Source organism: Chelonia mydas, chromosome 2 (genome assembly GCF_015237465.2).
Source record: "Chelonia mydas isolate rCheMyd1 chromosome 2, rCheMyd1.pri.v2, whole genome shotgun sequence".
Taxonomy (NCBI): Eukaryota; Metazoa; Chordata; order Testudines; family Cheloniidae; genus Chelonia; species Chelonia mydas.
The window spans coordinates 262,014,529-262,084,963 of record NC_057850.1 but is presented as its reverse complement, the minus strand read 5'-3'; the positions used below and the strand labels follow the sequence as shown (position 1 = coordinate 262,084,963).

At 53.8% G+C, this 70,435-nt stretch overlaps 1 protein-coding gene and 1 long non-coding RNA gene across 2 annotated transcripts; one reads left to right on the top strand and one right to left on the bottom strand.

The window, feature by feature from the left end:
* Window positions 1-37,001: 37,001 nt before the first annotated feature.
* LOC122464800 lies at window positions 37,002-62,470 on the bottom strand. The gene is made up of 3 exons (XR_006289189.1): window positions 62,434-62,470; window positions 60,619-60,622; window positions 37,002-37,280 (listed from the first exon to the last, which is right to left on the bottom strand). It is a non-coding gene; the product is annotated as an uncharacterized LOC122464800 (long non-coding RNA).
* On the top strand, window positions 50,448-65,225 carry GBX1 (gastrulation brain homeobox 1). The gene is made up of 3 exons (XM_037891517.2): window positions 50,448-50,632; window positions 50,714-51,318; window positions 64,080-65,225. Exons 2-3 carry the CDS (start codon window positions 50,859-50,861, stop codon window positions 64,598-64,600), a joined length of 981 nt encoding a protein of 326 aa, XP_037747445.1. The 5' UTR covers window positions 50,448-50,632; window positions 50,714-50,858; the 3' UTR covers window positions 64,601-65,225.
* The last annotated feature ends 5,210 nt before the right edge of the window (window positions 65,226-70,435 follow it).

The window sequence follows — 70,435 nt, the reverse complement described above, 5'->3', positions numbered from 1 at the left end:
TAGCAGGGGGGAGTGATATACCATGGGGACGGGGGGGTTCCTGGCGTAGCACGGAGGAGTGATATACCATGGGGACGGGGGGGTTCCTGGCGTAGCAGGGGGGAGTGATATACCGTGGGGACGAGGGGGTTCCTGGCGTAGCACGGAGGAGTGATATACCATGGGGACGGGGGGGTTCCTGGCGTAGCAGGGGGGAGTGATATACCATGGGGACGGGGGGGTTCCTGGCGTAGCAGGGGGGAGTGATATACCATGGGGACGAGGGGGTTCCTGGCGTAGCACGGAGGAGTAATATACCATGGGGACGGGGGGGTTCCTGGCGTAGCAGGGGGGAGTGATATACCATTGGGACTGGGGTGTTCCTGGCGTAGCACGGAGGAGTGATATCCCGTGGGGACGGGGGGGGTTCCTGGCATAGCAGGGAGGAGTGATATCCCGTGGGGACGGGGGGGTTCCTGGCATAGCAGGGCGGAGTGATATACCATGGGGACGGGGGGGTTCCTGGCGTAGCAGGGGGGAGTGATATACCATGGGGACGGGGGGGTTCCTGGCGTAGCAGGGGGGAGTGATATACCTTGGGGATGGGGGGGGTCCTGGCGTAGCGGGGGGAGCGATATACCATGGGGACGGGGGGTTCCTGGCATAGCAGGGGGGAGTGATATACCATGGGGACGGGGGCGTTCCTGGCATAGCAGGGGGGAGTGATATACCATGGGGACGGGGGGGTTCCTGGCGTAGCAGGGGGGAGCGATATACCATGGGGACGGGGGCGTTCCTGGCATAGCAGGGGGGAGCGATATAACATGGGGACGAGGGGGTTCCTGGCGTAGCAGGGGGGAGCGATATACCATGGGGACGGGGGCGTTCCTGGCGTAGCAGGGAGGAGTGATATACCGTGGGGACGGGGGCGTTCCTGGCGTAGGAGGGGGGAGTGATATACCATGGGGACGGGGGCGTTCCTGGCGTAGGAGGGGGGGAGTGATATACCGTGGGGACGGGGGCGTTCCTGGCGTAGCACGGAGGAGTGATATACCGTGGGGACGGGGGGCGGGGGGGGCTCCTGGCGTAGCACGGAGGAGTGATATACCATGGGGACGGGGGGGTTCCTGGCGTAGCAGGGGGGAGTGATATACCATGGGGACGGGGGGATTCCTGGCGTAGCAGGGCGGAGTGATATACCATGGGGACAGGGGCGTTCCTGGCGTAGCAGGGGGGAGTGATATACCATGGGGACAAGGGGGTTCCTGGCGTAGCAGGGGGGAGTGATATACCATGGGGACGGGGGCGTTCCTGGCGTAGGAGGGGGGAGTGATATACCATGGGGACGGGGGGGTTCCTGGCGTAGCAGGGGGGAGTGATATACCATGGGGACGGGGGGGTTCCTGGCGTAGGAGGGGGGAGTGATATACCATGGGGACAGGGGCGTTCCTGGCGTAGCAGGGGGGAGTGATATACCATGGGGACGGGGGGGTTCCTGGCGTAGCAGGGCGGAGTGATATACCATGGGGACAGGGGCGTTCCTGGCGTAGCAGGGGGGAGTGATATACCATGGGGACGGGGGGGTTCCTGGCGTAGCACGGAGGAGTGATATACCATGGGGACGGGGGCGTTCCTGGCGTAGCACGGAGGAGTGATATACCGTGGGGACGGGGGGGTTCCTGGCGTAGCAGGGGGGAGCGATATAACATGGGGACGAGGGGGTTCCTGGCGTAGCAGGGGGGAGTGATATACCATGGGGACGGGGGGGTTCCTGGCGTAGGAGGGGGGAGTGATATACCATGGGGACGGGGGGGTTCCTGGCGTAGCAGGGGGGAGTGATATACCGTGGGGACGAGGGGGTTCCTGGCGTAGCAGGGGGGAGTGATATACCATGGGGACGGGGGCGTTCCTGGCGTAGCAGGGGGAGTGATATACCATGGGGACGGGGGCGTTCCTGGCGTAGCAGGGCGGAGTGATATACCGCGGGGACGGGGGGGTTCCTGGCGTAGCAGGGGGGAGCGATATAACATGGGGACGAGGGGGTTCCTGGCGTAGCAGGGGGGAGTGATATACCATGGGGACGGGGGCGTTCCTGGCGTAGCACGGAGGAGTGATATACCATGGGGACGGGGGCGTTCCTGGCGTAGCAGGGGGGAGTGATATACCATGGGGACGGGGGGGTTCCTGGCGTAGCAGGGGGGAGTGATATACCATGGGGACGGGGGCGTTCCTGGCATAGCAGGGCGGAGTGATATACCATGGGGACGGGGGCGTTCCTGGCGTAGGAGGGGGGAGTGATATACCATGGGGACGGGGGCGTTCCTGGCGTAGGAGGGGGGAGTGATATACCATGGGGACGGGGGGGTTCCTGGCGTAGCAGGGGGGAGTGATATACCGTGGGGACGGGGGCGTTCCTGGCGTAGCAGGGGGGAGTGATATACCGTGGGGACGGGGGCGTTCCTGGCGTAGCACGGAGGAGTGATATACCATGGGGACGGGGGGGGGGCGTTCCTGGCGTAGCACGGAGGAGTGATATACCATGGGGACGGGGGCGTTCCTGGCGTAGGAGGGGGGAGTGATATACCATGGGGACGGGGGCGTTCCTGGCGTAGGAGGGGGGAGTGATATACCATGGGGACGGGGGCGTTCCTGGCGTAGGAGGGGGGAGTGATATACCATGGGGACGGGGGCGTTCCTGGCGTAGGAGGGGGGAGTGATATACCATGGGGACGGGGGGGGTTCCTGGCGTAGCAGGGGGGAGTGATATACCGTGGGGACGGGGGCGTTCCTGGCGTAGCAGGGGGGAGTGATATACCGTGGGGACGGGGGCGTTCCTGGCGTAGCACGGAGGAGTGATATACCGTGGGGACGGGGGGGTTCCTGGCGTAGCAGGGGGGAGTGATATACCATGGGGACAGGGGCGTTCCTGGCGTAGCAGGGGGGAGCGATATAACATGGGGACGGGGGGGTTCCTGGCGTAGCAGGGGGGAGTGATATACCATGGGGACGGGGGCGTTCCTGGCGTAGCAGGGGGGAGTGATATACCGTGGGGACGGGGGCGTTCCTGGCGTAGCAGGGGGGAGTGATATACCATGGGGACGGGGGGGTTCCTGGCGTAGCAGGGGGGAGTGATATACCGTGGGGACGGGGGCGTTCCTGGCGTAGCAGGGCGGAGTGATATACCATGGGGACGGGGGCGTTCCTGGCGTAGCAGGGGGGAGTGATATACCGTGGGGACGGGGGCGTTCCTGGCGTAGCAGGGGGGAGTGATAAACCGTGGGGACGGGGGTGTTCCTGGCGTAGCAGGGGGGAGTGATATACCATGGGGACGGGGGGGTTCCTGGCGTAGCACGGAGGAGTGATATACCGTGGGGACGGGGGGGTTCCTGGCGTAGCAGGGGGGAGTGATATACCATGGGGACGGGGGGGTTCCTGGCGTAGCAGGGCGGAGTGATATACCATGGGGACGGGGGGGTTCCTGGCGTAGCAGGGGGGAGTGATATACCATGGGGACGGGGGCGTTCCTGGCGTAGCAGGGGGGAGTGATATACCATGGGGACGGGGGCGTTCCTGGCGTAGCAGGGGGGAGTGATATACCATGGGGACGGGGGCGTTCCTGGCGTAGGAGGGGGGAGTGATATACCGTGGGGACGGGGGGGGGGGGGTTCCTGGCGTAGCAGGGGGGAGTGATATACCATGGGGACGGGGGCGTTCCTGGCGTAGCAGGGCGGAGTGATATACCATGGGGACGGGGGGGTTCCTGGCGTAGCAGGGCGGAGTGATATACCATGGGGACGGGGGCGTTCCTGGCGTAGGAGGGGGGAGTGATATACCATGGGGACGGGGGCGTTCCTGGCGTAGGAGGGGGGAGTGATATACCATGGGGACGGGGGGGTTCCTGGCGTAGCAGGGGGGAGTGATATACCGTGGGGACGGGGGCGTTCCTGGCGTAGCAGGGGGGAGTGATATACCGTGGGGACGGGGGCGTTCCTGGCGTAGCACGGAGGAGTGATATACCGTGGGGACGGGGGGGTTCCTGGCGTAGCAGGGGGGAGTGATATACCATGGGGACGGGGGCGTTCCTGGCGTAGCAGGGGGGAGTGATATACCGCGGGGAGGGGGGGGTTCCTGGCGTAGCACGGAGGAGTGATATACCATGGGGACGGGGGCGTTCCTGGCGTAGGAGGGGGGAGTGATATACCGCGGGGAGGGGGGCGTTCCTGGCGTAGCAGGGGGGAGCGATATACCATGGGGACGGGGGCGTTCCTGGCGTAGCAGGGAGGAGTGATATACCATGGGGACGGGGGCGTTCCTGGCGTAGGAGGGGGGAGTGATATACCATGGGGACGGGGGCGTTCCTGGCGTAGCACGGAGGAGTGATATACCATGGGGACGGGGGCGTTCCTGGCGTAGCAGGGGGGAGTGATATACCATGGGGACGGGGGCGTTCCTGGCGTAGCAGGGGGGAGCGATATACCGCGGGGAGGGGGGCGTTCCTGGCGTAGCAGGGGGGAGCGATATACCATGGGGACGGGGGCGTTCCTGGCGTAGCAGGGAGGAGTGATATACCATGGGGACGGGGGCGTTCCTGGCGTAGGAGGGGGGAGTGATATACCATGGGGACGGGGGCGTTCCTGGCGTAGCACGGAGGAGTGATATACCATGGGGACGGGGGCGTTCCTGGCGTAGCAGGGGGGAGTGATATACCATGGGGACGGGGGGGTTCCTGGCGTAGCACGGAGGAGTGATATACCATGGGGACGGGGGGGTTCCTGGCGTAGCACGGAGGAGTGATATACCATGGGGACGGGGGCGTTCCTGGCGTAGCACGGAGGAGTGATATACCATGGGGACGGGGGCGTTCCTGGCGTAGCACGGAGGAGTGATATACCATGGGGACGGGGGCGTTCCTGGCGTAGCACGGAGGAGTGATATACCATGGGGACGGGGGGTTCCTGGTGTACTGGGGTATGTATCTGGGTGGGGGTGGGAGGGTCCATCATACTGGGAAGTGTTGTGTTTTGATTTTTAAATGTTTTCCTGGGTCTGTTTTGCCCTTGTGCTTGGCTCCCTCTCTGCCCACCCTTGGGGTGCCTCTGGGCCTCCCCCCGGTCAGGTCACTCTGGTCTCAGCACCACCCCATTTGGGGATGTGAAGATGTCCCAGGCTAGGGGCGCTTCCCCCAGGCTGCCAGCAGAGGGTGCTGCAGGACACCGATGGAGGCTGCCGTCCCGGGTAACTGCACAGCCCGGCTGAGCTGGCAGCCCCGGGCTCAGGGCACTGGGCGCGTGCCATGCAGTGGCCCCCGGAGACCCCCGGGTCAGAAGCTGCGCAGATCCAGCAGCAGAGGCCTGCAGCACCACCATGCATGGAAATCACATACGTGTCTCCCCTCTTGTACAGACCAGCGGCCCAGAGAGCTCGTGGCACGGCTTGAGGGCCCCACCTAGCCAGCACCTGCCCAGAGGAATCCCTCTGCTTTCCTGGCCCAGATGTCAAAGGATCCAGTTCTAAAGCTGCCAAAACAGTGTCTGTCCCTGGTGCACCTGCCGGGCCGGAGCTGTCCATGGGGCCCTGCGGCAGGAGGCCACCTGCCTTGCTCCCTGCATGTAGTGTGGCAGAAGCTGGTTTAGGGCTCTGGCTGGGCTTTCCTGGGTTGGGGTTCACCTCCTCTGGCGCATTCCAGGGACACGGGTGCTGCGTCGCTGGAGGGTGCTGATGCCGGAGGTTTGGCCACCAGCAGCCTGGCTCACTGGTGTTTACTCCCAGAGCTCAGCAGACCAGGCAGGAGCAAGGCCCATTCTGTGCAGATGCCAGTGGGATGGGCCCTTTCGTTACACTGGTTTCCTTCACTTGTAAGTTGGCCTGTCCTAAAGCAGCCCCTTGCAGCCGGGGCAGTGGGTCTCTTTCCATGTCCTCTCTCAGGTCTGGGATTTCTTTGCTGAGTTTCTGCTGCTGGGAGGAGGTGGGGTGTGACAAGGTCAGCATAGGCACCGATTCCGTGGGTGCTCTGGGGCTAGAGCACCCATGGGGAAAAATTGGTGGGTGCTCTGCACCCACTGGCACCTCCCCACCCCGCCCCCCAGCTCACCTCTGCCTCCGTTGCGCTCAGGGGAGGAGAAGGGCCTCTGGGTCCTGCTTCTCCCCGCTCCCTCCCAGCGCTTGCGCCGCGAAACAGCTGTTTCACATGGCAAGCCCGGGGGGGGGAGGAGGGGGAATGCGGCGCGCTTGGGGGAGGAGGCGGGGTCAGGGCGGGGATTTGGGGAGGGATCCAATAGGGGCAGGGAGGGGCAGAGTTGGGGTGGGGCAGGGGCAGGGCCGGGGTGGTCAGTGGCTGGGTATCGGATCCTGGCCCCTCACTCCCCACCCCAGCACAGAGCAGGAGAGGAAGGCTGGCACTGCAGCTAAAGCACAGACCTGGTACCCAAGACATCTGTGCTGGGTTTCCAGCTCTGTGCTAGGCTCATGTGGGACCCTGGCCAAGTCACTTTGGGCCAGATTCTCAGAAAAGCTTGTCTCCAACTGAAGCACCAAGCCAAATGGCCGGGCTCTCACAAGTCAGTGGGGCGGGTGCTTACTGACCCTTGGGCAGAGCCCCAGAGGGGTGTGTTGCCGGCACCCAGTGCCAAGAGGCTGAACAACAGCTGGAGTTGGTTCGCTACCCGGTGTGCTACACCCAAGAATCACAACGGGGTGGAGAAGCAGAAAAGTTTATTTGAAGCTTCAAAAAGGTACAGGGAGATTTGAATCTCAAATCCTGTACCCAGAGCAGGAAGTTACACAGGCTTTTATACATCCTTTCTTCAGCATACTTATCCAATAGCAAGCTGCCCTAAGTATCCATATAACCAGCCAATCCAGCTCCCAGCTAGTTCCCTGGTTCTCTGTATCATTTGTTAAACTATACATAAAGCTGCTTTCTTCAGCATTGTTGTTCCATATCTGCCCTGTGTGGCCTTGCTTAGTTTCAGGCAGTCTGACTCCGCAACATAGTGTTGCAGATCCTCAGCATAACTGCTGCGAGTGCCTCCAGGCGGGGGGGACAAGGACACTTGGGCCTAGTGCGAGGGGGCTTCATCGACACTCGGGTCTTACATCCCCTCGAGTTACCGAGTGGCCATGCCCCAGTGTCCCCAACAACTCCCTCCTTGGAGAACACTCAACAACCTTGGCTCTGAGTTTTCTCACTTGGGCTACTTATTTCTTTACAATAGGACTTTGCATAAGCACTTTGTGATAGCCCTGAAGAGAATGACTTATTAACTTTTGCAAAAGGGCCCTGACACATGAGACTGCACAGCATAATACCAGTAATACAAGCAATACAGGAAAGAGAAGTTTCAATAACAGGCTAAATAAACCACCAAGCCAAGACGACAAACCCCAGCCTGAAAACAAGGTTTGCAACCAATCGCTCTCGGGGGCAGTATAGGCAACCTCTGCTCCGGCTCGGGCATGGGCCTCAGCCTGCACCACCTTGTCATAGATCTCATAACTGCTATCATTTACATATACACAACATCGGGGCCCGACGAGGGCACAAACCCCTCCTTAGGATGCCAAGAGATTAGTCCAAACCCAGCCTGTTTTGGAGGGAAAACGTCCTGAGCTGCTGTACCTCTTTATTTAATGTTTTTACTGCTGACCCTAAATCACTAACCGAGTCCTCTAACTCTAAGGCCACTTTCTCAAGTACCATCTGCAGCCTTACAGTATAGCGGCCTATCCATGCCATGGCTGGCCCGGAAACCAGTGGCGCTATTCCCAGTACAGAGCACTACAAGCTTCTCGGTTGTGAGGGGATTCTTCATATTGCCCTCCAAGGCCGTAGTCAGTCGCCGCAGGGTCTTTTCTTGTGACTCAACAGAGGTGTCTCGGGCATTTCTAATCTTTCCTTTGGGCAGTGTGGCAGTTATTGACAGATGAGGAACTTCATGAGCTATATAACAGCTACCTGTCCAGTTGGTTGGCAGCACCTTGTAAGCCTTTTGGTCACATACAAAATAGTGACCCTGTAGGGCCCAGTAAGGACTATTTCTTAAGGGGATTCCTGGGATATTTAAGGCTGCTTTGGCTGCTTTTCTGAACAGTTCATATGCCCCTTAGCGGGCATCCCATCCTCCTGATTGGGTACAAGTGGGGGCGTTTCTAATTGTGCAGTTCGAATTACACTCGCCATAGGGACCACCTCAAACCCACCATTGGCTTGCTACATTGGAGATATTAACTGGACGGCAAGTTATATTTCCAAACCTTTCTTTTGTGGTAAGATTATTTGTAAGAGTTTTCCTAAAAGGGGAGGAACCATTACACCCACACTGTTGGCCTCCCCTGTTGGTCTTTATCCAATACCCATCAGCCCACTGTGTATTAACACAGGAGCTCTTTCCCACAGGACGCCCGTAGTGATTAGATTGGTTTCGGGTAAAACATGACACTCCCTCAGTGAGTACTGCAACTGAATACTCCTGGTCCTGATGGGTGGCTTGCTGTAAAGAGGTCTTGTTCCAGAACGGCGAGTCTGTTCTTTCCTGCTCTTTGATGGCGGCTAATTGTGCTAGGGTCAGGGGCAGCATGTCAAGGGGCATTCCCGTTTTGGGGGACAGTGGAGTCGGAGCACATACCCAGCAATCAGTCTGGTTTGTTAAAGTAGCAACATGGTGCGCAAGCGAAACAAAGGAGTTATGCTCCCGATATGCACGGTTTGGAAATACCAATACAGAGAATAACAATGTTACCCAATTAATTATCACCAGAGTCTTCTTAACCTAGGGCCTCCAGTACCTGGGTGGGCCCATTTTAGCGTTAAGGTGCCCGCTATTTGTGTCTTTTAAACAGTAGCTTTAGCCCGAGATCGTCACTAGATGAGGAGTCAGCAGGTTGGACGGTCCACTGTTCTGCTGACGAGGGGGCGGGTACTGCCTTCAGACGAGAGTGATGGATCCAGTTCTTGTGTCCCTCGATCTTTGCCGCTGTATGGGAGACCAGCAGGACGGTATAGGGTCCTTTCCACTTTTCCTGGAGAGGCTCGTCTTTCCAGGTACGAACAAGCACAGAGTCACCGTAAGGAGTAGACAGGAGAGTCCAAGGGGAGAGGCTGGGAATCCTTGGTATACCTGTGAAGAGACAAGAGAACAGCAGACAGGGAACACATATACTGTGACAAAAAAACATTACTTAACTCCCATTCCCCTGACAGAACCGGGGTGCCGTTCATAGGCCATGCCCTTCCAAACATAATTTCAAAGGGACTGAGCCCTAACCTACCCTTTGGGAGAACGCGGATGCGGAGTAGGACGAGGGGCAAAGCATCAGGCCATCGCAGTGAGGCTTCTTGGCACACTTTTGAGAGATGCCGTTAAGGGTCTGATTGGTACGCTCCACTATCCCACTGGCTTGCGGTCTCCAGGGCGTATGGAGTTTCCAGGGGATCTGTAAGGCAAAGTGTGTCCCGTTGTCAGATTCCATCCACAGGGGGAGTCCAAAGCGAGGAATGATCTCCTTAACAAACTTGAGGGCCACTGTTCTGGCAGTGCAATTACAGCATGGGAAGGCTTCTGGCCATCCACTGAACCGATCCACTATGACAAGGAGATATTTGAACCCTTGGGTCTGGGGAAACTCAGTAAAGTCTATTTGCCACACTTGTCCGGGGCCCGGAGTGGGTTCTAGGGCAGCTGGTGGCACAGGATGTCCCGGTCGGGGGTTATTCTTTTGGCAGACTAAGCAGTCCGCTTGTACCTGGGCAGCCAGGGGTCAGAGTCCAGAAGTGATAAAGTATTTTCCCATTAGCTGGATAAGTGCTTCCCTGCCAGCATGAGTGGTTTGATGTAGTTTCTGCAGCACTGGCCGGATTAGGCCCTTTGGTAGGAGGACCTTCCCTTCTGAGGAATGGAGCCATCCCTCCTTTTCCCGGAGACCAAGTTTGTCAGTTAGCTGTCTCTCCTCCCCAGAGTACTGAGGGGTTGGAAGCTCCCCTACGGATGGGATAAGGGCATGCATATGGGCGTTCTCAGTCTGAGGGGATGGCAGGGTGGCAGCATGCTTAGCCTCTCTATCTGCCCGGGCGTTACCTCTGGCCACATCTTGATCCTCCCTTTGATGGGCTTTACAGTGTACCACCGCCACTTCCGAGGGAAGTTGTACGGCTTCTAGGAGCCAGAGGATTTGGGGCCTGTACTCGACTGGGGAGCCATGGGCTGTCAGCATTCCCCTTTGCTTCCATAGGCCAGCATGAGCATGCAGCACCCCAAAAGCATACTTTGAATCAGTAAAAATGTTGCCCCGCTTTCCTTTTGACAGTTCAAGTGCACGGGTCAGGGCTACTAGTTCGGCCAGCTGGGCAGAGGTCCCAGCAGGCAAACCTTCAGCTTCCACAGTGTCATGGAGGGTCACAACAGCATAACCCGCCCTCCTTTGCCCATCTATTACAGTACTGCTACCATCAGTGTACCACTCATAATCTGCATTTGGGAGGGGTACATCCTTTAAATCCAGACGGCTGGAGTACTGGACATCTATGATCTCTAAACAGTCATGTTCCTGTTCCTCTGTTTCTGGCAAGAGAGTGGCTGGGTTAAGGGAGGGGCAAGGCTGTAAGGTGACTTCAGAGTTCTCTAACAGCTTAGCCTGGTACCGAGCAATCCGAGCCTGGGAGAGCCAAAGCCCTCCCTTTGCATCCAATAAGGCTCGGACCATATGGGGAGTATAGATTTGCATAACCCCTCCCAATGTTAGCTTCTCGGCTTCCTCAAGCACTAGGGCAGTAGCTGCGACCGCCCGTAAACATGCCGGCCAACCCTTTGCAACCTGATCCAATTGCTTAGAAAAATAAGCTACCGGACGTCTCCATGCTCCTAACAGCTGTGTAAGCACTCCTAGGGCCACCCCCCTTCGTTCATGTACATACAACTGAAACGGCTTAGAGAGATCCGGCAGGCCCAGAGCCGGGGCTTCCATCAGTTTTCTTTTCAGGATTTTAAATGCCCTGTCAGCCTCTGGGGACCAATAGAAGGGGTCATGATCTGCTCCTTTTACACAGTCGTACAGGGGTTTAGCCCACAGTCCAAACTCTGGGATCCAGATCCTGCAAAAGCCTGCCACACCCAGAAATGCCCTGAGCCGCTTACGATTACTTGGAGTAGGAACTTGACAGATAGCTTCCTTTCTTTTGCTTGAAAGCTGACGCTCCCCTTGCCGTATGTGAAACCCGAGGTACCATACCTCTGGGAGGGCGATTTGAGCCTTACTCCGTGCTACCCGATATCCCCAGAGTCCAACAAAATTCAGGAGGCTCACGGTGGCTTTAAGGCAGGGGGTTTGGCCCACAGTGGCAATTAACAAATCATCTACATACTGCAGAAGGAGGGCCTCCTCATTATCCCACTCCTCTAGGTCCCTGGCCAGAGCCTGGCCAAAGAGGGTGGGGGAGTTTTTAAATCCCTGGGCCAACACTCTCCAGCAAAGTTGCTTTTTAACCCTTTTTCGGTCCTCCCACTCGAAGGAGAAGATTTCCTGTGACGGGGTGGCAACTGGGATGGTAAAGAAAGCATCTTTCAGATCAAGAACTGAAAAATGGTTATACTGTCCCCCTATAGAAGCCAATAAGGTATACGGGTTAGGGACAAGAGGGTGCAGAGTCTTAACCCGTTCACTGACTGCCCTTAGGTCCTGTACCAGCCGATACGTGCCATCAGGCTTCTGTACGGGTAGAATGGGAGTGTTTCAGGCTGACTGACATTCCCGGAGAATACCATACATTAGGAATCGATCTATAGTTTCCTGTAAACCTTCTCTGGCTTCCCTTTTGATTGGATACTGTTTTACTTGCACTGGGCCTTTCCCTGGTATGAGCTGAATAGTAATGGGGGTCTGGTGGGTGGCCTTTCCTGGAATCCCTGATGCCCACACGAGGGGGTACACCTGGTCTTCCCACGGGCTCCATTCTGGGGCTTGCATGGCTGAGGGCTCAACTGCAAGGGTCATGATCCATGCATTTTCAGGGGGTAAGGTAAGGGTTATTTCGTCCTCAGTAAAATGCAGGGTGGCACCGAGGCGACAAAGCAGATCCCGTCCCAGCAGAGGTGTTGGGCACTCGGGGAGGTATACCAGCTTGTGGGATATAGTCCTGTTTCCCAAAGCGCATTCCACTGGGGCATACACTGGGCACTTGGTGTCCCTGCCTGTGGCTCCCACCAAGGTAAGGGAATCTGCTACTGGGAACTGAAGAGACTGATTTACGGCAGTTCGGGCCGCTCCAGAGTCCACTAAAAAATCTATTTCTGAGCTTCCCACCCGCATCTTTACTTGGGGTTCCGGGGGTAGGGTGGTCCGTCTCCCCTGACACCCCTATTCCTGCTCCGCCATCGCCATCATAGGGGCACCCCCCTTTTCTTTCCTCTTTGGGCACTCATTTTTCCAGTGTCCCTCCTGTCGACACAGGGCACACTGGTTGCGACCCAGTCGTCTCTCCTGCGAGCCCGGACGTCCGCGTCCATGGCCCCTTCCTCCCCGGCCACTTCTCTTAGTGCCGGCCTGTACCGCTGTTACCATCAATCTCACTTGCTTTCTCTCCTTCTCTGTCTCTCTCAGACTTTAAGCTCGGTTTGCAGTCTCTAAGATTTGTGCCATGGTCATGCCCATTAAATCCTCCTTTTTTTGTAACTTTCTCTTAATATCAGGGGCTGCTCTGCTCATAAAAATTCCCTTAATAATTGACTCAGTTGCCTGATCATCGGGGTCTGCATTAGTGTTCTGTCGAATGGTGTCCCGAATACGCTGTAGAAAGGCCCCTGGGCTTTCTTTTAAATCCTGCATTACTTCATATGGCTTTGCCCAGTTATTATGTCGGACAGCCGAGTGACGGAGTCCATGCAAAAGCAACTCCTTATAGGAGGTAAGGCAGGTCATATCCCCATGATCATTTGGATCCCACCTGGGGTCTGCTCGGGGGACTTGTGCAGCCGGGTCAGGGACATTAATACGATCCCGGTCGTACCGTCTCTGCGCCTCCTCCCTTGCCTTGGACACAACCTGTTGTCTTTCAACCTCAGACAATAGGGTTCGCAGGAGGATGTTACAATCATCCCAGTCTGGCTTGTGACTACTGAGGCACCCCTCAAAGACTGATATAAACCTGCTTGGGTTGGTGGAAAACTCTCCTGCCTGTGCTTTGAAAGCAGCCAAATCCACAGGATTAAAGGGCACATGAGTATAAACCTGCATAGTCGTGGCCGTACGCCTGTCCGATCCAGACCGGGCGACTTTAGTTTCGGTGATTAAGGGGTATAGGCCAACCATTGGGGACTTACAAGGTGTGGGTGTAGGGGCCGAAGGGGACACCGCCTCTGCCATTACAGTGGGGGTGGGGGTCTGGGGACTAACATTAGCTGCTACCGAACCAGTCGGAGTCAGATTACAACGCTGTAAAATATCTGGTCGAGTACATAAAGTCAGAAGCAAATGCACATACATATGCTCATTCCATTTCCTTGTTCTCTGACAGAACAGGAGTAACTGAAGGATCGTGTTGTAATCAATTGACCCTCCTGGTGGCCACCACTCCTGGTCCTCTAGTTGATATTGAGGCCAGTCAACTGTACAGAATCGTTTTACTTGGCTCTTAGTCATCGGATCCGCACCAAATACCTTCCAGTTTGCTAGAATGCACTCTAGGGGCGTACACTGTGCCCTAACCTGAGCTCTGTCCCTGTCCCATAGCTACAGGGTAACTCTGGGCGTCCGCAGGTTCCAACAGAGCATACAATACGGATTTCAAAAGGTTCCTACCTTATCCAAGGGACCAGTTCTTCATCGTCATCCACAACTGCAAGGGACCAGTTCTTCACCGTGGTCCACCACAACTGCTTCTCCACGATATGAGTGCGTTGCACCATTGTGCCCTCCGGGGTCGATCACATCGCATCTCCTCCGAGGCCCCCGATGAACTCACCGGTGCGCGCTGGGCGTCGGTTCTCGCCGCAATCCTCGACCTCCAGGAGGGGTCCGGGCAAGGCTAAATTGCAGCCTCCGCCCACCCAGGGACGCCAAAAGCTGTTGCCAGCACCCAGTGCCGAGAGGCTGAACAACAGCTGGAGTTGGTTCGCTACCCGGTGTGCTACACCCAATAATCACAATGGGGTGGAGAAGCAGAAAAGTTTATTTGAAGCTTCAAAAAGGTACAGGGAGATTTGAATCTCAAATCCTGTACGCAGAGCAGGAAGTTACACAGGCTTTTATACATCCTTTTTCCCAGCATACTTATCCAATAGCAAGCTGCCCTAAGTATCCATATAGCCAGCCAATCCAGCTCCCAGCTAGTTCCCTGGTTCTCTGTATCATTTGTTAAACTATACATAAAGCTGCTTTATTCAGCATTGTTCTTCCATATCTGCCCTGTTTGGCCTTGCTTAGTTTCAGGCAGTCTGACTCTGCAGCATATTGTTGCAGATTCTCAGCATAACTGCTGTGTGTGCCTCTGGGCTGGGGGGCCAAGGACACTTGGGCCTAGTACGCAGAGCTGCTGCGAGTGCCTCCAGGCGGGAGGGGGGGCGGCCAAGGACACTTGGGCCTGGTGCGAGGGGGTTCATCGACACTCGTGGTCTTCCATCGCCTCGAGTTACCTAGTGGCCATGCCCCAGTGTCCCCAACAGGTGCTCAGCACTTCTGGGGGACGCGGCCCATGGGGAGGCGCTCAGCTGGGCGCTGGCTGGCCCCCGATCGGGAGCGGGCTGTGCTCTGGACAGCACCTGTGGACCAGTGGTGCTTCCCGCCTCCAGCCCGGCTCTGAGCCGGCTGCTGCGGTGTTTTGTCTTGATGGAGAGAGCTTTTTAACAATTACCTGTCACAAATTCAGGCAAAAATGTCCCTCCTGTCACTTTCTATGGAATCCAAGAAATGTCGGGCTGGAAGGGCTGTTGAGAAGTCTCCAAGCCCAGCCCTCTGCGCGGAAGCAGGACCAAGGAAACCTGGACTGTCCCTGCCGGCTGTTTGTCCCACCTGCTATTAAAAACTCCACTGACGGGGATTCCACAACTTCCCTTCGTAGCCTGTTCCAGAGCTTATAGTTACAGTTGTTCCTAATGTCTAACCTAAATCTCCCCTGCTGCAGATTCTGCTCGTTACTACTTGTCCTGCCTTCCGCGGACATGGAGAACAATTAGTCACCGTCCTCTTTATAACAGCCCGTAACCTATTTGAAGACTCTGAGCAGGTCCCCCTCAGTCTTCTCTTCTCAAGACTAAACATGCCCAGGTTTTTTAACCTTTCCTCACAGGTCAGGTTTTCTAGACCTTTTATAGTTTTTGTTGCTCTTCTCTGGACTCTCTCCAATTTGTCCACATCTTTCCTGAAGTGCGGTGCCCAGAACTGGACACAGTGCTCCAGCTGAGGCCTTGCCAGTGCCAAGTAGAACAGGACAACTAGCTGCCAGGTCTTACTTACAACAATCCTATTAATACACCCAAAATGATATTGACCTTTTTCGCAACTGCATCACATTGCTGACTCACATTCAATTTGTGATCTATTATAAGCCCCAGATCCTTTTCAGCAGTATGACCGCCTGGCCAGTTATTCCCATTTTGTAGTTATGCATTGGATTTTTCCTTCCTAAGTCAATTGCTTTGCACTTATCTTTACTGAATTTCATGGTATTGATTTCAGACCAGTTCTCCAATTTGCAAGGTCTTTTTGAATTCGAATCTTGTCAAAGTGCTTGCAACCCCTCCTAGCCTGGTGTCATTTGCAAATTTTCTAAGCATTCTCTCCACTCTATTATTCAAGGTACTAATGAAAATTATTGAATAATACTGGACTCAGGACTGACCCCTGCAGGATCCACTGGGTATGTCTTCTCAGTGCAACAGTGAACTGTTGATAAACTAGTCTTTGAGTACAGACTTTCAACGAGTTGTGCGCCCACCTTCTAACTTTACCTAGACCACATATTCCCTCATTTGCTTATGGGAATGTCATGTGTGACTGTGTCAAAAGCCAATCTAAAATCAAGATCTATCATATCTACTGTTCCTCCCTTCTTCCCCTCCACCCCTCATCCACTAGGCCAGTAACCCTGTCAAAGATGGAAATCAGGTTGCTTTGCCATGATTTGTTCTTGATAAATCCATGCTGGCTGTTCCTTATAAGCCTATTATCTGCTAGTGCTTACAAATTTGTTCTGGTATCTTTCCAGGTATCAGAGTTAGGCTGACTGGTCTATAATTCCCAGGTCTCTTCTCGTCTCTTTTCTTTTAAAGATCGGTACTATGTTTGCCCTTCTCCAGGCCTCTGGGACCTCATGTCCTCCATGAAGATAATTGCTAACAATTCTGAGATGGCTTCAGCAAGTTCCTTAGGCACCATAGGATGAATTTCATCAGGCCCTGCTGACTTGAATACATCGAACTTATTTAAATATTGTTTAACCTGTTCTTTCCCTGTGTTTTGCCTGTGTTTCTTCCTGCTTGTTGTTAACATTAATTGTGTTGAGTATCTGATCACCATTAACCTTTTTAGTGGAGACTGGCTCCAACTAGGCGTTATACACCTCAACTTCTTGATGTTATTAGCTCTCCTGCCCTGCTAAGTGGAGGACCCAAACTTTCTTTGAGCTTTCTCTTTCTCCTAATGCATTTAAAGAAGTGCTTCTTATTGCCTTCTAGGGATTGCAGAAAAATTTATAAGAGAAGAAAAGGGACACAGAGAGAAATCTATGTCCAGCAGAGTTGGGGACAATAAGGAGTTTTTCAAATATATTAACACAAAGAATCCATCCAATGGTGTTGGTCCATTACTAGGCGGAAGTGGTAGAATTATTGATGAGAAAGCAAAAAAGGCAGAAGTGTTCAATCAATATTACTGTTCTGTGTTTGGGGAAAAAACAGGTGATGTAATCAACCGCATGATAACACTCTTTCCATTCCACTACTATCTCAGGAGGCTGTTAAACAGTAGCTACTAAAGCTAAAATATTTTAAATCAGCAGGTCAGGATAATTTGCATCCAAGAGCTTTAAAAGAGCTGGCTGAGGAGCTCCTTGGGTCCATTCATGTTTGTTGATCAAGATGTGCTGCTGCTACAGCCTGAGATGTGAACACATGCTGTGCAGTCGACAGGCAGCAGAGGAACCCCTCTATTGAAGTGTTGGCTCCCTGTGCAGGACCGCAGGCATTTCCTGTGAGTCTGTCTCATGCCTACGTGGAGGTAGGCAGCCTTGACGTTAGCAGCCAAATACGCATCTGACTAGGACAGGGAGGGGACGGTTGTCCCCAAAGAGAGCACCGTGAGCTTGCAGGTCTTTACGACCCCATTCTGTCTGCTCAGGTCTAGGATTGGGCAGAAGTTCTCTCCTTCCACGGGACTCAGGAAGCAGCCTGAGTAGAAGGCCTTCCCTTGAAAATCTGTGCTGCCTCATCTAAGGCGCCATTGGAGAAGAGGGAGCTGGCGTTTTCCTATAGTTCTATTTTGTGAAAAGGGAGGTGGGCTGGTGATGAAGCGTAGCCCTGACACACTGCATCCTGCACCCAGGGATCCGGGCCTTAGAATCAGAGAGAGGTAAAGCTGGAAGGGACACTGAGAAGTCACAGACCAGAAGGGACCATTATACAGGACGTCAGACCAGGTGATCATAAAACATCCCAGAGAACCTGCCCAGGATAATCCCTAGAGCAGATCCAGGCTTGATTTAACAATTATCAGTGATGGAGAATCCACCATGACCCTTAGTAAATTGTTCCACTGGTTAATTGCTCTCACCATTATATGCCTTATTTCCAGTCTGAATTTTTCTAGTTTCAACTTCCAGCCATTGGATTGGGTTAGACATTTCTCTGCTAGATTGAATTGCCTATTATTAAATTTTTGATTACAGACTGTAATCAAGTCACCTCTTAAGCTAAATAGACTGAGCTCTTTGAGTCTATCACTACAAGGCAGGTTTTCTACTCCTTTACTCATTCTTGTGGCTCTCTGCTGACCCCTCTCTTATTTATCAACATCCTTCTTGACTTGTGGGCACCAGCGCTGGACACAGGATTCCAGCAGCGGTCGCACCAGTGCCAAACCCAGAGGTAAAAGAACCTCTCTGCTCCTACTCGAGATTCCTGTTTATGCATCTCAGGATCACATTAGTTCTTTTGGCCACAGCATCACACTAGGAGCTCATGTTCAGCTGATTATCCCTCATGACCTGCCAAATCTTTTTCAGAGTCACTGCTTCCCAGGATAGAGTCCCCCATTGTGTAAATATGGCTTATGGTCTTTGTTCCTAGATATAGACCTTTATATTTAGCCATATGAAAACACATATTGTTTGCTTGGGCCAGGTTTACCAAGTGATCCAGATTGTTCTGAATTAGTGACCTCTCCTCTGCATTATTTACCACGCTCCAATTTTTGTGTCATCTGCAGACTTTATCAGTGATGATTATGTTTTATTCCAGGGCCACCAACTGATCCCTGTGCAACCCCACTGGAAATGGACCCACTCAATGGCAATTCCCTGTTTTACAGTTACATTTTGAGACCTATCAGTTAGCCAGTTTTTAATCCATTCAATGTCTGCCCTGTTAATTTTATATTGGTCTAGTTTTTTAATCAAAATGTCATGTGGTTCTGTCACAGACCCAGTGCTATGAACCCAGCTTTGGAACAGTCTCTGGGAGGCCCCTTCACTGTGCCAGACCCCCTGGGGGTCCCAATCTGCCTCCAGGGTGAACCACGTGGCTTCACCGCCTCCTTAGGCTTGACCTCTGAGCCTGCAGCCCCCCTGTTCCACCTCTGAGCTCCATTCAGTGAGGCCTAGGGAGCAACGCACCTCTACTGCCAGCATCTGCAGGGACATTCACCCAGAACTGACAGTCAGGTTTATTACTCAGCTGGAGCACAGCATATGAAATCTTTGGTTAGCATGGAGAAAATAAAGTTTTATGGCACATGCCATCCTGGTCAGCACAGAGCCCAAAGCCCCATTCCTCTGACCTCTCTTTGTCCCAGTCCAGGTGGGCCAGATTTTTTTCCAGCAGCCCACACTTAACTTCCATCCCTCCTCCTGAGCTCTTTACTCTCCATCTGGGGAGATGTAGCTCGGCCTCTGTGAGGGCATAGCTCCCTTTTATGGACCCAGCCAGCCAGTTAGCTATAAAATCCCTCTTAGTAGTTTGTTCTCTTCTTGCTTTACTTGTAAAGGGTTAAAAAGTCTCCCTGCATAGGAAAAAGGAAGGGGGTGGGCACCTGACCAAAAGAGCCAATGGAAAGGCTAGAACTTTTTAAAATTGGAGAAGAAAATTCCCCTTTGTTGGTCTGTGGTGTTCTCCAGAGAGAAGGGACAGAGCAGCAATGCTGTAAGAAGCTTTGGGCCAGGTATGAAAAAAATCAAATCATACCTAGAAACTACTCATTTAGAATCCCAGATATGTCAGTAGATCAGGAAATGTCTAGGAAGACACGATTAGGTTTATTTCTTTTATTTCTTTATGGCTTGTGGATTCCTCTGTGCTAACCCCAGGTACTTTTGTTTTGCTTGTAACCTTTAAACTGGACCTCAGGAAAGCTATTCTTGATTCTTAATTTTTGTATTTGCTCTTTTTAAATCTAGCAATAGCCTGAGTTTTCAGATGTTTGGGGGTTTTTTTGTTTTTTTTTTAAATAAAATTTACCTTTTTTAAGAACAGGGTTGGAGTTCTGTGTCGTAAGAGGTTTGTTTACGTTGTTTAATTAGCTGGTGGCAACAGCTGATTTCCTTTTTGTTTTTCTTTCTCAGCTCTTCCCCGGAGAGGGTTGGGTGAAAGGGCTTGAGGGTACTGCATAGGAAGGAATTCCCAAGAGTGCCTTCCTGGGTTCTCAAAGGGGTATTTGCACTTGGAGGGGGGGAGGGTGGTAGCATCTACCCATCCAAGGTCAGAGAAAAGCTGTGACCTTGGGAGTTTCATACAAGCCTGGAGTGGCCAGTGTTAATTTTTAAAATCCTTGCGGGCCCCCACCTTCTGCACTCAAAGTGCCAGAGTGGGGAAATCAGCCTTGACAGCTTCCCCTCTGAGAGGGGAGAAAGTCCATATCTCTCTGTGTTGTTGGTTGCCAGGTAGCAATATCTCGGCAATTGGATTTGCTATTGTTTTTCCAGAGGCACACATTGATATGGGGACCTAAGGCCCCAGACAGCTAGGAGCCATTCACACCTGTGTTTTATTCTGCCAGAGAGCAGTTCCCCCTGCTCCATTAGGTAACAATACAGCATATAGGGGAAACTGAGGCACACATAGGCTTTATAAAAATATTACAAAAAATTCCCACTTCATCACAGGTACCAAGTCAAATGCTGTACAGTCTTCAAGTCCAGCCCCCTGTGCAAAGGGAGGAGCAAGTAAACCTAGACCAGCCCTGACAGGTGTTTATCCAACCTGTTCTTAAAAACCTCCAGTGATGGGGATTCCACAACTTCCCTTGGAAGCCTGTTCCAGAGTTTAACTAGATTTAGTAGAAAAACTCTCCAATGATCTCTCCTTTGCTGCAGCCTAGGCCCATTGCGTCTTGTCCTACTTTCAGGGGGCATGAAGAACAATTGATAGAACAACCATTAACTGTCTTCACATACATTGTCAGGTCCCCCCTCGGTCTTCTTTTCTCAAGATAAAATAATGGGGCGTGTTTAACTTTTCCTCATAGGTCAGGTTTTCTGAACTTTTTTAGGTTTCAGAGTAGCAGCCGTGTTAGTCTGTATCTGCAAAAAGAACAGGCGTTCTTGTGGCACCTTAGAGACTTAGAGATATTAGGATTCAATATGTGTAATGACCCAGCCATTCCACATATTGAATCTATTTCCCCATGTTAAGTATCCCCACACCTTCTTGTCCACTGTCTACATGGGCCATCTTGATCATCACTACAAAAGTTTTTTTTTCCTCTTGCTGATAAACTCAACTAATTAGCCTCTCACAGTTTGTATGGCAACTTCCAACTTATCTGTGTGTGTGTGTATATATCTTTTTACTATATGTTCCATTCTATGCATCTGATGAAGTGGGTTGTAGCCCATGAAAGCTTGTGCTCTAATAAATTTGTTAGTCTCTAAGGTGCCACAAGTCCTCCTGTTCTTTAAACTTTTTAGTTACTCTCTTCTGGACTCTCCCCAGCTTGTCCACATATTTCCTAAAATGTGACAGCCCAAACTGGACACAGTATTCCAGTTAAGGCCTCACCAGGGCTGAGTAGAGCGGGACAATTACCTCCCATGTCTTACGTACGACACTCCTGTTAATATACCCCAGAATGATATTAGCTTTTTTTACAACATCATCACATTGTTGGCTCATATTCAGTTTGATCCACTCTAACCCCCAGGTCCTTTTCAGCAGTGTGACCACCTGGCCAGTTATTCCCCACTTTGTAGTTGTGCATTTGATTTTTCCTTCCTAAGTGAAGTACTTTGCACTTGTCTTTTATTGACTTATCTTGTTGATTTCATGTAGTAAAGTGCTGACCTACCCGCCAGGTGCCTCCTGCTGGTCAGTCCGGGAACTAGCTCATCCAGCTCAGGAGCGCCCTTCTCTGGCCAGTTTCTCACCCTCGGTTGCCTGCCCTGTTGTCTCCACCACCTCTGGCCCAGAGTCCCTCCCAGACCCTGGTACCTCTTACCTTGGGGTGCTGTCCCACAGCAGTGCCCCCACACTCTGGGTCTCCCCTTCCAGGGGAACCCCAACCCCCCCTAAACCAACCTTGCCTAAGTGGCTACTGACAGTCATCATCTAGCCCCTTCTCTCAGGGGCAAACACAGTCTGAAATGGCCACTCATCACTGGCAAGGGGGTTGGACCTGCTGCCTTTTCTTGGCCTGGCTGCCTCCCTAGTACCTCCTCAGGCCTTTGCTGCAAGGCCTCAGCCTGGGAGGTCGCCAGGCCAGAGGGCCCCAGCTCCGTCTGCCCTTCCCCAGCACTGCTCTGTCCAAGGTACCCCTGTCTCTCCCAGGCAGCTAGGCCCTTCTTGCTCCACTGCTGGAGCAGGACTTACTTCATTTTCCCCCAGAGCCCTTCTTATACTGGCCCTGCCCAGCCCTGATTGGCTGCCTCAGGCCCGCTCGTGATTAGCTCCCCGGGGCAGCTCTTTCCCAGGGCTGTTTTTAACCGCTTCCAAACTGGAGCAGGGTGACTGCCCTGCTACATTTCACACCAATTCCCCAACTTGTCAGATCCTTTTGAATTCTAATCTTGTCCCCTGAAGTGCTTGTAACCCCTCCCAGCTTGGTGGTATCTGCAAATTTTACCTCCACTCCATTATCCAAGTCATTAATGAAAATATTGAATAGCGCTAGACCCAGGACTGGCCCTCCATGGACTTCCAGTTTGACAACATACTATAGACACTGCTCTTTGAGTACGGTCTTCCAACCAGTTGTGCCCCCACCTTGTCATGAGTTCATCTGGACCACGTTTCCCTAGTTTTCTTATGAGAATGTCGTGTTGGACTGTGTCAAAAGCCTCACTAAAATCAGATAAATCACATCTTCTGCTCCCCCCCACTCCTCAACAACTAGGCTAGTAACTCTGTCAATGAAGGAAATTTGGTTTCTTTGGCATGATTTGTTCATGACAAACCCATGCTGGCTATTCCTTAGAACCCCATTATCCTCTAGGGGCTTGCAAGCTGGTTGTTTAATAATTTGTCCGGTATCTTTTCAGATATTGAAGTGAGGCTGACTGGTCTATAATTCCACAGATCCTCTTGGTTCCTTGTTTTAAAGACAGGTGCTATGTTTCCCCTTCTCCAGTCCTCTGGAACCTCACCCATCCTCCATGACTTCTCTAAGATCATTGCTAATGGTTCCAGGATTGCTTCTGATAGCTCCGTAAATACCCTGGGATTAATTTTTTCTGACCCTGCCAACTCGAATACATCTCACTTATCTAAGTATTCTTTAACCTGTTCTTTCCCTTGTGACGCTGGCCAGCCAAGTGCCAGCTCAGGCCAAGGTCCCTGTGTCTCAGCTGGACACTAACAAATACAGAGCTGGGATCTGTATGGCTCACTTGTGGGTTAATATGGATAAAACAGGGATCAGAATTATAAAGAAAGTGTTTAGTTTTTCGACTTTATTGAATGCTTGTGAGGTGCTGCCTGCATTAATCTCACTTGTAATATCTGTGTTCTGTATGATAGTATAATATTTGAGTGGTTGTACTGTGAGGCTCTGTAACTGTATGAATCGCCATAGAGGAGGGGGATATTTAATTAGTGTGAAGAGCTGTTCTTCTACAGAAATTGTTACACTGCCCCCTCCCCCCCGCAAGAGATCCATCAATACCAGACAGGCTATGAGTGAATCTTACAACAGGAAACTCCCCACATCTGGACTGAGGAATCATCAACAAAAGGACTAAAGATGCTTATAGTTGTTCTGCTCTCCTCCCCGTGAAGATGAGCCATGCCAGTGGACTCTTCCCATCAGCTGAATTTGCAGCTCAGAGCACATGGCAGGAGGGTGATAAAACTCCAAACCAAAGATATCTTGATGCTGCTTGGACTCTGAGGGCAAGGTATTTCTAAGCATAAGCAAGAGATCCCCAGCTGCTTAACCTGGGTTAGCCCTAAAGGTCAAATAAAGCTTGCTGATTATAGAAGCCTATATTACCTTTTGAAACCTTAGACTGTACGTCATTCGTGTGTCCATGTTTGCTTGCTTTAACCTGGTAAATAACTCAAATTTCCTTTTCCTGTTTAGCAAATCTTCATATAGTTTGCTGTAGGATTGGCTAAAAGCATTGTCTTTGGTGTGAGACCTAAAGTGAAATTGACCTCAGGTAAGTGACTCGTCCTTTAGGATCAGGAATAACCTGAATATTGCTGTGATCCTTGGTGCTGGACAGACTAGAATACCCTAGGGGATTGTCTGTGTGTTAAAGTGTCTGAGGAATTTGCACTTGGTGCAGTTGGTTGGTTAAATCAAATTTAGAATCACAACCAATTTGGGGTTTGTGCCCTGGTTTTTAATGGTCTGCCTGAGGCTGGTGCTCATGCTCCTGTGTCACCACTGGGAATATTACAACCCTGTTCTGGTGTGTGCTCCTTCTCCCTTGTTAATATTAATTGTGAGAGTCCCATTAACCTTTTTAGGGAAGACTGAAGCAAGACAGGCATTACACACCTCTGCCTTCTTGGTGTCATTTTTAATCTAAGGAATGGTTGGAGGGAAGACAGCAGACTGGAGACAATGGACTTCAGTAAACTCAAAGAATTGGTAGGTAAGATCCCATGGGAAGCAAGTCTAAACAGAAAAAGCGTTCAGGAGAGTTGGCAGTTTTTAAAGGAACATTGTTAAGGGCACAAGAGCAAACTATCCCACAGCGTGGCACAGACAGGAAGTCTGGTAAGAAACCACTTTGGCTTAACCAGGAGATCTCTAATGACCTGAAACTTAAAAAAAGTCACATGAAAAGTGGAAACTCGGTTAAAATATGAAGGATGAATATTAAAAAACAACACAAATCTGTAGGGACAAAATTAGAAAGGCCTAGGCACAAAATGAGATTAAACTAGCTAGAGACATGAAGGGTAACAAGAAAACATTTTACAGATACATTAGAAGCAAGAGGCAGACCAAGGACAGGGTAGGCCCGTTACTCAATGGGGAGGGAAAGACAAGAACAGAAAATGCAACAATGGCCAAAGTGTTAAATGCCTTTTTCATTTCAGTTTTAATCAGAAAGGTTAGCAGTGATTGGAAGACTAACATGGTGAATATCAGTGTAAATGGGGTAGGGCCAGAGACAAAAATAGGGAAAGACCAAGTTAAGAATTACTTAGGCCAGATCTACACTACAGACCTATATCGGTATAACTACAAAGCACAGGGGATGAAATATCTGCACCCCTGCATGACACAGTTATACCCTCCTAACTACCCCATAGACCGTGCTATGTCGACAGGAGAGCTTCTCCCACGGACACAGCTACCACCTCTCGGGGAGCTGGATTAACTACGCCACAGGGAGATGTTCTCCCGTCAGAGAGCAGCGTCTTCACTAACGCGCTACGGCAGCGCAGCTGCACCGGTGCAGTTGTAGTGTTGTGTTCGAAGACAAGCCTGTAACGAGGCTGGTTCTGGTGGGTCCCAACGGAGAGTGCCAATTCAGGACAAATTGCTTCAAGCAGGGCAGGTATGGCCCAAGGCTGGGGTTTTTCCACCTCTAAGGCAAACCAAACCAGCCAGACAGAGAGGACTTTGGTCTCACCCCACTGGCTAACCACAAGTCACACAAGAAATTCCCTTAGATACTCCCGTTTCCCAGTATCCCCACCAGGGCCACTCATAATGGGGATGAATGGTTATGAAAACCAATACCCCAGTAAAAGAAGAAAGGTTCTCTCGATCCCAGAGGACCAAGCCCCAGACCCAGGTCAATACACAAATCAGATCTTACCCACAAATCACGCTGTCGCCAATCCTTTAGAATCTAAAATCTAAAGGTTTATTCATAAAAGGAAAAAGATAGACACGAGAGCTAGAATCGGTTCAATGGAATCAATGACACACAGCAATGGCAAAGTTCTTGGTTCAGTCTTGCAGCAGTGATGGAATAAACTGCAGGTTCAAATCAAGTCTCTGGAGAACATCCCCAGCTGGGATGGGTCATTTAGTCCTTTGTGTAGAGCTTCCATTTGTAGCCAAGTCCCTCCAGAGGTAGGAAGCAGGATTGAAGACAAGACGGAGGAGCTGCAGCAGCTGTTTATAGTCTCTTGCCATGTGGTCTCTGCTTCCTTTGTCCCAAGGACAAGCTGCCCATCCCATGGCCTGGAAACACCTCAGAGTTCTGTCCCTAGGCAGGTCCCTGCCTACCTTGCTGAGTCCCCAGGCGTGTCTGTTTTCTCTCAGTGGGTCAGTTGTATCGCTGATGGTCCTTAATGGGCCATCCAGCAGGCTAGGCAGAGCTGACACCAACTTGTCTGGGGTGTCACCCAGAAGCACAGCACACGTTTGAACTACAGACAGGATAGAGCCAATATTCATAACTTTAACTGTAAAAATGATACATGCATACAGATAGCATAATCCTAACCAGCCAACCATCACCTTGTCTTAGATACCTTATTTGACCCCCTTTATACAAGTTTTGGTGCCACTACAGGACCTTGGTTGCAACAATGTTCTATATGGTCCCAGTTCAAGTCAATAACGTCACAAAATCCTTAGACAAGTTAGATGTCTTCTAGATAAACAAACTAGGGAACTATAGCCTAGACAAACCTACTGCAAGGTGGTTGCACAACTGGCTGGGAAACCATTCCCAGAGAGTAGTTATCAATGGTTCACAGTGAAGCTGGAAGGGCATATTGAGTGGGGCCTTGCAGGGGTCTGTCCTGAGTCCAGTTTCATTCAATATCTTCATAAATAATTTGGATATTGGCATAGAGAGTACAGTTGTAAAGATTGCGGATGATACCAAGCTGGGAGGGGTTGTAAGTGCTTTGGAGGACAGGATTAGAGTTCAAAATAATCTTGACAAACTGGAGAAATCGTCTGACGTAAATAAGACGAAATTCAGTGAGGACAAATGTAAAGTACTATGTTTAGGAAGGAATAATCAACTGCACACATACAAAATGGGAAATGATTCCCTAGCAAGGAGTACTGCAGAAAAGGATCCGGGGGTCATAGTGGATCACAAGCTAAATATTAGTCGGCAATGTAACACTGTTGCACTTACATGAGAGGAAAGTGATCAGGAACAGTCAGCATGGATTCACCAAGGGAAGGTCATGCCTGACTAATCTAATCGCCTTTTATGATGAGATTACTGGTTCTGTGGATGAAGGGAAAGCAGTGGATGTATTGTTTCTTGACTTTAGCAAAGCTTTTGACACGGTCTCCCACAGTATTCTTGTCAGCAAGTTAAGGAAGTATGGGCTGGATGAACGCACTATAAGGTGGGTAGAAAGCTGGCTAGATTGTCGGGCTCAACGGGTAGTGATCCATGGCTCCATGTCTAGTTGGCAGCCGGTGTCAAGTGGAGTGCCCCAGGGGTCGGTCCTGGGGCCGGTTTTGTTCAATATCTTCATAAATGATCTGGAGGATGGTGTGGATTGCACTCTCAGCAAATTTGCGGATGATACTAAACTGGGAGGAGTGGTAGATACGCTGGAGGGGAGGGATAGGATACAGAAGGACCTAGACAAATTGGAGGATTGGGCCAAAAGAAATCTGATGAGGTTCAGTAAGGATAAGTGCAGGGTCCTGCACTTAGGATGGAAGAATCCAATGCACCGCTACAGACTAGGGACCGAATGGCTAGGCAGCAGTTCTGCGGAAAAGGACCTAGGGGTGACAGTGGACGAGAAGCTGGATATGAGTCAGCAGTGTGCCCTTGTTGCCAAGAAGGCCAATGGCATTTTGGGCTGTATAAGTAGGGGCATAGCGAGCAGATCGAGGGACGTGATCGTTCCCCTCTATTCGACACTGGTGAGGCCTCATCTGGAGTACTGTGTCCAGTTTTGGGCCCCACACTACAAGAAGGATGTGGATAAATTGGAGAGAGTCCAGCGAAGGGCAACAAAAATGATTAGGGGTCTAGAGCACATGACTTATGAGGAGAGGCTGAGGGAGCTGGGATTGTTTAGTCTGCAGAAGAGAAGAATGAGGGGGGATTTGATAGCTGCTTTCAACTACCTGAAAGGGGGTTCCAAAGAGGATGGCTCTAGACTGTTCTCAATGGTAGCAGATGACAGAACGAGGAGTAATGGTCTCAAGTTGCAATGGGGGAGGTTTAGATTGGATATTAGGAAAAACTTTTTCACTAAGAGGGTGGTGAAACACTGGAATGCGTTACCTAGGGAGGTGGTAGAATCTCCTTCCTTAGAGGTTTTTAAGGTCAGGCTTGACAAAGCCCTGGCTGGGATGATTTAACTGGGAATTGGTCCTGCTTCGAGCAGGGGGTTGGACTAGATGACCTTCTGGGGTCCCTTCCAACCCTGATATTCTATGATTCTATGAAAAGTGAACATCATTCTGGTCTGTATTAGCAGGAGTGTTGTAAGCAAGACATGTGAAGTAATTCTTCCACTCTACTCTGCGCTGATTAGGCCTCAGATGGAGTACTGTGTTCAGTTCTGGGCACAACCCTTTGGGGAAGATGTAGACAAATTGGAGAAAGTCCAGAGAAGAGCAGCACAAATTATTAAAGATCTAGAAAACATGACCTATGAGGAAAGATGTAAAAAATTGTGTTTGTTTAGGCTGGAGAAGAGAAGACCCAAGGGGGGACATTACAGACTTCACGTGCATCTAACATTGTTATAAAGAGAAGGGTGATAAATTTGTTCTCCTTAATCATTGAGGATAGGACAAGATGTAATGGGCTTAAATTGCAGCAAGGGAGGTTTAGGTAAAACGTTAGGAAACCTTCCTAACAGTAAGAATAGCTAAGCACTGGAATAAATTGCCTAGGGACGTTGTGGAATCTCCATCACTGGAGATTTTTAAGAACTCGTTCGACAAACCTCGGGGCTGGTCTAGATAATTCTGAGTCCTGCCTGCTGGACTAGATGGTGTATCAAGATCCCTTCCAGTTCTACATTTCTGTGATTCTATGAATAGCTCTCCTTCCCTGCTAAGCAGAGTATCTACACTTTCCTTCATCTTTCTCTTTCTCCTAATGTATTTAAAGAACCTCTTCATGCTGATTTTTATGTCTCTTGGTACGTGTAACTCATTTTGTGCTTTTGCCTTTCTGGTTTTGTCCTTTCATGCTTGTGCTATTCTTTTGTACTCCTCCTTAGCAATTTGTCTGTTTCCACTTTTTGTAGGATTCCATTTTGTTCAAATAATTAAAGAGTTCCTCACGAAGCCATAGAATCATGGGACTGGAAGGGACCTCAAGAGGTCATCTAGGCCAGTCTCCTGCACTCATGACAGGACTAGTATTATCTAGACCATCCCTGACAGGTGTTTGTCCAACCTGCTCTTAAAAATCTCCAAGGATGGAGATTCCACAGCCCTAGGCAATTTATTCCTAACCCTGACAGTTAGGAAGTTTTTCCTAATGTCCAACTGCAGTGAGAAAGTATGGCCCCCCTCAGACGCAGACGCGGAGGGAATGCCGCAGGCCGCCTGGTGGGAGGATCCAGGAGGGCCATGCCCCGCACGCCAGAAGCAGAGGGGCAGGGCAGGAAGGGGAACTATAAAAGGCCGGCCCAGTTGCTCAGTTGGTAAGAAGCCACCGGAGGCGATAGACGCTTCTTCCCCGCTGCTGGAGGTGAGCACCAAGGAGAACTGCTGCTGCCCAGGGACCAGTAGGAGCTTCTAGGGAGCCCCAATGCTCTTGACTCAGAGGAGCTGCTACCACTACCCTTGGCAGTGCACCCAGAGGAGCTTGAGGATGACCGCTGGGTCCAGGTGTACCCGAGGCGGAGAGAAGGAAGCAGCCCAGGGGAACCAGGCAGTAGTCTGGTGGGGAGCGAGCCGGAAACCAGGTCAGCGTGTTGCGGGCGGATCCCCGCTGACCCAGTGGCGGACTGCTCCCCCACTGATAGGGCCCTGGGTTGGGACGTGGTGGAGTTGTGTGGGCCCGTGCCCCGCTTGCCACTCCATCCCTGGGATGGCAGTACTCCCCCTCTGTAGGCCAGAGGCCTGTGCCGCTCAGATCAACTCCTGCCTGAGCCCCATAGACTGGACTGGAGCTACAGGTCAGCCGGATTGCAGGCCTGAGCCTTCACTGACGGCCGCCCTGCGCTGTCTAAGGCTGGGTGACTAGACAGCTGCAGCTCCCCCTGGGCTCCAGCCAGAGTCCAGATTGTGTGCGTACGGCCTGCCCCGCTTGAAGGATGGGCCCCCCTGTGAATTGCTAATTCCCCCACTCTTGTCCTGCTTAGAGAAGGCTTTAGCAGGCCCCACTCGCGAGGAGGTGTGGCCCCCCTCAGATGCAGAGGGATGGCCCTCCCAGCCTACACCAACCTAAACCTCCCTGGCTGCAATTTAAGCCCATTGCTTCTTGTCCTATCCTCAGAAGTTAAAAAGCACTCTTCTTGCTTCTACATTCCTGTGATTATTCCAAAGGATGAATGCAGAAGGAAAGATTTTATACTTGGAAAATTATGTATAAAATGAACATTTAATTATTTAAGGAGCTGACTTGTAATAAGAAAACATGGGTTTGCGGTTTTTTTAAGTATAGCATTTATGTTTTAAGAAGAAACCTGCTACACTCCTGTTTTTCAGTAAAATTGTCTTTTTGCATGGAGAAAAAATTACTTTTTAATGAGGAAAGGTTTTTTGGTAGTCTGGAATACGGAGTAGCAAAGAGCTGCAGAATCTTCAGTAGGTATAAAGTATTTAAAGATCTTGTTTCGATGATTCATTGAGTTACAGTTGATCCTTTTCTCCCTCCTCCTTGTAACGACCATATTGGTCCCTTACTATTCTTTCTATCTTTGCATTGGGATAATTTGCAGTTGTGCCTTTTAATATTGTCTCCGTGAGAACGCCAGCTCCCCTGAACTCCTTTTTCCCTTAGATTGTCTTCCCATGGGAACTTACCTGCCAGTTCTCGGAGTTTGTTGAAACCAGATTTTTAAAGGCCATTATCCTTATTCTGCTGCTGTCACTCCTTTCTTTCTTTAGAATCATGAAATCTATCATTTCATTATCACTTTCATCCAAATTGCCTTCCACCTTCAGATTTGCTACCACTTGCTCCTTGTTGGTCAGAATCAAGTCTAAAATGGTGTCCCCTTGGTTGCTTCTTCCACTTTCTGAAACAAAAAGTTGTCCCCAATACATTCCAAGAACTTTCTGAAAATTCTGTGTTTTGCCGTATTACTTTCCCAGCTGGGTAGTTAAAGTCCCCCATGTCATGAATTCACAAGTTTGGTGCTCTCTAACACCTCTGGAATAGTCCCTGAAAGGAATCCCTTCAGTGTGTTAACCCCGTTTGGGTCGCACACTCTCACTGGCTTCACCGCCTCCTGACACCCAACCTCAGAGCCTTCAGCACCCCCGCTTCACATTGACACCTAGGGAAGACTTACACACCCAAAGGGCGCAATGCACACCCCAACTTAATCTGGAGTGACTCTCAGCCAGAGGGGTAAAAAACAGAAGGATTTATTAGTTGCCAAGAGCCCAGTGCTCTCCCTTAGCTGCCGTCCAGAAGAGACTCCTGGTTCCAGCAGCTCACATTCAATAACCCCACCAGATCCTTCTCAGTCCTTTGTTCATCACCTGGCCTCCTCATTAGATCTTTGTTTTCCAGCTTGTCACAACAGGCTGGCTTCCTGCAGAGGGGTCCATTGTCCATGCTCAGTTGCTAGGTACCCAATGTCTGGGTGTGATGGGGTGTGCATACCCCACACTGGACGAGGGTGAGGTCAGTGTGTTTCGGTGGGATTCCCTGCTGACCCAGTGGCAGACCACGCCGCCACTGTCAGGGCCCTGGCTCGAGGCCCAGTGGAGTCGGGTGGGCTGAGGCCTCCCTACCCAGGCCACTACCCCCCTGGTGGCGACCCCTTCCTCCTCCCCAGATGCTGGCCATTGGGCCCCACTTCCCCGCACCTAGGGGCTGCGATATTGACTCTGGCCATTGGACCGCATTACCCTGTAGCAGAAGGCTGTTATATGGACCCTGGCCGCTGGGTCATATTGCCCTGTGCGCGCCGGAGGGCGGTTATATTGACTCTAGCCTCTAGACCATGCTGCCCTGAACGTAAGCGCTGCCGGAATTGACTGTGGACGCTAGGTCGCGCTGCCCTGAACAGGAGGGCTGCCGGAACTGACTTAGGCCATGCTGTCCTGTACGCAAGGGCTGTTGGGAGTGACTCTGGCTGCTCTCGGCCTAAAGTCTGTTGGGCAGACTAACAGCGGTGGTATCATGACCCTGCCCCACCCCGAAAGGGGGACGGGTGTACATACCCCGCGACACCCGGTCATTGTCTTCTGGGACTCTCCAGGACAAGGGGCCCAGGCCCCAGACAGCCAGGTGACCATCACACCTGGATCTCTACAAAGAGTAAACAGCCGTTCCCCCCACCTAGTTAACAACGCAGCACATAGGGGAAAACGAGGCACACACAATATTCATCCAAAATATTATTAAAAATTCCCACTTCGTCACACCCCATGACTACCAGATCTTGGATTTTGGGTAGTTCTGTTTTAGAAATACCTCATCCACTGCCTCTTCCTGATGACCCCCCCTTGTCTTTACTGCGAAGCTGCCGGCTGGTCTGCCTCTCACCTCCTCCCGGTCCTCCGGACAAGTGTGTGTATGTTTGATGTATAATGCGACACTACCTCCTTTCCCCCCGTCTGTTCTTCCTGAACTAGCTGTACCCATCTATGCCAATACTCCAGTCATGAGATTTATCCCACCAAGTCTCTGTGTTGCCAATTAGGTCACAATTTAGCTTATGGACAAAGACTTCCAGTTCATTCCCTGTACTCCTTGTATTTGTGTATAGACATGGTAACACAGGCTTTGTAGGATGTCACTCGATAGTCTCCAAAGGGAGGAGACACTGAGGTAGTAGAGACAGGGTAGAACGTGGTGGACGCTGTCACATGTGCTTCAGACCAGGGGTCTAGAGCCAGGAGGAGCTGCCTAAGTAGAGCAAGTGTGGTCAGACTTCTTGTGGCGTTTTGCGGATAGGGCAGGCTGTTTGCTGGGGCTTTCTATAGTGTCAGTTAGTGTAAATGGTCTGTGATGCTGACAGACCTGTTGCCAGAACCCCAGGCCAATTCCCTTGTGTATTAGTATAGATGGAAATGATTGTTAAATGTATACGAGTGTATTTGGTGTTTGAATGGCATGAAAACTAGTGGGATGTTATCTGTACCCATTACAATGCAGTAGCAAACATTTACATTGTGTGTGTACCCCTGTAACTAAATAACCCATTGAATGAGAAAGAAGCCTTGTGGAATGCAAATGAAGAACTTTGACAGAAAAGAGCTAATTTCAAAGCCAAGTGGTCATTGTGTGTGATGATCGGAGGTCACAGACTCAAAGTTCATTCCTCACTCTGTCATCAAAGGCAAAGCGCATGGAGGTAGTGACCCTGTCAGCTTGTTTTCTGTGAGAAGCAACTATAAGTATGGATCCAAGGAAGGATCCTGCATCTCTGGACTCTTACAGAGAAGTGTACCCGATGCAAAGTGGAGATCCCCAGAGATGATCTGCGTACCCTGAAAAGACTTTTGGGAAAGTGGCAGTTTACTACATCTCTGCCACCATTTGGAATTACAAGCTGTGACTCACCTGTGCATATATTTTACCTGCTTTAACCTCTCAGTAACTCCTAGTTCCTCCTATTTCCTAGCTAATTAACCTTTAGTTAGTTTACTATAGAATTGGCTACTAGTGTTGTCTTTGGTGTAAGATTCAGAGAACCAGTTGACCAGGAATGCATTTTGAAGCACTTGGGGGAGAGGAAGGTGATCGGGAACAGTCAACATGGATTCACCAAGGGCAAGTCATGCCTGACCAACCTGATTACCTTCTCTGATGAGATAACTGGCTCTGTGGATACAGGGAAAGCACTGGACGTGGTATGTCTTGACTTAAGCAAAGCTTTTGATACGGTCTGCCACAGTATTCTTGCTAGCAAGCTAAAAAAGTATGGATTGGATGAATGAACTATAAAGCATATAGAAAGCTGGCTAGATCGTCGGACTCAATGGGTAGTGATCAACGGCTCGATGTCTAGTTGGCAGCCGGTATCAAGCGGAGTGTCCCAGGGGTCGGTCCTGAGGCTGGTTTTATTCAACATCTTCATTAATGATCTGGATAATGGGATGGATTGCCCCCTCAGCAAGTTTGCAGATGACACTAAGTTGGGGGGGAGAGGTAGATACACTGGAGGGTAGGGATAGGGTCCAGAGTGACCTAGAGAATTTGGAGGATTGGGCTAAAAGAAATCTGATACGGTTCAACAAGGACAAGTGCAGAGTCCTGCACTTAGGACGGAAGAATCCCATGCACTGCTACAGACTAGGGGCCGAATGGCTAGGCAGCAGTTCTGGAGAAAAGGACTTGGGGATTACAGTGGATGAGAAGCTGGATATGAGTCAGCAGTGTGCCCTTGTTGCCAAGAAGGCTAACAGCATATTGGGCTGCATTAGTAGGGGCATTGCCAGCAGACTGAGGGAAGAGATTATTCCCCTCTATTCGGCACTGGTGAGGCCACACCTGAAGTATTGCGTCCAGTTTTGGGCCCCCCACTACAGAAAGGATGTGGACAAATTAGAGAGAGTCCAGCGGAGGGCAATGAAAATGATTAGGGGGCTGGGGCACATGACATATGAGGAGAGGCTGAGGGAACTGGGGTTATTTAGTCTGCAGAAGAGAAGAGTGAGGGGGCATTTGATAGCAGCCTTCAACTACCTGAAGGAGGGTTCCAAAGAAGATGGAGCTCGGCCGTTCTCAGTGGTGGCAGATGACCGAACAAGGAGTAATGGTCTCAAGTTGCAGTGGGGGAGGTCTAGGTTGGATATTAGGAAACATTATTTCACTAGGAGGGTGGTGAAGCACTGGAATGGGTTCCCTAGGGAGGTGGTGGAATCTCCAACCTGAGAGTTTTTTAAGGCCCGGCTTGACAAAGCCCTGGCTGGGATGATTTAATTGGGGATTGGTCCTGCTTTGAGCAGGGGGTTGGACTAGATGACCTGCTGAGGGTCTCTTCCAACCCTGATATTCTATGATTCTATGATCGGGGGAAAGTGACTGGTCTCTTGGGACTGGACGTAACCTGAACATGGTGTGTTTTGGTTTGAGTGACCTTTCATCAGAAAGTTCAGTTTGTCAGGGTGGCAAAATGGACTGGAAAGTCTAAGGGGACTGTCCGTGACTCCATGGTAAGACTGGTGAGTGATCCATTTGTTACTGGCTTGGTGAAAGCTGCTTGTAGAACACGACACCAGCTTGGGGCATCTGCCCTGTTTTCTGACAGCTGGCCCTACCGTGGGCACTCATGGTCATGAGCCACTCCAGACAGCGTGACATGGTCTGTGAAACCTGAAGCATGTGTATGATGACTTGTCCTTGAACAGGGTGGACTGGGACAGGACAAGGGACCTTACAGTCCCTTCTGTGGCCATCAGGTTTTTAGGTCACGTCTGTCCCTGTGCTCCAGAGCCAAGCCCCCAGTGCTCAGCCAGGAACAGCTCCGGTCAGAGGTCCCAGCAGCCATTGTCTTGGCTAAGGCATCGTAGGCATCGTAAGCAGTGCAGCGTTTCTCAGATGTGGCCAGTGTGTCCGCATGCGGCCGCCAGTGGATTTTTCTGCGGCCATGACAGCCTCCCAAGCATGGGCAGAGATGGAGGAAGCAAAGCCGCCACCCCTCCATGCAGTGCCCAGCTGTTGCTCCTGAATAGCTGTTACTAAGGGCAGTGAAATGCGCCGCCTTGGTGTTTGCACTGGTGCTGCCAGCGGGGATTGGCGCCCTGCACCATGCAGCCTCCTGGAGACGCAAGTGTGTGTGTGTGTGGGGGGGTACGGTCCTGGAGGTGGCTCTTGTCAGTGGAGCAGCTGACTGTGGCATTTGGTTGCTGGGGCGCTCGCCTGGGCAGCTCTGCCGCCCGGCCAGGGCACTGGGAGTCTAGGATGCTGCAGGCGGCCGGTGAGTTCCCAACCCACCTTCCCTGGGGCAGGCTCTCCCTGAGGGGCCACGGGAGGCAGGGGCAGAGAGACAGATTTGTCAGAGAGGCCACCAGCAAGAGTTGATGGCCACACACTGAGGCCACCAAAAAATGTATTGTGAGAACCCCATAGAATCAGAGGGTTAGAAAGGCCACCAAGGATCATTTCATCTAACCCCCTGCCAAGATGGAGGATTTGTTGTGTCTAAACCATCCAAGACAGATGGCTCCAGCCTCCTCTGGAAAACCTTCAGTGAAGGAGCTTCCACAACCTGCAGGTGCGCTGTTCCATTGTCCTCCTGTTCTTGCAGTTAGGAAGTCTTTCCTTAGATTTAATCTAAATCTGCTTGTGATGCTACACCCCATATTCTTCATAGAAATATTGTTAGGATATGAATATGGCATAACTAAGATGTTTTATGCAGGCTGGGTCATGTAAGGTATCATTGGAAAGGTTATGTTTTCTGAATATGATTATCCTATTCGTGTACACGTATCACTTCTGCATCTGAAGTTAGGGATACTGACTATAGGCTTGTCTACACTGGCAATTTACAGCGCTGCAACTTTCTGGCTCAGGGGAGTGAAAACACACACACACCCCTCCCCCCCGCCGAGCGCAGCAAGTTTCAGTGCTGTAAAGTGCCAGTGTAAACGATGCCCCAGTGCTGGGATCCGTGTCTCTCACGGAGGTGGGCTTTTAGAGCATTGGGAGAGCTCTCTCCCAGCGTTGTGTTGCGCCCACACAAGGCACGTTGAAGCGCTTTAGCGTTGCCAGTGTAGACTAGCCCTATGTGACAATTACAACTGTGGTTACACCTTGGAAACGCCCACAAGACAGCATGCAATTGACCTGGGTGAGCCATTGGGAAAGACAAAGGGTCTTTGAAGATATTGATCTCTTGTCTTCCTGGAGTTCCTTCCTGTGTACATTACAAATAAACCTTGTCTCGTGGCTTGTGACGAAGCAGGACTGTTTTTAATGTTTCCTCTGAATAGTGTGGGGGTGCCTCAGTTTCCCCTATGCAGTTCTTAAGTATCTAGGTGGTGGGATAAGGGTGTATGATCATTGCAAAGCCCTCGAGGGCAGGTGTGTGCAGGGGTCTGGACACTGAGAATGGCCGACACCCTGTTTCCTGGCAACTGATGGCCTGGCCCTTCTCCCCTGCAAGGTGAGAGCTAAAGGATTGGAGAACAAAGGAATCAGGTGACCTCCTGCCCCGGGAAAGGAACAAAGCCCAGAGGAGGAGGGGCTTGAGGGAGTTTCAGTTTGGGGCTGGCTGGGGACATGGAGTGAAGTGCAGACATGTTTGTCTGGCTGACTGCCCCCCAAAATGGACCCAGCTGAGGGGTCCTGTTCTCTGCACCTACAAGCTCTGTGTTAGACCATGTCCCTGTCGTCTAATAAACTTTCTGTTTTACTGGCTAGCTGAGAGTCACGTCTGACAGCGGAGTTGGGGGGCAGGACCCTTTGGCTTCCCCAGGACCCCGCCAGGGCGGACTCATTGTGGGAAGTGCATGGAGGGGCAGAGAGGATGCTGAATGCTCCGAGGTCAGACCCAGGAAGGTGGAAGCTGTGTGAGCTGTGTGTCCTGCAGACAGGCTGCTCACAGAAAGGAGACTTCCCCAGAGTCCTGACTAGCTTCGTAGGGAGCAGTTCCAGGGCATCGCCCGAGGACTCCGTGACATGGCTGCTTTAACACTGCAAGGTCAGGTGATAATATCACCTGGTATGGAGTACCACCTTGGACGCTCCTGGTATTTTTCCACTGGAAACAAAGGCTTCTTGCAGTATGTAAATCCTATTGAAGGCTGGGAAGTGAGTCTATCAGGGCTCTTCTCCACTGCCTCCCCACCCAAAAAGGGAGACTACTGAAAACACCTGAAGAAACAAAGAAACTAAACTGGGGAAAGGCAAGGGCTGAGTCCAGGCTGAGACAGGGGTCTAGCCTATGAAGGGAAATAACTGGAACTCTGAGCTGTAGAAACTGTGCAACCTGCCTAAAACAACATTTACAATGACAAATTACTATTTGTAACCTGTTTCTTTAGTGTATTAAGCTTAGTTTGCATGTTTTGTTTTATTTGCTGAGTAATCTGCTTTGTTCTGTTTGCTATCTCTTATAATCACTTAAAGTTTACCTTCTGTAGTTAATAAACTTATTGTTTATTTGAAAACCCAGTTTGTGCAATTCATATTGGGGGGAGCAAAAAGCTGTGCATATCTGCCTCCACATTGAGCGAAGGGGCGATTTTTGTGAGCCTGTGCTGTGCAGATCTCTCTATACCGTGCAAGATAATATTATTTTGGGTTTACACCCCCAAAGGAGGTATGCACATGAGTGTTGGGTAAATCCCCGAGCTGAATCCTCCCACACAGAGCTGATTTTAGCCTGTCTCTGCCACTGGGTGTGGCCTTACCTGGGTGTGTGCTGGAGATGACTTGAGGGGACAGCAAGGACAGGGTGAGGAAGCCCAGGCTGGTGGAATGAATGGGTTCAATGGGTCCCCGGTATATCAGGTGGCATCCTGGATGGGGGGTCTAACCTGTCACACTGCTATGCTGTAGTTTGAGCCCATTGTCTCTTGTCCTGCCCACTGTGGCAAGAGAAAACAACTTTTCTCCATCTTTTTTATTGCAGCCTTTCAAGTATTTGAAGATTGCTATCATCCCCCCCCACTTAATCTCCTCTTTTCCAAACTAACCAGACCCAGTTCCTTCAGCCTTTGCTCATATGGCTGCATTCCATCCTTCTGATCATCTTTGCTGCTCACCTCTGGATCCTTTCCAGTTTCTCTACATCCTTTCTATACATTGGTGACCAAATTTGGACACAGTTCTCCAGCTGAGGCCCAACCAGTGCTGAGTATAGCAGTACGATCACCTCCCATGACTTGCATGCGATGCCTCTGTTAGTTTAACCCAAAATTGCATTTGCTTTTTTTGCAACAGCATCGTATTGCTGACTCATGTTGAAGTCATGATCCACAACTCCCAGATCCTTCTTGGCAAGCCAGTTATCCCCCAGTCTGTCTTTGTGCATTTGGTTTTTCTTCCCTAGGTGCAGCACCTCACATTTGTCTTTGTTAATTTCATTTTGTATCTATAGCCTAGTCCTCCAGTTTATCAAGATCCCTCTGAATTTTTGCTCTATCCTCCAAATAGTTGGCAGCCCCCTCCCCCAGCTTTGTGTCATCTGCAAATGTGATCAGTCTGCTCTCTATGCCTATATCCAGGTCGTTAATAAAGATGTTAAACACCAGACCCAGAACAGATCCCTGTGGAATCCTACTCAAGACCTCCCTCCAATCTAACATCATTCCATTAATAGCCACTCTTTGTTTGCAGTCGTTTAACCAATTATTTATCCACTTAGTGGTAGTTCCACCAAGCCTTCATTTCTCCAGCTTACTTATCAGAATGGCATGTGGGACTGTGTCAAAAGCCTTGCTAAAGTCTTGAGGGGCTGCAATTTGTCCTGCAGCTAGTTTTTTTTTTCTTTGCTGCCTATCTTAGATCTTCCAGTACTGAGCCAAGGTGGGAATCCTAGCCTCTCACCGTGCATATTCGTAACATGCCATCACTGCTTGATAGCTTGACATTCCCGTGATCCTGAGGAATATGTCTTGTGGCCAAAATAGTCTATTCTTTGCCCTGCCTTGGCCACAGGGGCTGAGTGACAGGTCTTTGTGGTCTTTGATTTTTCATGGCTGCAGCAACAACCAGGGAGTTTGCACTGAGTGGAATTTGAGAAATTTTGTATTGTGCCTGGATGAGTCGTGTTGTTTCTGCATGAGACTGCTGGTGATGATGAGGATGTAAGACAGGTGTCTCCAGCTGGATAGAGTAAACCCTGGCAGATAGGCAAGGAAACGCTATCTGTAGCTTTCAGCTGAAGCATGTTGGAGGATCCAGTTTTTGGGTGGGAGCCTCAGCAGTGTCCAGCAGGAGTGTGCACACCATCCTGTTCAGTGGGTCCTGAAACTTGCAGAACATGTCTGGTGTGGACACCACTGACGGGGTGATGTTCTTATCGGGCGATGTCCTGTTGGCAGGGATGGCATGTGCATCTGTGTACACTTCCTCAGCAAAGCTGGAGTCATGGGGCGTGGCTCATCTGCCATTTCCATCTCCAGTGTCAGTGCTGGTGGCAGAGCTGGTGCTGGAGCTCGTGCCAGAGGATAAGCTGGTGCTGGAGCTTGCGGTGGGACCTGTAGAGGGGGTGTGATAGGCTGGCACGGTGCTGCCAGTGACAATGGCTCTGGGTTCTGTGGCAGCAGTTGTGTGCTGGCAGCAGGCCAGTGGAAGGGGCCAGTGGTGATCCCAGCTTAGATGAGCCAGGTCACGCAGGGCTCTTAATGAATCCTTTATTGTGGGCCATGGCAGGCACTTCAAAAAGCACCTGCAGGAATCCCTCCGGGGAACTGAAGAGGAGGCGGAGAAGTCAGGACTAGGTGATGGAACAAGGAGTAATGGTCTCAAGTTGCAGTAGGGGAGGTTTAGGTTGGATGTTAGGAAAAACTTTTTCACTAGGAGGGTGGTGAAGCACTGGAATGCATTACCTAGGGAGGTGGTAGAATCTCCTTCCTTTGAGGTTTTTAAGGTCAGGCTTGACAAAGCCCTGGCTGGGATGATTTAGTTGGGGCCTGGTCCTGCTTTGAGCAGGGGGTTGGGCTAGATGACCTCCTGAGGTCCCTTCCAACCCTGATATTCTATGATGCTATGATTGGAGTGTGGGGAGCTGCTGCTGGTAAGGTTCCTTCCCTGGCTTGTCATTGAAGGAGTCTGAGCCATACCCTTACATCAAAGTGGTCTGCAATGGTGCCATATGGGGACAGCTTGTTGCCTCAGCAATGTGGAAGGTGTGTAGGATACACATGGGGGTATGGGTACAGTCACAGTGCCATGGAGCTTGAGTCACTGTAGGGTCACCTGGCCTGGCGTTGGGAGCCTTCCCAAGGCCAGTATCCCTGTCTCTTGTGAACCAGCTCACCTGAGCCCTCTGTGTGTCCTTTGCCCTTTCCGCAGATAAGGAAGGTGTTCAGGTAGTGGATGTTTGGTGCCAAGGCGGGGTGGGTGATGGATGCACAGTGCACTTGAAGCATCAGCAGGGCTTCTGGAGTCTGTGCCGGTGCTGAGGTCAGTGCAGATGGAGGCGAGGCTGTGGGCGGGCACCAAGCCCCTTCCTGGATGTTGAGGCTGAGGACAGTGCTTACTTGGAGATTAGGTCTTGAGCTTTTGCCCTCTTAGTGGAGGAGGGTCTCTGTGCCACAGGGGTCACTGAGAGCCCATGTGATCAGTGTGATTGACAGGTGCTGAGGTTAGAGGTTTTAGTCCCTCACTAGTTGTTCACACACAGCCTTAGCTGCAGGTCCTAAGAGATTCTGGGTATGGTGCAGAAGCCTGATACACTCCATACTCAAGGAGCTGGCTGAGGAGATATCTGAGCCATTAGCAATATCTTCAAAAAGTCATGGAAGACGGGTGAGATTCCAGAGGACTGGAAAAGGGCAAATCTAGTGCCCATCTATAAAAAGGGAAATAAGAACAACCTGGGGAATTACAGACCAGTCAGCTGAATTTCAGCTCCCGGAAAGATAATGGAGCAAATAATTAAACAATCAATTTGCAGACACCTAGAAAATAATAAGGTGATAAGTAACAGTAGCATCCTTCAGTTTTGAGAGACCATTGGTATGCGCCCGAGAGGTAAAGAATTTACTCCGTTGGTTTTATGGCAGCCACGAAGGAGGGTGAAGAGACCCACTTGAGAGAGAAAATATCTGTCACATTTAAAGATGGTGCTTCGACCCTTTGGTTTCTGCCTTCTGCAAGTTCTTTTCTCCTCTGCTAAGCTGGACAGCTTCCTCTCGAAACTCCCGAGACCTTTGTTAAGCTCTTGTTTCCAAAGGCTGCGGTCTTGAGTGTGATCTTCCCATTTCTCCACATCCATTCCTTTGGGGTCTTGCTTGCACACATCCTTGAAACGCAATTTTGGGCATCCTTTGGGTCTTTTTCCAGATGTCGATTTGCCATAGAGGATGTCCTTTGGGATGCGCCCATCATTCATTCGGCACACATGCCCAAGCCGGTGAAGGCATCTCTGTTTGAGAAGTGTTTGTATGCTGACCCATGTGAGCACCTCAGTGTTGGTGACTCTGTCCATCCAGGAGATTCCAAAGATTCGACAAAGGCAACGCATATGAGAGCTGTTGAGCCTCTTTTCCTGGTGAGTGTAAGGTCCATGTCTTGCTCCCTGTAATGGGGTGCCTGCCCCACACTGGGCTCTCAGGGGTTAATAGAGCCCTAGGTAGGCTGCGCAGGAGGCAGCCAATCACAGAAGGGCTTAGAGGAGCAGCCAATCAGGGCCGGGCAGGCCCATATAAGAAGAGCTGCAGTACAGGACAGCTTCAGTCACGCCCTGGAGCTTGAGGAGGGAGGGGGACTGGCTGCCTGGCAGGTGGAGGGCAGCAAGCACGGACCCGGGGAGCTACAGTCAGCTCCTGGTGGGCTGCAGGGATCTGGAGGCTGAGGTCCGGAGGCAAAGGCAAAGAGGGTGCTGGTGTTACAGGGAAGTGGCCCAGGGAGATCTGCAGGGGAGTTAGAGGGGACGCAGCAAGTGGGAGCCTCTTCAGGGTCCCTGGGGTGGGACCCGGAGCCATGGGTGGGCCTGGATCGTCCTGTCCCCCCTCCCCAACTAACCACTTAGGAAGTGGCTGGCCTGAGGGACTGTGATACTGTCCCCAAGAAGGGGGGAACATGAAGAGAACGCCGTGGTCCGGGGAGTGACGTGGCTCCCTGGACGGGACGGTGGCCAGACGCCACCAGAGGAGGGCGCACTGGCATACAGAGCTAACCCCCAGGACAGCCTGTAACAATCCTGCCTCTGGAGGGACACAACTGAGAGTACCAATTCAAGACAAATTGCTTAGAGCAGAGCAGTTACAGCCCAAGGCCCGGGTTTCTCCACCTTTAAGGCACACCAAACCAGCCAAACAGAGAGGACTTTGGTTTTTCCCCACTGGCTAACCATAAGTCACACAAGCAAGTCCCTTAGACACTCCAGTTCCCCAGTATCACCACTAGCACCACTTGTTATGGGGACGAATGTTATGAAAACCAATACCCCAGTAAAAGACAAAAGGGTTCTCCTGATCCCAAAGGACCAAGCCCCAGACCCAGGTCAATATACAAGTTAGATCTTACCCACAAATCATGCTGTTGCCAGTCCTTTAGAATCTAAAATCTAAAGGTTTATTCATAAAAGGAAAAAGATAGAGATGAGAGCTAGAATTGGTTAAATGGAATCAATGACATCCAGTAACGGCAAAGTTCTTGGTTCAGGCTTGTAGCAGTGATGGAATAAACTGCAGGTTTAAATCAAGTCTCTGGAGAACATCCACAGCTGGGATGGGTCATCAGTCATTTGTTCAGAGCTTCAGTTTGTAGCAAAGTCCCTCCAGAGATCAGAAGCAGGATTGAAGACCAAATGGAGATTAAGCAGCTGCCTTTTATAGTCTCTTCCAGGTGTAAGGACCCCGCTTTCTTCTTACTGTGGAAAATTACAGCAGCAAGATGGAGTTTGGAGTCACATGGGCAAGTCACATATCCATGCATGACTCAGTTCTTTGCAGGCTGATGCCATGTTTACATGTTAGTTTGAAGGTTCCCAGGAAAGCCCAGATGTGGATTGGCGTCTCCCAAAGTCCATTGTCTGTTAACTGTTTCTTGACTGGGCGCTTACTGAGAAGAGTCCCTTCTCAAGAAGCTGACCAGATGCTTCACTGAGGCTACTTAGAATCAAAACAGATTGAGATACAAGTACAGAGCCAATATTCATAACTTCAACTATAAAAATGATACACACACACACAGACAGCATCATCATAATCAGCAAATCATAACCTCTCCATAGACACCTCACACAACAACCTTTGTACAATATTTGCTGCAAATATATAACAGTGGTTGCAACAATGAGCTATATGGTCACAGGTTATGTCAGTAATGTCACACAGCCAGCAGGAGGCGTGACAGTGGTGAGTTGAACCCGTCACACTCCCATACAAAAGTGTGCTGATAACACATGCATGATAAACACAGATTTTTTTCTGTTCTGACAGTTTTTTGTTTTGCCAGATCCTCTTGTTCAGTCTAGACATTGTTGTGGCATCTTTTCCAATGCGGATGTTGAGTTCTGTTTTAAGTGAAAGGTTGTCTGTGATAGTGGACCCTAGATATGTGAACTCATTCACCACTTCAAGTTCATAGCTGCTGTTCTTGATGGAGGGTGCTTCCTCAGCTCCCTGGCACATTGTTAGTCTTTTTTAGCCTTATAGTGAGCCTGAAGCCTTGGCAGTCTTTAGAAAACTGTCCACTAGGTTTGAAGGTGAGCTTCTGTGTAGGCTGTCAGTGCTGCATCATCAGCAAAGAGTCTTGGGTTCAGGTTTGAGTCTTGCAATATTGAACAACTTTCTGTCAGACCTTGTGTGCAAGTAGATTCCCTCCTTTGAGGAACCAAAACTTGTTTCAGCAGCAGGGAGGAGAAGATCCCAAACGGAGTTGGGGAAAATACGCAGCCTTGCTTGACTCCGCTACAAAGCTGGAAAGCCTCAGACACTGAGCCATCGTACTGAACTGTGCTGTGCATGTTTTCAGGGAAGGATTGTATCATGCTGAAGAGATTGGGCGCGGGGGTGGGGGCATCCAATCCTTTCTAGAAGTGCAAATAGTCCACTTCTCCTGACAAGGTCAAAGGCCTTTGTGAGATTGGTGAAGGTTATGTAGAGGGGCTTCTTTTGTTTTCTGCATTTCTCTTGTAGTTGTCTCAGCGAGCAGATCGTGTTGATAGGAGCCCTTTCAGCTCTGAAGCCGCACAGTGATTCAGGATAGATTCTGTCTGCAAGGGTCTGAAGTCTGTTCAGGACAACTCAGGCAAAGACTTTTCCCATAATACTAAGAAGGGAAAGGTGTCAGGTACTAATATTTTACTATCTTTCCAGCAACTCCTGCAGCGGATCAGGTACCAGATGTATTGGTTCTTCCTCTCCTCTGGACTTTACTGCTGACACCGAGACAGGGGGGTCCTGGGCATGGGCAACTCAGGGTCTCTATAGCATTTGCCCAGGCTTGCGCCCTAGAGGGGTACTCCCGTTTCACCTCAGGTGTCGACCCAGCAGTCACCAGTTCTAAGCTTGATGAGGAGCAGTCAGCACGGATTTGTCAAGAGCGAACCATGTCAAACCAGCCCGGAGATCTCTTTGAAAGGGTAACAAGCCTTGTGGATGGGGGGAAGCGGTAGACATGGTATATCTTAACTTTAGTAAGACTTTTGATACTGTCTCGCGTGACCTTCTCATAAACAAACTAGGGAGAAAAACAATCTAGATGGAGCTACTATAAGCTGGGTGCATAACTGGTTGGAAAACTGTTCCCAGAGTGTAGTTATCACTGGTTCAGTCAGGCTGGAAGGGCATATCAAGTTGGGTCCCGCAGGGATCAGTTCTGGGTCCGGTTCTGTTCAATATCTTCATCAATGATTTAGATAATGGCATAGAAAGTACACTTATAAAATTTGTGGATGATACCAAGCTGGGAGGGGTGGCAAGTGCTTTGTATGATCTGGACAAACTGGAGAAATGGTCTGAAGTAAATAGGGATGTGAAATTCAACGAGGACAAATGCAAAGTCCTCCACTTAGGAAGGAACAATCAGTTGCACGCATACACAATGGGAAATGACGGCCTAGGAAGGAGTCCTGCGGAAAGGGATCTGGGGTCATTGTGGATCACAAGCTAAATATGAGTCAACAGTGTAACACTGTTGCAAAAAAAGCGATCATTCTGGGATGTAGTGCAGGGGCAGCGAGTTGTATGGGCCTGTGGTGCCCATGCTCCAGCACAGGGGCCTGGCTTCACCAAAGTTCGGAGCTGTGTCTCTCCTCGGGCCCTGCCTGCCACCCCCCGTGCACTTCCCCCGGAGCGTCCCCCCACCCAGCCCCACGTCACCCCCGGGCAATTTAAAAGGGCCCCACTTCCAGAAGCGGATGGCACATCCCTGTGGCCCCTCATGGGGGGGCGTGTCTCTACATGCTGCCCCCGCCCTGAGCTGCAGCCAATGGGACCTGCGGGGGTGGTACCTGTAGGCAGTGGCATGTGGAGATCCCTCCGGTCCCGCACCTAGGAGCTGCTGCCAGAGGGGGGTGCAGGTCACTTTTGGGAGCCGCCCAAGGTAAGCGCTGCACCCCTCACCCTCTCCTGCACCCCAACCCTCTGCCCCGCCCAGACCCTGCACCCAAACTCCCTCCCAGACCCCGCCCCCTGCACCCCGTCCTGCACCTCAACCCCCTGCCCCAGCCTGCACCCTAACTCCCTTCCAGAGCCTGCCCCCTGCACCCCGTCCTGCACCCCAACCCCCTGCCCAGACCCTGCATGCAAACTTCCTCCCAGAGCCTGCCCCCTGCACCCCCTCCCACACCCCAACCCCCTGCCCTAGCTTGCCCCCTGCATCCCCTCCTGCACCCCAACCCCCTGCCCCAGCCCAGACCCTGCACCCCAACTCCCTACCAGAGCCTGCACCCCTGCCCCAGCCTGCACCCCAACTCCCTCCCAGAGCCCATCCCCTGCACCCTCTCCTGCACCCCAACTGCCTGCCCCAGCCCAGAGCCCACACCCAAACTTCCTCCCAGAGCCTTAGGCAGTGGGGCGGGGGCCGGGACTTCGACTCGTTCTGGGCACCACCAAAAATTATACCAACCTGCTGCCCCTGTTTACTAGCAGGAGTATTGTAAGCAAAACACGAGAAGTAATTCTTCCACTCTTCTCTGCGCTGATTAGGCCTCACCTGGAGTATTGTGTCCAGTTCTGGGCCCCACAGTTCAGGAAAGATGTGGACGAATTGGAGAAAGTCCAGAGAAGAGCAACAAAACGGATGAAAGGTCTAGAACACATGACCTGTGCGGGAAGATTGAAAACACTGGGTTTGTTTAGTCTGGAGTAGAGAAGACTGGGAGGGGACGTAACAGTTTTCAAGTACATAAAAGGAGGAGGGAGAAAAAATGTTCTTAACCTCTGAGGATAGGACAAGACGCAATGGGCTTAAATTGCAGCCAGGGCAGTTTAGGTTGGACTTTAGGAAAAGCTCCCTGTCAGGGTAGTTAGGCACTGGAATAAATTGCTTATGGAGGTTGTGGAATCTCCATTATTGGAGATTTTTAAGAACAGGTTAGACAAACCCCTGTCAGGGATGGCCTAAATCAGGGATCTCAAACTCAAATCACCACAAGGGCCACATGAGGACTAGTACATTGGCCTCAGGGCCACATCACTGACACCTTTTCATATAAAGGGACAAAAGTCCCCCGGCCCCACCCCCACTCCACCCCTTCCCCACCCCCATTCCAACCCCTTCCCCAAAGTCCCCACCCCAGCCCCTCCTCTTCTTCGCCTCCTCCCCTGAGCGCGCGACTCCCTGCTCCTCCCGCTCCCTCCTGGAAAGTGCTAAGTGCCGCCAAACAGCTGTTTGGCGGTGGGAAGGCCGGGAGTTAGGCAGGGACACGGCGTGCTGGGGGACGGAGGGGTGCCGGGGGAGGGGAGCTTGGCAGCCGCAGGAAATAACTCGGGGAGGGGGCACGGGGAGCTTGCTGGGCCGCAGCAAATAACTCTGAGGGGATGGGGGGCACGGGGACCTTGGTGGGCCGCAGAAATAACCCTGCAGGCCACATGTTTGAGAGCCCTGGTCTAAATAATACTTAGTTCTGCCATGAGGGCAGGGGACTGGACTAGATGACCTCACGAGGTCTCTTCTAGCCCTATGATTCTATGAGCACTGCAACCTTTTGTAGGCCTCACCAAAGCACATAAGAACGGCCACACTGGGTCAGACCAAAGGTCCATCTAGCCCAGTCTCCTGTCTTCTGAGAGTGGCCAATGCCAGATGCCCCAGAGGGAATGAACAGAACCTGTAATCATCCAGTGATCCATCCCATCCCTCATTCCCAGCTTCTGGCAAACAGAGGGTGAGGACACCATCCCTGCCCATCCTGGCTAATGGTCACGTGCACGTGAGCATCCAATTCTGGCTGGACAGGTGAGCGGCAGGCACAGTGAGCTGAAGCCCCTGTTAGGTTCATGCTGGCTGCACAGCCTGGGAGCCAGGAGGGTGCAGAGGGAAAAGGCTTGGCACAGATAGACCTAGGAGGTGTGTTACCTTTGTGTCCGACCAGCTTCTCAATATTTCACTGAAGGGGTCCTGGGTGGTTTCTGCTGAGAGCAGAGAATGAGCTGATGCTCATGGTCATTGCGAGATGCTGCTGAGGGAATTAACCCAAGCAATATCTAAAATGTAGACTGGAAAGTTGCAGAACTGTGGAGGTGGGACTTGTCCCTGGGGGAGGGGTCTCACTGCGAGCTCAAGCAGCGGTGAAACGGGAATAACTAATTGCCAGGACTCTGACTGCCCTGGGGGCAGTTACGAAGCCTAAACTCCAAAATTGTCTCCTTTGAAAGTTGTAATACAATTAAACTCTTTGAACTGGCCTACTTGCGGCCTGCCTCCTGCTGACTGACTGTAACTAACTGGGTGGGGGGGTGAGTTCCTTGTGCTTTGAGCTGGTTACTCAGCAATGCCGGTGCCTTAGCAAGAGCAGGGCTGCAGGAGACGAGCAGGCTCGCCTAAAGACAAGGGGGGGTGTGCACACCGCAGCTGGGCCTGAGCCTCCTGGCCCTAGTAGACAGGGGCCAGCTAGCCCACTAAGGACAGCAGCATGGACCCTGCCCTGGGGCTGCAGCTCAGGTGTGCCAGTGACCAAACCCCTCCCTCCCTAGTCTCACTGGGATAGAGAAGGGAAATTGGCACTAGATTTCACAAGTACCAGTGCAGCTGCAAGAGCAGCAGCCGGCAGAGGGCTGCTGTCCTAAGGCCCAGAACAGGTCACTGACTGCTTTGGGGCTGGGGCCGGGGCCTGCAGGGTCCCAGGCCAGTGTGCAGAGGCCAGAGCTGCTGAGCTGGAGAAGCAGGTGGGGGCATTGTTGTTCTCGGTCTATGCGTTGGGGGGCCCAAGCAGGGGACCGAGAGAGACAGGCAAGAACCTGCCCCCCCCGGGGGGGCATCTGGAGAGGCTTCTAGTGGGCGCTGGGGGGAGCCAGGGGTGGGCCATGCTGCTGGGAGCTGCAGTTCCAGGGCTAGGAACAAGCCCTATGCCAAGGACTGTGGCTGCTGCAGGGCTTAATTACTCATGAAAGAGGTGCCTGGGTTCAAGCAATTTTTTTACTTTCATAACTGACGAGGCAAGGCAAGCCCAGCCCTGCCAGGCCTCTGAGCTGCCGGGACTTGGCCCAAGTTAAGCATTTGGCCACGCCCCTGCAGTGCGCCAGCTGCAGGCACAGGGCCGGCAGGTGAGAGGAGCTCCTGGGGTAGGCACTGCCCAGCGGGCCCTGGAGCGAGTCCGGCGACAGAGACAAGACAGAGCTCAGAGTGGATTCCACAGGGTGGGGGAGCCAGGACAAGTGGGGGGCAGGGCAGGCCCCTGCCACCACTTTGCTGGGGGCTGGATCTGCCAGGCTCTGCGTCAATCAGAAGGGGGATTATGCCCCAGGTTGGTGCTGGGCTGTGACATACCCTCCTACCCCCTCAGAAGCCTGGGGAATGGGAAGGGCAGCCCCCAGCCCAACCAGCAGGACCCACCCCTGCCTTCACTGATCCAGAAGGAAATGGGGCTGGGGGCCCCTTGCTGGTGTAGTGCCTGTAGGGCTGAGCCAGCCCCTTCTCCCCTCCTGTTCTGTGAAAGCCACAGCCCCCTCTGGCAGCGGGCACCGCTGGGAAAGGCCCCAGCGCCCACGCCCCGGGTGGAGGGACCCCTCACTGGGGCAGGCTGAGCTCCTGCCTGGCGTCCACGGGGCTAGTCCCCTCCTGCGGCCTTGGTGGGGAGAACAGAGCAGGACCAGGAGAGCCTGGGACTGTCCTGGGTGTGAGGGGCTAACTGGACCAGGCCGGGCACCCAGGGGCGGGGTTTCTGGCTCCCCCCCCCGCACGGAGGGGCTGGGGCTGGGGCTGGCAGTTGCCCAGTAATTAGCATGCCCGACCCTCCGGATTAATCAGCCGGGGCGGGGTCCGCCGCCTCCCGCAATCAGGGGCCGGTTCAGGAGACTCCGCGGCCGGCTCAAGGGGGCAATCAGCGCCAATCAGCACCATTAGCGGGGGGGGCTCTAGCTCCGACGTGCAGCCGCCGGCCCGGCCCGGTTCGGTCCCGGGACTTCGCCGGGTCCCGCGGGCAGCAGCTGGGGGGCGGCCGGTTCCTGCGTGCGGGATTCGGGGAGCTGCGGCCCGGCCCGTTCCTTCGCCCTGCCCCCATTATCCCGCCCCCCCGGCCCGCTCCCCTCATTATCCCCTGGCCCGTTGCCCCCCGCGGCCCCCCGCCCTCCCCATTATCCCGCCGCCCAGCCCGTTACCCCGCAACCATTCCCCCATCACCCCCTCGGTCTCCCCGGCCCCCCCATTATCCCCGCTCCCATCCATTACCCCCTCCGCCCATTCAGTCCCAGCCAAAGCGCCGCAGAAAGGCTTGACAAGTGGCCGGGCGAAAGCATCTGTCTGGCCGCGCCGCCCCCGTCCCGCCCGCCCCAGCCGACAAAAGCGCCCTTGTGCGGCTCCCTTGTGCTCCGGCCTCAGTAATTACCGATCATCAATCAGCGTTAATCACAGCTGATTAGGCGGGAGGGGGGCGGCGCCTTCCCAGGCCGGGCGCGCCGGGGGCCGGGCCCTGCCCCCCGAGCGGGCTAAGGGGGAACTCAGGCGTGGCGTGAGGAAGATGGATGAGTCCGGAGGGCGACACCCCTCCCCCGCCCCCCCGCGCTGAGCCGGGCTGCGGGGAGCCTCGGAGCGCGCCGCCACTCCAGCCCTCGAAGGCAGCGGGCAGGCAGCGCTGCCGCGGCTCCGGGGCACGGGCTGCGGCGCAGGAGCCCGGGGGCGGCGAGCCCGAAGCCCGCAGGACCGGGGGGGGATCGTGAGAAAGGGACCCGAGGACCCAGCATCGCGCGCAGCGCAGAGGGGGAGCCCTGCGCAGAGCCGGGGCGCAGCGCAGAGGGGGAGCCCTGCGCAGCGCAGAGCCGGGGCACCGCGCGCCCCGCGCAGAGGGGGAGCCCCGCGCAGCGCAGAGTCGGGGCACCGCGGGCCCGGGAGCAGCCGGGCGGCCCAGCAAGTTGGCGGCGGCTGGAACCCGTGGGGAGGTGGGGGCGCAGCCAGCCCGGGAGGCGCTCCGCGCCCGCTCGCCATGCAGAGACCCAGCGGCCAAGGGGCCGCCTTCTCCATCGACTCGCTGATCGGGACCCCGCCGCCGCGCTCCGGCCACCTGCTCTACACCGGCTACCCCATGTTCATGCCCTACCGGCCGCTGGTGCTGCCCCAGGCGCTGTCGCACTCGCCCCTGCAGTCCGGCCTCCCCCCGCTCGCCCCGCTGGCCTCCTTCGCCGGCCGCCTCACCAACACCTTCTGCGCCAGCCTGGGGCAGGGGGTGCCCTCCATGGTGGCGCTCACTACGGCGCTGCCCAACTTCAGCGAGCCCCCCGACGGGTTCTACCCGGCGCAGGAGTTGCCGGCGGCGCGCACCAACCCGGAGCCGGGCTGCAGGCGGAGCGCCGAGAGCCTGGAGGCGGAGGAGCTGCCCCCGGCCAGGGACAAGGGGCCCCCCGAGCAGCCGCTACACTTCCCGGACCCCTTTCCCAGCCTGGCAGGTAAGAACCGGGCTGCAGCCCCAAGCCCAGTCTAGGCCAGCGAACTTTCTGCGGGGTGGACGCTGACCCCTCTCACGGGTGCCGCAGCCGGGACCGGAGCGTCCTCCTGGAGCAGAAGCGAGCCGCCAGCCCTGTTCCGTGCGCACAGCGCGGCGCGGTCCCTGCCCTCTGGGGGTAGCGATCCCGCCCGAGCAGCCTGGGCGCGAAGGGGATCCGTACCCTTTATCGGCTCCGGATACTGGGGGAGGGGGCAGGGGGCTGCTGGGGTGGGGAGCGATCGGGTGCAGACGGAGCGGGAGAGCTGGGGGTGGAGGGAACAAGGGGGCTACAGGGGAAAGACCTGGGAAAGGAGGCACGAGGGAGGGGCTCTGCGGAGGAGACACCCCGGGAACAAACAGAGCCGGAGTTGGGGGGAGCGTCCTGGGAGGCGCTGGGACCAGGGTTGAAGGAGGGGAAGGGACCCCAGGGACAGGTTGTGCCGGCTTTGGAGGAGGGTAGGGGGCTGCAGTAGGGATCGGAGGTCCAGAGGGGAGCGATGGGCGAGTGTGGAGCCTCCGGGGAGAAGGGGGCTGTGGGGTGGACTAATAAGGAGGGGCAGGTGGAGCCGGAATTAGGGGGCTAAGGGGGACTGCAGGGGGAGAGGGGAAACGGGTTGGGGTAAAGGAGGCTGCACCGGGAGGGGCAGGGGGGCAGGGGAAGCCGGTGCTGGAGGTGAGGGGAGTTGCAGGGGGAGCCGAGGCTGAGGTGCAGGGGGCCGGGCAGACCGGGGTGTGTGGGGAAGGGGTCTGTAGGCGTGGAATAATCCGGGGGGCGCGGTGGGACTGCGGGGGGCAGGGCCCTGGAGGCTGGTGGAGCCGCCGTTGGGGGCCGTAGAGTTGGGGCGGGGGGTAAGGTGGCTGCAGGGGCAGGTAGACGTGGGGGAGGGGCCGATGGGGCGAGAAAGGGGTTTCCGGTGGAGGCCCCCTCTGCTGTGCCAGGGGCGGGAGCCCTCAGATAACCACAGCTGTGTGCTGGGGGGGAGGGGAAGGGTTGCGGGCCGCCCCCCGCGGGGATTGCTCCAGAGGCGGCGCAGGCTCCGGGTGTCGGTTCTTCGGCCCCCAGCCCCCCTCTGCCCCGGGCTGGCGGGCAGGGGAGGGGTCTCCCTCCGGAGCAGGCTCCCACCCCGGCCTGAGCTCCCCACGGGCTGCCCTGGGAATAGAAGTGGCCGGTGAGTGGGAAGCCCAGGCCCGAGGGAGAAGGGGCGGTGAGCGCCGCTCCCCTCGCGGGTCCCAGGCTGGGCTCGGCTCGGGACAGACCCGGCTGTAGCTGCCCCTCCGCTGCGGGCTGCCTAGGCGTGTGAGACACCTGCCCCAGCAGCCCCCGGCGGGACGGGACCCAAGTTCCCGCGTGTGTGCGCGGGCAGCCCAGTGCCGGGCTTCGGGGGTGTTTAATTATCCTTCGGTGATGGGGGGGTGTGCGCGCCACGGAGGGAGTGTCCGGCGGGGATGGGGTGTCAGGTGAGTGGCTGCGCCAAAGGGTGTCTGGCGGGGGTGTCCGGTGAGTGGGTGCTCCCAGGTGTGGCAGGTTGGAGGGGGGGTGTTGGGTGTGCGCAGGTGGGTGGCTGCGCCAAGAGCTGTCGGGACGGGTTGGGGTGTCCAGGGGAGATAGAGTTCAGGGGGCGCAGGGGTGGCTGTGCCGGGGGTGTCCGGAGGCAGGGGTCGGGTGGGCTTGTGCGCCAAGGTGTGGCGGAATGGAGAGATTTCCGGCCCGGGGTGGGTCTGCGCGCGGGGGGGTGCGCGGAGCGGGGGCTTGGGAGGGCAGGGGGTGCCCGGCGGGGATAGAGTCGGGGGGGGGGCAGGTGGCTGTGCCGGCGGGGGGTGTCGGGTAGGTGGGGGGGCAAGGTGTGGCGTCATGGGAGGACTTCTGGCTGGGGGTGGGTCTGCGTGCGCAGGGGTATCCGGGGTTTGCGGGGGTGGGTGTCGGAACGGGAGGGAGGTGTCCAGCGGGTAGCGCTAGGGGTGTCGGTGGTTGCAGGTGGGACGTCTGGGAGTCCCCCGCCCCCGCAGCCGCTGGCCGCAGCTCAGCTGAATGGTCCGGAGCCGGGCCCCGCCATGCGTCCTGCAGAGGGTACCCGGAGTCAGGTCCAGGCTCCCCTCGGCCCACTCCCAGCGCCAGGGCGCGGCGCTCTCCGAGGTGCTGGCGCCCAGCTGTGGGTGCTACTCCCCGGCGGCAGCGGGGATCGAGCTGCGCCCCGCAGGGACGGGAGCAGCTGGCGGCTTTATTCCCACAGCAACGGCCGGAGGGTCCAAGTCCCCCCTGCCCCCATCAGAGAGACGGGGACCCACAGGCCTCCTGCGCCGCTCGGGCAGCCAAGCAACTGCAACCTGGGGGGCTGGCAAACCCCGGCACCGCAGAGCGCGCCCGGCCAGCCCCTGTGCCCGAGAAGCAGCTCCCCAGTGGTCGGGGCTGCAATCACCTCTCCCGGGAGCCCCCAGCCCGCCGCAGGGAGGGACCTTCGCGGGGCGGGGCGTTTCTAGATCTCAGCAGCCGAGCCCCCGAAAGCCCGGGGGAGTCTGGGGCCCCCTCATCAGTTTTCCCCTTGTCAGGAAACAGGTGATCGTCTGCGGCTACTTCTCCTAGCCAGGTGCTTCCCTGGGCCCCAGCCGCCGCCTCTGGCTTCCTCCCCAGCCTGCGGGAGGCCTGGCTGGAGTAACTTGGGGTGCGCGGGGGGGGGCTGCCTAACTTGTTGTTTGAGTCCCTCTGATGTCCCCTCTGAACAGGCCCGGTCTCTCTAGCTCTTCGCAGACGTGTGTTCCCTGCCTCCGGGCGTTTGCATCGCCTGTCCTGAATTCTGCGGTCTCCTCTGAGACCCAGGGACGGGCGCTGGGCACCTGGCCTTGGCCCCTAATGTCACATTCGCTTGTGTTACCGCTGGGCTCAGGCTCCTGGCGCCGCTCCCAGGAGGTTCCAGGCCCCTCCCCAGCAGCTGAGTTAGACCCCGCGAGGTGTACGCGTGGTTAGCATGATTCCTTCAAGGGGCATTTCCTACCCTGACCGCTGCGAAATGCCATCCCTGGCCGTCCCCAGGCTGGGCCTGGTTCTTCGTCTTCTCTGGCCTCCTCGCAACCTGAAGAATTGTCTGTCCTGTGCGGGCTTCCCCCTCTGCAGACCAGGAGGGATTAAGCCCTGGACCCAGTCCCAGTCCAGCCCATCTTTTAACCCGCCTCTTGGTGCTGCCCTTCTCTGGTTTCTGATCTATGGCTGAGCCCGCGCTCTCATCCTGCCCTTACTTAGCTCCCTCCAGAGCATCAGCAGTCTTGAGAAATCCGAACAAACTGGCAACCTGTTCTCCTTTAGCTATAGTTTTTCATGCACAAAGGATTCTGATACCGAGACATTTTCTAATACATTTCCTCTGCAGAAGTCGGGCAGCTTGTGTCGGGGGTGCAGGGGCTGGGCGCTCTGGAACCCTGGGAATGAAGCCAGAGGGGGCCTCTGGCTGTGGGACCGCCCCCGGGCCCGCTCTCACCAGGGCAAGCCCCCTCCTCCTGGGTCTCACCTCGGAGCATTCAGACCCTGCTCACACCATGAGCCCACCTGGATGGGAAACCGGGGGAAGCCTTGCACTCCAAAGGGCCCTGCACCCCAACTCCGCAGTTAGGAGTGACTCTCAGCCAGCGTGTAAAACAGAAGGTTTAATAGACAACTGGAGCACCGCGTAGAACAGCTCGGGTTCGTACAGAAATCGGGAACATTTAGCAAAGCCCATCTTGGGGGGGGGGGGGGGTCCAGAGCTCTTCCCTCCCTACAGAGCCCCAAGCCAAGAGACGGACTCGTTTCCAGCAGCCCAACCTCTGACACACCCAGCTGCTTCTACTCCGTCCCAGGTTCTCTCTTCTGGGAAACAGGTCACCCGAACTCCACCTCTCCTTGCTCCAGCTTGCGGCCGCTGGTTGAGGGGCCTTGGCCATCAGTTGCCAGGTTAGAGAGTGTCCAGTCCTCGTCTGTACGCAGGCCGCTGGAGGCGGTGACGCCTGCCCGCGAGGGTCTCTGCGAACATCGCACTCTTGTCCACTTTGGGGTGTTTGGATAATAGACAGGGGAAACTGAAGCACACCCAGTACTCATGGAAAACATTAAGACCCTTCCCTCCCCCGCCTCCCCACACTTTGTCGCTGGTATCTCAAGCTCCTCTGTTTATCATTCTTTTTTAAATACATTGGTTGAAAGTGAAGTAAGGCTCAGGGGTCTGTAATTCCCAGAATCCTGACTTGCACCTTTTTCAAAGATAGGTATAAAGTTGGCTCCTCTTCAACCCTCTGCTGTGGTTAGCTGCCTTTGTTAGCAGCTCAGCTGCTTCAGGTCTCTTGGGTACATACATATTTTGTTCTGGTGACCTGTTGCTCTTTTTTTACCAGTTCCAGCACCTTCCCTTTTACACCTTGGTCTCTGACAGTCTTTTGAAAATCTAAATAAATTGTCAGACAGTCCCCTTTACCCATTTAGTTTATTGACATGTTCAGATAATTCTAAGATCAGCAAAATTAAAGGTCTAGAAAACATGACCCATGAGGGAAGACTCAAAAAATTGTATTTGTTTGGTCTGGAGAAGCCTGAGAAGGGATATAACAGTTTTCAAGTACATAAAAGGTTGTTACAAGGAGGAGGAAGGTGAATTGTCCTACCTGCAGAGGTTAAGGAGAACAAGAAGCAATGGGCTTAAATTGCAGCCAGGGCAGTTTAGGTTGGACGTTAGGAAAAACTTCCTACCTGTCAGGGTGGTGAAGCACTGGTATAAATTGCCCAGGCAGGTGGAGATTTTTAAGAGCAGGTTAGACAAACCCCTGTCATGGATGGTCTGGATAATGTGTAGTCCTGCCGTGAGGGCAGGGGACTGGACTGGCGAGGACTTCCAGTCCTACGATTCTAAACGTGATTTTCCTTTGCAGACAATGTGCGGGTTAGACCCTCTCCTAGCGTGATCTACCAGGTGTTGTAATAGACTAGTTTAAATTATAACTTCATCCAGTTTCCCCGGTACAGATGTGAGGCTGACTGATCTGTAAGATCCTCTTTTTAAAATGCATCTGCTACCCTCCAGTAGTTGGTGACAGTAGCTGGCTTTTACTAAGAGGCTGTATATTTTGCTAGCAGCTCCACACTTCCTATTCAAATGCCTTCAGAACTCGGTGATGGAGCATCTGGGCCTGGGGACTTGTGGCTTTTGTAAATGATCAGTTTGCTTCAGCACTTCTTCTTCTGCTACCTTGATCTCCTTGAGCATCTCAACTTTATAGTGAGAAAAGAGCAGGGCCAGGATGGGAATCTCCGCATGGAGACCAATGCAAAGAAATCACTTTGCTTCTCAGCAATGTTTTTGGCTTCCTTAATTGCTCCCTTTAATCCCCAGTGATCCAGTGGCCCCCCCTCCCCCCAGTTCTTCACAGGCTTCTTGCTTCTGATGGACATAAAGAATTTCTAGTTTGTTTTTGCACCTGTTACATGTGCATCTGTGATACTTCTCTGGTCCCATCACCTTAGCACCTCCTGGGTGTGGCAGGGCGGGTCTCCCAGTGGCACAGATGGGGGAGTGAGGCACAGTGACTTGCTCAAGGTCCCAAAATAAGCCTTTGGCCAAGCAGGGAATTGAACACTGGCCTCCTATATTCTAGGCAAGGGCCTTAACCACTGGCCCGTCCTTCACTTTTTGCTGTGAAGCCCCACTTTGGCCCTTCTAGCTCCCCTCTCACCAGCTGTAACCTATGTGCCTGTTTGGTTCACTGGGGCAGGTTTCAAGGATTTTGGTGTGGCCCAAATAGCCTGGCCCCCCTGCTATTTAGCCCTATTGGCTTCCTCTTCGCTTCCCGCTCCCTTTTGTTCCACAGCTCCTCTGCCTTCAGAGCGTCTCTTATTGTCCTGGGTTTCTCAGGAGCATCCATGCCCCTTTGTTCTATTGCAGTCCCCTGTCAGTGTCACTTCATGGGGCCTCCCCTCCTCCAGGCGTGGAACCTCATTTGATTGTGGTCACAGGGGGCAGCGCCTGTGTGTTCCTTCACACTGTTGGGACAGCGGGTGCCCAGGACCAGCCGCTCCACAGAACAGCGGCCCGAAGCGTTACCTGGGCGTTGATCCGGTTGCCATTCTCCCTTCTAGCCTGGGCTCTATGACCGCACCAGCATTGTTCCGTTTGTGCCTCTGTACTGGTAGCTGGAGCCCCCGTTATCAGAACCAGCACCAGCTGCTGTGGGAGCCTTTGGCAGGAGCCCTTCTCCCAGAAGTGGAGCTCTTTCCTGCCCTCCTCTCTCCCTCCTGTGTCACGGGTACCCGCATGTCCCACTGTGCCAGGCCCCTCGCCAGCACTTGGTAGCAGCCCCTGGAGCTGCATGTCGTGGGTGAAGGGTGGTGCTAACGGTGGCTGCAGTTTGACCATGAGGATCCTTTGGCTGGTCCAGTCTGTAGGTTTCCTCTGGCTGGGGAAATGTTAAATATTTGTCATAAGCAGATTCAATGGAGGTGAGGTTCCAGCCATGCACCCAAGGGGCAGAGTTGAGGGTGGAAAGGAACAAACCTGAGAGAACCCCTTATGTCCTGATAGCCCTCAGGACTGGAGAGGGACAGCTGGGCTATGGTTCCACAAACAGCTGCGTCCCATTCTTTCTCTCTCCCCACCCCTGCACCTCCCAGCCAGGCTGGGTCCCCAAAGCACGTGTGCGGTGGTCTAGCTTTCCGTAGTGACTGTGGTGCTTGCACAGACGTTGCTGGGCCCCTGTGTGGCAGGTTGTCTGGCCTGCGTTAGACTGAGACTTTGGGATCCGTGCCCTGATGTCCAGAATGGATGGGACAGAGGAGATGTGGCTGAGGGAGGAGTCCTCGGTCCCACCCCCCAGCAGGGAGGGGAATAAGACCAGGTCTGACCTGTTCACAGCTTGTGGCTTCTTGAAGGCTGTGGATTGTAGAGCGTGAGGTAGGGGCTTCCCAGCCTTGGTGTCGGAGTAACCTGCGTCTCCTTCGCTGACAGGCCCATGGGTGCTGCTGGCTGCCGGGGGGAGCATCTGTAGCTCAGGGAGAGGCAGGCATGGCTCTTGGCACTGGTAGTATGTAGTACCTGGCTCAGAGATGGTTGGAAGCTCTTTTGCTACGCCTGGCTTGTGAGACGCTGAGGGGTGCGGATGTCTGGCTCGCAGAAGCGAAGGATGGTCAGAGGGCAGCAAAGCACAGACTTGCCTCAGGGGTCAAAGGTGCCGCTGACGGGCCTCGAGGGGACCTTGACACCCTTTTGTTGACTCTTGCCAGGGTTCTCAGGCAGGTAAGGGAGCTGTTGGGGTGGGACTCCTCCCTGAGCAACCAGTTAGTCACATGGTAACTATTCTGTGTGACTAGTCGTGTGTGTGTGGGTGTCCCTGCGGTGCCTAGAGATGAGCTGGGTGTTGTCCTGGAAGTACAGGGTGAGCTGTGATGGACCCCCGGCAGGCAGGGACAGGCTAGTACCGTTGGTCTCCCAGTTACTGAGGTTAGGCATGGCAGTGCCATGTGTGTAGATCTGAGGGTGAAGTGGCTCCTACCTCTGTGATGGGGTGTAGCTGAATCGCTGTCCTGGCTCCGCCAACTCAGCTTGGCCCCCAGAGCGTTTCCTGCAGCTGGGCCTGGCCATGTTTCTGGGGCATGGAATCTCTCTGATGTGGCCTGCTCTACTCGGAGCTCTGACGACCGCAGGACAGCCCTGTTGAGGGGAAGATGGGCCTGGCCCATGTCCCACCTCCCCACAGCAGCGGCCAGGAGACACCCTCTCAGAAGGGACGTGTTCAGCACAGCTGCTAGGACCTGGGATGCTTTTAGCTCCTCCAGGGTGGGCTACTAGCACTATTGGGCAGCTGCCCCGAGGGCGGGGGGTGGTGAGGAGCTCAGGTATCAGCAAGGGCTGCAGAAGGAGAATGGAGACTCGTGCCTGGACAGGGGCTGTCTGGGGCCCAGCACTCGGACCTCAAACATCTCTGCTTCCTGACTGGGGGCTTTATGGGGTCTATCTTCCATGTGGAGTTAACTTGGGGGACTGGCACCCAGGTCTGAGCACCTGGACTGGCCTCGCCTGGGTGGGAGGCCTGGTCTACACCTAAAACTTAGGTCAGCCTAGCTACATCACTTGGGATGTGAAAAATTCGCACCCTCAAGACAGTTCAGCCATCCTAAGCCATGGTGTAGACGCCACTAGACGGAGGGCAGAATTCTGTCAGTCTAGCTACTGCCGGGATAGAGCAGGGACAGCAACAGGGAAAACCCCGGCTATCGCTGTAGCAAGTGTGGATGCTATCACACTACAGAGGCAGAGCTGCAGTGACTGTGGTGCAGACAAGGGCTGAGTGTGGCACTCAAAGGGAACGTCAGGGTTGTGCCCTGTCTTTGTGGGTTGGAGCACTGCTGAAGAGGGAACACAGAGGGGAAGCAAGAAGACTGGTTGTGTCCCAGTGAGATGGAGCTGGCTTGGGGCTTAAGCAGGCCGTGTGTGTCTGTGGGATTGTTAATAATACGTATTTAAGCTTAATAGAACCTCTGTTCTGAAACCATCCTTGGAGTGGGAGTGTAACATTAACACCCACCCTACAGAATCCTCCCTGCATTCCTGTCCTCGCTGGGACTGCATTGACCGGTCTGTGTCACTCAGACATCTCCGGACACATCCCAGGGCTCTTTTCCTTTCCTAGTGAGTTGTGGGAGAAATTCTTTGTCCTGGGAGCACAGGGGAATTGTGGGAAGGCATTTGTGACAGTCACCAGGCCGATGCTCTGGAACTGCTCTGTATGAAGCCAGTCAGGACTCCTTCGCCATGGCAAGAAGCTTACATAGCTTCCCCTTCCTGGGTCTGACCTTGGATCATTCAGCATCCCTGTCGTCACCATGGTGAGTCTGCCCAGGCAGGCTCCTAGGAAAGCCAGTGGGCCCTGCACCCCAACTCCACAGTCAGCTGTGACTCTCAGCCAGCGTGTAAAACAGAAGGTTTATTAATCAACATGTACACAGCATAGAACAGAACTTGTTAGCACAGAAATCCGTGACTTTCAGCCAAGGCCATCATGGGGGGACTGCGGGCCAGATGCCCAAGACATTCCTTCCTAGAGTCCCCCACAGCAGACTGAACTGGACCCAGCTGCCTGGCCTCCAGCATCCCCATTGCTCCTTCTCTGGTCTTTGTCTTGCTTCCCGGGCAAAGTGTCACCTGGTCACATCCCGCTCCTGGCTCTCAGGTTATGAAGGGCACCTTCCATTGCTTACGTGGAGGCAGCTGGAGCAGTCTCACCAGCCTCTGAAGGTCTCCGCAAAAGTCACACACCTTTTATCCCCACTACCTAGCCATTGGTGCAATACACAGGGAAACTGAGGCACACTCCGTATTCATGCGAAACAGTAAGGCTCACATACAACACAATAAGGAGGAAAACCCCACTTTCTTGCAGCATCGGAGGACTATCAGCACTCAGGTGATATAGCCTGTCTCCTCCCTCCCTTACCAGCCCGAGTGAAAGCCGCACGGGGTGTTAGCTGGCCTGCTGGGGCCATAGACTAACCCAGGTGCAAAGCTGTCACCACCCTCCGGTGAGAGGGTTTCCTGTGTGGAAAGGAGGTGGTTGGGGTAACACCCATCCCAGCCTGGGCTAATTCTGCAGTGAGAACAGACCGAATGTTCCCGGAAGCTCCAGTCTCTGCTGGGTTTGTCTCGGCCAGTCGGCCTTGTGCAATCTGTCGCAGGTGGCTCTATGCTGGAGCGGCTCTGGGCGCTGGACCAGTGCTGCTGGCCCCTGCCTCTGTGGAGCTTCTTAGTTCCTTGACCCGGGGCTAAACCCCGGCCTTCTCTGCTTACAGATGCTGCCAGCTGTGCCAGGAGAGGCTGTTGGTTGGCAAAGCCTCCAGAAGAATTTATGAGTTCCCCGGAGCTTGCCTGGGCATAGATCCCTTTGAGCTAGCGATGGGGAGAAAGCGAAACCCCGTCTGCAATGAACTCTCTGCTTTTCTTTAGCTCCATGACTTAAAACCTTGTGAATCTGGCACCGCTCCCCCGGCAGAACAGAAGGGGATTGTTTTCCAGGAAGGCACTGGGAGTAGAGGTTGGGTTTAGAATGGACATGCGTGGTTCGGAGCTGCAGAGAGTGGGCTATGCTGCCAGGATGACTCTCCTGGAAGCCTGGGCCAGCTTCTTGGTGCTGTTGCTTCCCATCCTGCCGCTGCCCATGTGCGGAACCAGCAGAAATCCTGAAAAAACCCAACATCGAGTTTGACAGTTCCAGTTTTTGGCAAAAGTAAATTTCAGATTTCCACCATTGACTGTTCATGCGTGCTGGGGAGAGACATGTCATGTGCTTTTGGTTCTGTTCCTTGACTGGGTGACTTTATGTAGCTATAACCACAGCACAACCTGCAAACACTAGCTAGGGCAGCGGTTCTCAAACTGTGGGTCGAGACCCCATTTTAATGGGGCCGCCAGGGCTGGCGTTAGACGGGCTGGGGCCAAAGCTAAAGCCCCACTGCCTGGACTCAGGCTTCGGCTTCAGCCCGGGGTGGTGGGGCTCAGGTTACAGGCCCCAGGCCTGGAGCTGCAGGGCTCAGGTGGGCTCATGCTTCAGTTCCCCCTCCTGGGGTCATGCAGCAATTTTTGTTGTCAGAAGGGGGTTGCAGCGCAATGAAGTTTGAGACCCCCGGCTAGAGCAGAGGAGCTGTGGGTGGCGCTGCGCGGGTAGTGACCGTGCAGAGGGTCCCTGCAGCTGCAATAGTGGCTACTCAGACTCTGCAGTGGTGTGTTGTTTTGGGAATTCCTTCCCGGAACAACTTTAGTGAATGGGAATTTAACAGATTTCCTGATTTGTTTGCACTGATCACACATTAAAAGAAAGCCACCTCTCTGCCCCGAGAGGCTTTGTTTTGCCAGGGTTAAGTAACAGAACATGCAGAAGAGAACCGAGGGCTTACGGTGGAGCACAGACTTGAGAGTAAGTGATCAGAGGCAGCTGTGAAAAAGTCTGGTCGGGTTCCGCAGTGTCGGGTTCCGCAGACACAGGAGGTATTCGTCCCACACTGCTTGGCACTCACAAGGCCTCAGCTGGAGTCCTGGGTCTGGGTCTGGGGGCTGAGCTCTAGGAAAGTGGATACAATGGAGAGAGTTCAGAGGAGAGCAGCAAAAATGATCAAATGTTCAGAAAACCTGACCTGTGAGGAAAGGTTAAAAAAACTGGGCATTTAGTCTTGAGAGAAGAAGACTGAGGGGGGGCTGATAGCCTTCAAATGGGTTATTACGGGCTGCCCTAAAGAGCATGGGGATCAGTTGTTTTCCATGTTCCCCGGGGGCAGGACAAGAAGCAATGGGCTTAATGTGCAGCCAGGGAAACCTAGCCAGTTTTCCTAGTGTCTGACCTAACTCTCAGGGGAGTTCAGGTCTGGAAGAGGCATCCCTGGGAGGATGTGGAATCCCCGTCACATTGGACAAACCCCTGTCAGGGATGGTTTACTTGGGTGTGTGTCAGTACAGGGGCTGGAGTTGAGGACCTCCAGCCCTACATTTCTAGGATTCAGTTTGCAACTGAAGTAAATGACAAGCGCCGCTTACTTCCCTGTAACATGGTAAACTCAAGCTAGACCAGTGGTCCCCAAACTTTTTCTGTCCCCTCCCCCCCTTACCCATAATGGAATCTGTTTGTGCCTCCTCTCCCCCAGGGTAGTTGGAGGGCCAGAGCTGGAGCCTAGGATGGGGGTGGGGGCTGGGAGCTGGGGGCAGAGGCTGGGGTTGGCACTGTGGCTGGGGCCAGGGGCAGGGCCAGAGTGTAGCTGGGGGCAGAGCAGGGCTGGCTGGTGCTCCCTTCCCACCCCCCTTGGGGGCTGGCCCAGGCCCTGCCACGCACCCCCCCATCCCACCCCCCGAAATTCCCAGGGAAGTGTTCCCCATAATCTGGGGACCACTGAGCTGGCCAGACTCTGCTCAGAACGAACACGCCCAATGAAGAACCTGCTGGAGGCTGGCTCTGGGGCACTGTTGAAGTGTCCGTGACACAGCGTCCAGGAGGCGCTCTGTGAGCGTGGCTAACGCTAGCTGGAATGGCGAGCCCTCGTCTCAACAAGGGCAGCTCAGAGCTTCGGCCCAGCTGCAGGGGATGGGAAATGAGACACACTTATTCCCCGGAGGGGGCTGAGAGCTGCACCCCGCTGGGACCGTTAGCAGCAGAGCCAGGCGGAGATGGACGTTGCAGTAACTGTAGGGGAAAATGAGACTCTCCCAAAGCATGTGCCCTGCCCCCACAAGCACACGCGTGCTGCAGAGCCCCCAACTCCAAACAGGCTCATCCCGTGAGCCTCGGATCTGCTGAGTCTGGGCTGGAGCCTGGTGACTTCCAGGCACATGGGAGGGAGGGCACCAAAACCCGAAATTCTCCCTCACCTTTACCTCCCCCTCCTGGCATGGGCTGCATGGGGGAGGCTCTTCCGGCTATGCCGGTTCTGGTGCTTTGCACTGGTGCTGTGGGGTGGGAGGTAGGAGGGAGTGACGGGGGTGAGCCCTAGTGCAGACACAGCTTCGCTGTTGTTCCACGGGGCTGGCTCAGAGCAGGTGACTAAAGTGCTGGGCGCTCCCTTGCCCTTGGGACCCCTGTTGCTCCTCACAGGGATGCCGGTGCAGACAAGGCTCTGAGCTGGAGGGTGTTGGCCCAACACGTCTCCCTCGGGGTTTCCCAGCAGGCGTCTCCAGAGCAGATTGGCTCCTTTCCCCCTGCAGGTGCCCTGGCTAACGCTGTTTGTCTTGGCTGCAGATGGCAAGGCGTACAGCTCGGACGAAGAGAAGCTGGAGGTGAAATCGGCGGAGACCCCGTGCAGTGAGAGGGAAGAGGAGAGCTCTGCGCCTGACAGCGAGGACGAGAGCTTCCTGGATGGGAGCAGCGCCAGCTGCCTGGGGCCCAAGCCCAGGCCCAAGAGCAGCTCTGGAGGGGAGCAGGCACCTCCCGGCTCCAACCCAGGGAAGAGCCGCCGGAGGCGCACCGCCTTCACCAGTGAGCAGCTGCTGGAGCTGGAGAAGGAATTCCACTGCAAGAAGTACCTGAGCCTGACGGAGCGCTCGCAGATCGCCCATGCCCTCAAGCTCAGTGAGGTGCAGGTCAAGATCTGGTTCCAGAACCGCCGGGCCAAGTGGAAACGCATCAAAGCCGGCAACGTCAACAACCGCTCCGGTGAGCCCGTCCGCAACCCCAAGATCGTGGTGCCCATCCCCGTGCACGTCAACAGGTTCGCCGTGCGCAGCCAGCACCAGCAGATAGAGCAGGGCAGCCGGCCCTGAGCCCCCCGCCCGCACGCTCCGGGCTCCACTCAGAAACTGTGGGAGGAAAACGCCAAATGCCCTGGCTGCAAACGAGCAGGCGCGCGCCATGCCCAGCAGAGGGGCCTGCCTTGCATGGCCAAGCGGGGCTGACCCAAGCTCCCATTCCAGACGCTGCAGCAAAGGGAGAGGCTCCAGTGCAGACCCTGGGGGCACTGCTGCAGGGGGAGTTTTAACCATTTGTGCTCCAGCCGCTGCTCACAAACCTCTCTGTAAATATCCCTTATTTATTCTGTGTAAAGTCTGTACATATGGAATTGTCTGTCTGTCTGTCTGGGGGAGTGCAGGGCTGCCTCCGGGAGGGATGGGGCTCTAGCTGGTGCTGGGCTCTGCTTGTACCGAGCCCCAGGGCTCCTGTGTGCAATGATCAGTCTGTGGGTTCTCCAGGCCCCTTATCTCTGCATGCCGCCCTCTCTTCCCCCACCCCTTCAGCCCCTCCTCCCTGCGGCAGGGCAGGGCTGCACAGAAGGGGTGGATGGCCTATGTATTCTCTCACTGTCCGTAAGGTATCGCTGTGACTGGCTGCGTCTGTGCCCCATCCATGTATAGTTGTGATTTCAATAAATTATTTTCTATGGAAAGGAAACAAGATTCTTCCCTGCCTCCCTGAAGGAGAGGCTCTGCGTGGATACCATGCCGCAGAGGTGGCCGGGGGATGGGAGGTGGCAGAGGGGGAAGCAGCTCTCCGCCAATGTGGCACGTGCTGGAAATGCACCACACCAATGCAGCACGGTGCAAAATCAGCACGGTGCATATTACATGGGTTAAAACCTGGCTGACCTCCAAAGGTAACTGCATGGGCCACTGTTTCCCAAGGAGCTTTCTGGGTGAGATCCCACAGATGGGACTGTTCTTGGTCTAACGTGATTTCAAATCTTCCTGATGATCTAGTCGAGAACACAGACAATTATTGCAGGTGTCACAGAGCCAGCCAAGGTGGGCGACGATGGGGTAGGTCGCAGTGCAGCCTGGACTGCTCATGGAAACAAAATGGGCTTTAATGCACCTCCGTGCAAGGTACCTGGAAATAAGGTGTCCCCTTTCCCCAGGCAGGGGAATTAATCATGGAGCAATTTCCCAAGTGCTGTGGTGGATTCCCCATCCCTGACAAGTGGGTGTTTGGCTAACAGACCTGCTCTGGGCATCAGCCTAGATCACTCGCGGACTGCGCTTCTCCCTGAAGGCAGAGTGAGAACCAAGGGCGGGGGGCTGGAGCAAAAACCAGTTCAAACCAGACACACACTTTCAAGTGAGGGTAACTCGCAGCTGGGGCCGGGTGGATTCTCTATCACCCCATCTGCCGGCAGCGCTGGTGACTGGGAATGGGCAACAGGGGATGGATCACTTGATTCCCTGTTCTGTTCATTCCCTCTGGGGCACCTGGCATTGGCCACTGTCAGAGACAGGAGACTGGGCTAGATGGACCTTTGGTCTGACCCCGTGTGGCCATTCTTATGGCTGTGCCCTGCCTCAGGCAGGGGGGCTGGATGCAGGTGTCCCGGGGTGCGAGTCACTGCCTCAGGCCTTGCAGGAGCCCTGACGGGATGCTCAGAATCATTCTTCCGCCCTGACTGCGGTAACTCGATGAACGTGCCAGGGTAGCCTGAGCGACCCTGTGCCCCGGGAGGGATGAGAAAAAGGGAGAGTCACTTGTTTTCCTCACGGGCAAGTAACCCCCGTGAGGTTCACGGATCTCAGGCCAGAGTGGCCATCCTCCTCAATCTGTCTGGCCTCCCACAGAGCCCAGGGCTGAGCATCTCGCGCCAGGGATGCCAGCATCCAGCCCCCGCGTCTGCCTGAGCGATACAGCTAGTCTGTCAAGGAGCAAGGCCCTGCCCCTGGCCGTTCCCCCTCGGGCTGCAGCCAGTGCTCCCCACAGCCCTTCTCCAAATGCTCCCCTGTGCGGCAAGGGGCTGGACTGGGCGCCAGCCTGTGCATCGAGCCCGCCTCGCAGCAGCATGGGTGGAGCCGGGCGCTTGGCGGTGATTAAGTAGCCGTCTCCCACCACAGCCTTGTTGAATCTCCGTGGTGGTGACAGAGTGGAAGAGGGAGCCCCAGGCTTTTAAACCAGCATGAGGCTGGAGTCACAAGGGGGCGTCTCTGCCCAGCATTTGGGGGCCAGGGAGCTTCCTCAAACCCCTGCTCAGCTGCTGCCTCACCGGGCACGTCTGCCACTCCCTGAGAGCACCGAGCCGCTTGGCAGCTCACGCCGGGTCACTTGGGTGCATGTCACAACAAGCCATTCCCCGAGCCACGCACAGCGGCTGCTAGGAGCAGGCCCTACCCAAATGGTGGGTGAACATGAACATAGGCGTGGCCAGACTGGGTCAGACCAAAGGTCCATCTAGCCCAGTGTCCTGTCTTCCAACAGTGGCCATTCCCTAGAGCCAGGGCTTTGCGCACGCACCCAGCATGTGGGAAAACCAGGGTCTGTCTGATGGGAGCAGGCAGCTGAATGCATATCTCCCATATGCCCTGCCTCTGGGGCTGACAGGCAGTGTGGGCTGTTAATTGCTCCAGGGGCTGCTGTTCCACTCTTTATAAAATAAGTACATGGTCAGTGGGCCAGAGCCAGAGAGAACAAATCTATGGCCCAGTGCTCCCAGCCCCAGCCCGCTGTGGCATGAGCTAGCACTTCTGTTCCCACTCCCATCCCCGGGTTCACCAATCCTGCTGTGACAAAGTGGGAATTTTTTGTAGTAATCGTTGTTAAGCCTATGTGTGCCTCAGTTTCCCTGACACTTTGCATGGCTGCCCAGCGGGGGAAAAGGAGTATATTTGCTCTCCAGTACAACTAAGTAATGTGCATGTACATGCATCCTAGCAGACTGAATGGGTCACTAAAAAGGACTGGTTGAGGCTGACCCACATTAGTGGAAAAGGTGAGAAGCCATTGGAAAACCATCAGTAGGACGCGGACCCCTAGCAACCACTGACCCAGAGCAAGGAAGCTGAGCCGAGACCCAAGGCCTGTAAGATGTGGGGGTGAATCCGAGTTGGCAGCAGCACCCATGTATCCATGTTCACTTCTCCTCTGATGCATCACGGCCTGGTGCATGCCTGCACCCACCTCCCCCTGCCCCGGCAGCATCCACGTTCCCACATTCATGCTTCCCCCAGTGCATCACAGCTACCGCATGCCTGCACCCCCTGCTGCCCCCTGCATAGACACACACGGGCCCACTCCTCCAGGACCTGGCTGGCCTCCCCCGGGCTCTCCCACAAGCTGATCTCCTGGCCCAGTCCCGCCAGCTCTCAACACCTCTGCTCCTCCAGCCTCTTCATCCCTATCCTGCCGCCCCCACCCCTGAGCTTCCCCTGCCCCACTAGCTCCAGCCTCTGGATTGGGCACAACCCGACGCCTGCAGCTTGGCGTTGACTCATGTCCCCGTCTCCAGGCTCTCACGGCCTGGGACCCCTGGCCTCCCACTGCAGCACTGTGCATCCCAGAGGGGCTGGCAGCAAGCTCAGGGCCGGACCCAGTGCCCCAGTGTGGCATTGGGGTCAGCACTGATCCCCCCCCAGGGAAAACCACCGTCAACCCCTGGCTCTGGCACTGCAGCACAGTGCCCCCTAGCACCAGGCTGGCGAACGGACGGCATGGGGGAGCCATTCCCCCCCACACACACACACAGATTGGGGTGTGGTTATTGGCCTGGCCTGTTCTACAGGCTCCCTCTCTCCCCTGTCTGCCCTGCCCCAGGCGCCTGGGCTCAGGCCCCTGGCAGGATGCCGCCCTCCTCCTGCACACCTCCCGCTGCCCCCAGCCCCACCCCAAGGGCTGACCTGGAAAGAGGCCACAGGGGCCCCTGCGCCTCACCCCAGATCCAGCCTCAGCTCCTCCACCCTCAGAGCCCTGTCTGCCTGGAGGCTGGGGGCCAGCCCTGGGCTCTGCCAGGGCCAACGGGCAGGGTGGGCCCCCCCCGTGATCCCTGGCTACCCTATCGGGTGTCTCAGGGAGGCCTCACTCAATGTAGCACTGATGGCCTCGTCTGCCAGGCCCGCAGGCCTCTCCCCAGCATCGCCCAGCCACCAGGGCAGGTGGCAGACCAGCAGTCCAGGGGCGTGCTGGCGAGGCCTGATGGCGCCAGCTGAAAGGTCCACTCACAGTGTGGAGCAGACATGCCTGAGGCACACTGAGCAGCGTTCCTTTCAAACGTACATGTGGGCACCCAGCCACGGAGGGAGGGTGACTGAGGCCTACAGCAGGGAGGCCAAAGGACACATTTGCACGGAGCTCCAGGATGGGCATGCAGGAGGGCTCAGCCCAAAGTCATTAATAACACACATTATCTGATGGCCAAGAAAGGCAGCTGTACGGGTTTAAAAACTGACATGATTCAGAGGGGGAGTGAAGGCAGCTGTAAAAAAAAAAAACATATAACATAAATGGCTGAAAGGGGACTTTGATACTAATGACTAGCAATCAAAACCTAGGCACAGCCGCACATAGATAAGGAAAGCAAAAGACCACAAGGTGAAATCGATGGCCAGCAGCGAGAAGGACAGTGAGGACTTTTTGAAGTGCATTAGGAACAAAAAGAATCCTAGCCATGGTATTGGTTCAGTATGAGGTGGAACTGGTGGCTTTGGCAATAATATTGCAACAAAGGAAAAAGTGTTCAATAAATATTTCTGTTCTTTATCTGGGGGAAAAAAACATTCCACTAGCAGCTCAGGAGGCTGTTAAACAGCAGCTACTAACCTTAGACATTTTTAGATGAGCAGGTCTGGATGACTTGCATCCAAGAGTTTTAAAAGAGCTGTCTGAGGCATTGGCTGACCCATTAATGTTGATTTTCAATAAGCCTTGGAACACTGGGGAAGTTCCAGAGCCAATATTTTAAAAGGCTAAACGGGATGACCCAGGTAATTATAAGTCTGTCAATCTGACATTGAGCCTTGGCAAGATAATGGAGTGACTGATAAGGGACTTGCTTAATAAAGGATTAAAGGAAGGTAATGTAATTAACATCAATCAACATGGGTTTATGGAAAATAGACCCTGTCAAACTAAATTGATAGCTTTTTTTTGATGCGCTTACAAATTTGGTTGATAACGGTAACAGTGATGATGTAATAAATTTATACTTCTGTAAGTCATTTGACATGGTACTGTGCAAAATTTTGATTAACAAACTAGAACCATACATTAAATGGCTCAGTGATCAGTCTGAGACTGTTGTCACTGAGCAGGTGTGGGGTTCTATGCGGGGGGAGGTCCTTGCTTTACACTCGTTAACATTTTTATCAATGACCTGGACGAAAACATTAAAGCACCACTGACAAAGTTTGAAGATGACATGAGGCTTGGGTGAGGGAGGGGGTAAATAATGAAGAGCACAGGTCACAGAGCCAGACCATCCGGAGCGCTTGTGTCAAGCTTGCCCTGCAGTGGCTCCAGAGGGTGAGGACCAACCTCAGGGCAGACGGCTGGGAACCAGGTCACAAACCCCAAATTGGCTGTGAGTGCTGTACTGAGATTTCACCAAGTGTAAACTCCACTGGCGCTGTCACAGCCTTAACCTGGAGTCACAGGCAGTCCCCTTTGGCACTCCGCTCTGCCTCCCCACGCAGGAGAGCCTGCCTTTGGGATAGCAGGTCCCGTCCACCAAGCATCACAGCGAGATTCAGGTTACTTCCAGTTCCAGCAGATCAGCCATGTGCCCCAGGTCAGCGGCATTTTAGCTCTCACACCCAAGACACTGCTTGTAGCCAACCCTATAATAAACTAGCTACAGCTTTATTAAATTGGAAAAGAAAATGAGCGTTCTTTCAAGTGAAAGCAGGTGAACA

Excerpts from the sequence above, each read along its gene's own strand:
- GBX1 (XM_037891517.2), top strand. The coding sequence starts at position 50,859 with ATGCAGAGACCCAGCGGCCAAGGGGCCGCCTTCTCCATCGACTCGCTG. Across the intron at positions 51,319-64,079 it reads CCCCTTTCCCAGCCTGGCAG|ATGGCAAGGCGTACAGCTCG; the intron begins GTAAGAACCGGG and ends TCTTGGCTGCAG.